The 72089-nt window shown below is 36.0% G+C and overlaps 1 long non-coding RNA gene and 1 pseudogene across 1 annotated transcript; both read right to left on the reverse strand.

Annotated features, from left to right (window-relative positions):
- Nucleotides 1-8157: 8157 nt before the first annotated feature.
- Nucleotides 8158-15671, reverse strand: LOC111887318 (lysine-specific demethylase JMJ26-like; annotated as a pseudogene).
- A 13393-nt stretch (nucleotides 15672-29064) lies between these two features.
- LOC128126340 (uncharacterized) lies at nucleotides 29065-30448 on the reverse strand. Its single transcript, XR_008224157.1, has 2 exons — nucleotides 29825-30448; nucleotides 29065-29418 (listed from the first exon to the last, which is right to left on the reverse strand). It is a non-coding gene; the product is annotated as an uncharacterized LOC128126340 (long non-coding RNA).
- Between the last annotated feature and the right edge of the window lie 41641 nt (nucleotides 30449-72089).

The following is a 72089-nucleotide window of genomic DNA, read 5'->3' on the forward strand; positions in this document are numbered from 1 at the left end:
CCGGCGTGCGAAGTGGAACCGTTTCGTTTAAAAACGGCGCCTGATGGGAAGGCGTGTGAATCGGGACAGTTATTCTCTCTCATGCGTAATCATCGGTGCTACCAACTATCACGCATCAATTACCCTCCGAAAAACCCTTCGTATTTCCCTTGAAGATTTGGGAACAGATTCTTCTCTCTCCTCTTCCTACGGTATAAAAGGTAACTTCAACCATTATTTACCTCTTTACTGCACCCAAACTTCAGAGAGCAAGAAAAGCTTTAAGTATTCTACTGTTCATCATCTCACCCAACTTCATTACTTCAATGGCGGATTCATCATCTGTTCATGCCACTTCCCACATCCTACCGATCCATCCTCAACAGAGTCTGATCATCGATCTCACTCCACATGCATATGATGCCTTCATGTTCCTGATCATCGAATGCCTCAAATACTCACCGCTTGCTCCTGCTCTCACCAAAGCTGAAGCTGTTCCTATGGAGTGTTTATCCCAAATTTTCGCCACTGCTCATTACGATAAGTCTGTCGATAGGATCTTCTTCGACATTCTTGATCACAAGGCGTCAATCTCCAAGCAGCGATTCTGCTCACTTTTAGGGTTTGAACCCGATTCATCTAGGGTTAACCCTGAATCCATTCCAGTGGGTCACTTTTTTTCTATGTTCTATAATATGGGATATATTGAGGTGCTGACAACGGTCACCAAGTTCAAGAAATCGTGCCTGCCTCCTCAGTGGAACGGGTTATTTACTGTGATGTTTAAAGGGTTATCTGAACGCAGTGCCGGGTCAGACAGAGCGAGTCGTCTGTTCATCACGATTCTTTATGGGGTTTACAACGGTATCAACCTGGACTATGGGTTGGTCTTATGGCAGCAGCTGATTCAGAGTCTGGCCTCTACATCTCGGCATTCTGAAATCTCCTATGCTCGCTTCTGGACTCTAGTCACAAAATGGGTGATGGACAAGTATCACGTCCCCATTGTTGCTGGTTCTCCACTATCTTCGATTGGTACTTTCCATACCACGAAGATAATAGTCTCAGATGCATCCAAATTTCAGTTCATTGGCTCCATCCCTGAGTCGATGTTTGGAGACGTTCCTACCGACAGTCGTATCATTCGAACTTACCAGGAGTTTCGTCGCTCTGGTCCTAGAGAGCTCACTCCTGAGATGCTCAAATCCATTCACGAAGCTGACAAGCCTGCTCCAAGGGGAAAGAAGAATGAAAAGGGCAAAGACAAGCAGGTTGGCAAGGGAGCGAAAGGTCCTTCTCCCAAGAAACGTAAAACTACCAAGGTTGTTCAATCTCCTCCACTAAAGAAGAGAAAAACCCAACCAAGGCGAAAGCTGATATTAGCTTCCTCCTCAAGCGACTCTGAGGAAGAAAATTCAGACTCTGACGAGTCCCCTCATGGTAACACTCCTCCATGGTCGCCTACCCCAGAAGTACATTTTTCCAGTTCACCTATCTCTTCTCCACCAGCTACCATTCCTATTTCCATTCACCCCATAACCTCCACCACTCAAATACCACCAACTTCCATCCCAGTACCCCCCTCCCATTTTTACTGAAGCTACCACCACAACCGCAGAAGTAAGAACCAACGTATCTGATACGGGAGCTCCTACTGACGCACCCGAACCCACTCCCACTACCGAACATACATCACAACCCGAACCTACTTCCACTACCGAGCCTCCACCCTCACCTCCCCCCTCATCTCCTGCTCAGCCAACAGAGAATGAAGAACCATTTCTTGGCGGGGAGGAAATGAAATTTGATTCGGTCTATTACAGTCCGTATCAGGTGCAGAGTGACGATGATGATGCTCCCATCACCAAGAAGCATCTCAAGGAGCTTCACGAGAAGATTGATTCGCTCATTGCCTCCTCTTCTTCATCACAGTCTACCATTTCTGAAGCTGCTATTCAGAAGATTGTTGATGCTTTTTCCAAAGCTCATGAAGTTTCTCTAAGCTCAGCTACTGCCGCAATTGATGCCTCCACCAAAGCCTGTGCGACTGCAACCGAAAAAGTCGAAAAACTATTTACTGATGCTTTCTCTCTTTTGCAGTCTTTACAGGAAACTGCTGAAAACACCAAAACGAAGCTTGATCCCATTGTCAACCAGCTGGCTACCTCAGTTGCCTCAGAACTGAAGTCTTTCGCCACTCTTTGTCAAACTCTCTCCGACGACAACTCAGTGTTTAAGGCGACGATTGAGGAGCGACTGACTAAGCTCCATGAAGATCTTGCTGCTGAAAACTCTCTCATGGACGCTCTTGCTAGAAAGACCACTGCTCTTAAGGTCAAGAGTCTTCAACTCTCCAATTCTCAAAAGGAGATTGAATCTCTTCGATCTGAATGAGAGATTGTGTCATCATGTGTTTCGGATGTCCACGCAGCCATTTCAAGCATCCTGGAAGCACACGATCTGATACTAAACTACTCTGTGAGGTGTGATCTTGCAGAAAAGCTTGCTCCTGCCCTTTCTCTCCTGAGCAAGATTGAAGGGCTCCTTAACTTCGTGTCCATTCCGAAACAAGGGGGAGAAAATGTATCTCAACCGCCTCCTACTTCTACAGCAACAAAAACAACCGAACCTCCTTCAACAGGCCAAGCCTCAGGTTCGGGTGTCAAAGACAAGGGGAAGAAAATTGCTGAAGACAGCGATGACGATAAAGAGACCATTGCCGATCTTTTAAAGAAACAAGGTCGAGATAAGGATGCCGATATGAGCGCTCGGGTTGCTAGAGAGGCTGAAGAGGCTGAAAGAAAACAGAAAGAGGCTCACGACCTTCTTGAGAGTAGGAAAACTCTTTTCCCTCCGTGGACTCTTGAGAAGTTGCTGAAAGAAGCAATTGAAACCCCAAGCATCTTGTGGCTCGAACCGGTGATTTCACTGGATCGCATTAATTCTGTCAATTCTCAGTTCGACATGCCACTGACCCGACAGGCCTTCATCTTTCATGCCTTTGACAAGATTGCCGAGTTCCCTCATCCTCATCCAAAGGTTGACAAGGATTTGGTCGAATTCTATCTGAGGGTTGCTCAACCACAGTATCAAACATGGAGCACTCAGAAGATAATCAATGTTCGGGTCCTCAAGCCGTATCAGGAAGGGAACTTGACTAACGTTCGGTTTAAGGTGCTGAGAGGTTCTGCCAAGACCGAACATGCCATTTCGTTTGCCGATCTTCCCAACTTAAATCCACACGACTGGATAATTTTGCACAACATCCTTCTCACAAATGAAGCGGAGTATGGTCCTATAATTGACCACTTCAAGAGGATGCTTGTCTGCTACATAATGGAAGTTGCCAAGATGGATCAGGAGATCGCTAGTGTCTTCAAGAAAAAGCCTACTATCTCGCCTGTTGGCTCTGCCAGTGACCTAAACATGATGCAGATGGGGAAGATAGACCCGAAGAGAAATTCTGTTATGTTTACCAGAAACGAAGGCCAAACATGTCTTAGGGATTATTCATCGTTGCAAGCAGACAAACATCTCTACACCACTGCATGCCTGGAACATGTCTTAGGGATTATTCATCGTTGCAAGCAGAATTCAGCAGATGAAAAGAAGTACTTTGACGATATGATTCAGTGGTACATTCGCTTCAGACAGACAATCCTCGCTCTTATCCCTCGTCTGTTTGATACCACTAAGAAGGTTCCGGCAGCTGGCCCCAGCAAGAAGAAGTGATAGTCTCGCTCCAATTGACGCAAAGGGGGAGATTGTTAGGTCCAATTAGTGTTGCGTCTTTGGGCTCGTTAGCTAGTCCAGTTTTGTCTCCGGTATGGGCCTGTCCATCCGTGAGTTCTTTGTTTGTAGGGTTTATTATTTATAGATGCTTGCATGCATTCTTTAACGTAAGATTTGATAGAGATTTTCATAGAGTTTATCGTTCTTATCTTTTGTAACCCTAGAATCCTCTACAGCGGAAGTTCTTCATCGAGCTCTGCTGAGGATTGAGTTAATTGAATCATTCGACTCATTCAGATCCATTCTTGTGTTTTTATCTCACTGTTTTTACTTTCTTGATTCGCCTGTTATAAAGATCTAATCGATCAAAGAGTTTTATAAACTCATCAGTTTTGTTATTGGTAGATCGAGGATCTATCAGCTAGCAGCCAAGGGTTTTCTGTATATTTCGGCAGTGCGAGGTGAGTCTTCTCACTATATCCATGGGTCGAAGGCACTAATGTCAACCCATTGTGTGTTATGTGATATGCAAGTTGCTTCTGTGATATGTGGTATGCTAGTTGTCTCTGTGATACTTGCATGGAAGACCATGGGGGAGCCCAAGACACTTGGATATCAGAAAATGTGGGGGAGCCCATGGCATTCCATCTAAAGACCATAGGGGGATCCCGTGGCAGTTGGTTATCCGACCATGTGGGGGAGCCCAAGGCAATCCAGGTCAAGACCATGGAGGGAGCCCATGGTATTTGTACGTTGCATGATATTATGTGGTTGTATGTTGTGTGGTATTTTGGGGAAACTCACTAAGCTTTGTGCTTTCGGTTTTCAGTTTATGTTTTAGGTACTCTGGTTTTCAATTGGAAGGGCTCGGGATGAGTGGAGAGCAGACACCGCATGTTTCCGTTTTCTGTGAAATACTCTGATTGACAATGCTATGTTAAAAATTAATTAACCCTGATTTTTATGGGAAAAACATATACTAACGATTTATTAATCTACGAATGAAAATTTTAAAGTTATGATTTTGGGGCATTAAAAGTTTGTATCAGAGCCTTGGTTTGAGGGATTCGGACATACTCTCGGGTGTGACTGAATTCAAACTGAGGAGTGATAAAGTTTTCAAAAGAAAATTTTTCTTAAGAAAAGAATTTTCTAAGAAAAAAGAAGGTTGTGGTGCGTGCAATCAGCCGAGCTCAAGTAAGTTTTCCCAAAATACCCATACATGTTATCTGTTATGATTTGATCTATGAATCTATGAATCGCATGCTAGTAAGGACTAAGGATTTGCTTAGTTTTTGCATGATAGAATGCTATGAGAGATGCCTTCGTATGAGCTGGTAGACTTGCATGCTAGAGCTGGTTAGTCAGTGATAGATTGGCTTGATCTATGTGATGCTTAGTAGTCTTAGGAATATTGAATGCTATGTTGTAATGGGACTATCTATTGATATCAGTAACTGCTAAGTGTATTCTTTAAAAATTGTATACTGTTAGGATCTTATAGCCCTAGAATAATTAACTTGGCCTTATTTCCTATTTGTTGTCTAGTTGTGGTCCTAGGGTAGAGTCTATTATTCTACAGTCTATTTGATCCTGTTTTGTGTATAATTTGCGTGCATAAGGCAGCCGACAATGAGGATGGATATGGATAGCATGAGTTACGGTATGTGGGTTGAATGTTTTATGATAGTTTTATGGATTGGAGAGTTACTACACGAATGATGCTTGCTTTGTGCTTTGTAGAACTCTTGAATGATGGGAGTCAGCCACTAAGTGAATATGTCGGTATTCATGAGGCGGATGACTAGCATTATGAGGAGTTGTTTAGCAGCTGATGGCAGGGTGAGGTCGGGAACCTAGGGCAGCCTAGGAGGTGCTTCAGCGGGTTTTGTGTCGTTGTTTAGCGAATTTATAATGCATCAGTGGAGTGGGTGACTTAGAGGATTCGGGATGATTCCTAAGAAAAGTATGGATAGGTGTGGAAGGTAGTATTCGTCCCGTACTACTGAAAGCACAGGATCCATACTCGAATCAGGGAGAGTCTTGGAGAATCCAAGGACTCAGGGAAGAGAATTCTTGAGTATATTTTGATCTTCTGCTTGATCGTATTTTAGTTTTTTGATGAGTTTCTAGGAAGGAGGGTTAGGTTCTGGTTCCGGCCTAGGTAAGGGTATTGGGCTGATTAGGGAGTAGATGCGAGAATTCATCTCATTGAAATCTACCCATGGTGTTTAGAAGCAGACTCCTGTGATCTTTTGTTCGGTCAAGGGGGGGGGGGGTTGGAGATCGTGGGTGAGCATTTGGAAGTCTTCCGTTCTGAGATTATGGTTATCGTGAAGCCCACACACTTCTTTTTAGTGAGTTCCGTGCTTGTGGAGCTGCTACATTTTATAGGGAGAGGGACCCCATCGTCAGCAAAAGGTGATTAGCGGTTATGGCTAACACGTTCAGGTCGAGTGATCAGGGATTCGAGAAGCCAACAAGGTCGGGATTAGTACAACACGTGCAGGAAACTGCACAATGGAGTTGTCATTCTAGGGGAGGTTCATGATTCGTCAAATTATCTTGCGGGCATGTTATCTTTTGCATTTTTTTCTGGTTATTATTAGTTCTCATGTTGCTTGGGATTTGATATTGATTTGGGTAAGCATTATCTTTGGGTTATTGCTTTATTATCGTTGGAGTATATTTTTGAGGGGGTTGTATCTTGTGTAGCGGGTTCCAATGAGTTTGGTTGATATTCTGGGATTGGTCGAGATCGGCTCATGGGGATTATGTGGAAGGTATATGGTCAGGATTCAACAAGTTAGTTCTCTCGTAATCGTCAAGGTTTGGTGATTCTAGTATTTATTTCGGTAGGAGCGGAGTTGCTTATGGAATAACTTTTGGGTTCAAGCATTGTAGATGCTAAGAGGGGAGCGATGAGGGAAGATGGTAGTGGCAGTTGTTTGGATTGTTGGATCATCAACAGTATCAAAGGACACTACTAGAAAAACAGCCTTTTACGACGCTCATTGCGCGTCGTAAAAGGCTCAGACGACGCGCAAATGCGCGTCAAGGAAGGCCCTGTCATAAAGAGAGACGACGCACTTTTGTGCGTCGTCTATAGACGACGCGTATTTACGACGCTCATTTACGACGCGCAATTACGACGCTTGTTTACGACACGCAATGCGTATCAATGAAGGCCCTGTCATAAAGGAAGACGACACGCATTCGCGTGTCGTAACCTTATGACGTGCGTGTTAATGACACGCAATGTGTATCAAGAAAGCCCTTGTCAAGAAAGGCCATGTCATAAATGAAGATGACACACATATTTGCGTATCATAATTTTAAATGTTTTAAAAAATATTATTAATAGATTTACTTATTTTCAAATTAAATTTGTATTTAATGTTTCATAATAGAAAATAAAATATCATATACAAAAAATAGAATCGATTGCATAAATTTAATGTCATACAAATAATCGTTCCATGGAAAGATAAAACAAATCAATAGAATTGTAACAAAAATTTACAAACGAATTAGATACAAAAAATACAATCCATTGCCCCTTTGCTTATTCAAGATCAACCTGCAAGTAGCTAACTAATCTATACAAATTCACCCTTGTTTCTAATCATTTTCTTAAATACTTTACAAACATAATTCATCCATAGTACCTGAACTATAGTTGCAGCCTAGTTTCTTCTTCTTCTAAACTCATCTCTTGCAACCTTTGCTCTACGCCTAATCTGAATAGATACAACAGCTCCTTGTCAATTATGTGAAAAATATAACCGGAGAGTGGCCTACCTTCATAATAGCAACAACTAACAAAGCAGGAGTGAAAGAGAAGGCAATACTCACAACAAACTTCGATAAATAAATTTTATAAAGAGAAAAATTAATGAAAATATAATATATCATTGTATTGTATGGTAGAATGGAATTAGGGAAGGAATGGAATGGAATGGTTCATTCCATTCCATCCAACGAAACAAAACCTAAGCATAAACACAAGGAATCATACCTCTGCAAGTTTGTGCCCACTCTTTACAAGTTTCCACCTTTCCTTATCCAAACATAGCACTTTAATATCTCCATCATCATATAACAAAATTAGTTAAAAAAACAGGGTCAACAGGCAAAACAAGTCAAAATTTGACAAAGTGTATTCAAATGAATACAACCTCCTAAATAGTTATTATTAATAAAATTAGATAGCTATTTTGATCATATATAGTCATGTTTAAGTTTCAAAATTTTTAAGAGGGAGTAGTGGATTGCACCTGAAGTGGATTGCAGATTTGCAGTGGTAACGGGATTTCTCCGGGTTGGCTTCAACGGTGGTCTTCTGGTGGTGGCTGGTGGTCACCGAAAAACAACACCTCAGTAAAAAACCAAATAAAAGCATTCGTACTTGTTCTGTGGGTAGTGGCCACCGGATTTTGGGGGTGTTCAACGGTGGTCCTCCGGTGGTGGCTTGTGGTCACCGAGGATATACTGGAACACAACAACAAACTTCAACATGTTTTTTGTATTCAAAGATCTTGACCCATGCATCTTCAAGATAACCAACCAAATCACAATCTGCGATATAACACAAAACAAAAACTTCAATTCAGACCATTCACACTCAGAAAGATACCAATATATATATATATATATATATATATATATATATATATATATATATTCACCTGTGGCAATGGAAGAACCGCAATGCACTCAGTAATTTTATGATATTCTTGCCTTAAATGCCTGGAATCTGACTGCACGGATTCTTTAATCTCCTGGAACAAATGAATTATACTTTCTACTTTCAGTACAATATACAAACATAACACAAAACATGATAATGATAATGATAATAGAAGAAAAGATACCATACTGTAGCTTTGGGTAGATTTGTGACATGGCAATGCATCCCCACAACATCAAGCCCTGATTATCCCTATTATTTCCAAATGAAGCAATTTAATGCAGTTTCAAAGATTATAATAACTAGTGGTAAGTTATTAACCTTTAGATTTCTAACTTGATGGGCACATCCAACAGGTATTAAGACAACATCTCCAAGCTTTTGGACAAAATTCCATGCTTCAATCCCTGATCACAACCAAAAAATAAAGCACATTCAGAGATTTTATATCAGTGAGAAAGGTGATACATAACACGCCTTGCAAATGCATAGTAACCAAACTCTTCCTTGAGCTTCCTTTTATGGTCCATGGTTAAGTAAAATGTTTGATCATGAATTGGGTGTATAACCTGGACCAAAGAAAATACAATTGAACAATTTAAAAAATTACTATGTAGGATTGTGATGATACACAAAAGAATTTCAACTAAAAGTAAGGATTTAATACCTGCTGTAGTGGAAGACAGGAGGAATGTCTAAACTCTCTGAAATGTTTTTTGAGATATTCTTCGAGTTTAGGAGTATCTTCCCTCCTAAATATGTCCAACAAAGCACCTCCGTCTCCCAAATCAGATCCAACCACACAAGTACCTGAAGTATCATCCTGGTTATCACCTTCTTCACTATCAAAAGATATCACTTGTTTCCTGCCCTTCTTTTTCTTTCATTTATTTCCATCTGGTCCCTCAACTCTTTGATTTGAACCCTTTCTCTTCCTCTTATCATTTTTATCAATGTCAAACTCAACTCCTTCACAACTTTCCTTCTTCAATAAATATTGGTCTGATTGATTACTAGTAGTTTTATGCCCTTCTTGTTTCTTCGACCCAACAACTTGCTCAAAAGTAGCATCTTTCGTGTTATCAACATAAAGTTCCTTCTGATCCTGAGCATTGTGCAACTTTTTTAATACATTTATCCTTTTACAATGTTCAGAGTCGAGGGTCACAGTTGCAGTATGAGTCAGCACATTCACCTGCATGTCAATAGAAAAATATTAATGAATGAAAAGATATAAAACCCAGAACAGATTGGGTGTACAAAACAGAGAGTATATCTCTTTGAAATAACTCTTCACAAGAAAAGCTAATATGATAGGTTCAATTTTTGCAAAATGGTTTTATTTTGACATACCAAAATGTTTAGATCGGGGTTTTGTCTTCTTAAAATAAAGCTAGAGATGATTTTATATTGTAAATCAAAAACAGGCATTACAAATTTATGTTTAACTCGGATAGTAAATATACAGCTACTTCATAAAGTTCACTTCACTTTAATTTTCTAATTATTGGTTCTTTTTTCCATGGTGAGTCCAAGAAGTACTGCAATTACTACTTTTTATTCTTTAATAACAGAAAAAAGATGAGAAACAGAAGAGGGTTGTTGGTTTCTTCCAACAGATCAAGAAAGGTTCAAAAAAATTAAGATTGCATTCCAACAATTTATGCAATCCCTATGTAATATATATGAGACTCTCATAAATTTCAAGTGTGAAATGCAAGTAAACAAACTTTCATGACAACTTCTGTTATATTTCTTTTAAAGATAGTGAAGTCATCAACAAACCAATTCCTTCTCATACAAATTGAAATGGCAACTTCTATAACTAAAAGGTTAAAAAAAAAGTGTGATGATGCCTAAAGAGCAAAATTTAGTTCCAATGATACTAGATGAAATCCAACACTGGTGATCATGTCTTTGCCTAAAATCAGAATAGAAAATTTCAAGCAGAAGAATTTGGCATAATCAAACAGAAAAAAATACCACATCAGACTTGTGACAATGAAGTTTAGTTACAGAGTCTCCACGTCCCAATTCTTCAGAAACACCATAAGCTATATATGTTTTAGGACCCATATATGGCATCAAAGATTTTTCAGGCAATTTGACTGCAAGATTAAGGTAGCCATCATGTGGATGTGTGTACTCTTTAAAGGGTAAGCAAGTGATGAATTCAACACCATGACATAGCAACCTTTCTTCAAATGAATTTAATGGAGGCCAGTCTTTCAACTTTAGGATCTGAGGCCACCCTTCAGTGTCATATATACCATTCGTATACCAACTAAAAAACTTTTGAAGATTAACATCAACCTGTACGTCATGAGAAAATTTGATTAGGCATTTAATATATCTCAATGTTATTAACTTGAACTCAAACAACAACTAAACCCAAATCCTATATAAATGGGGTAAGATGGAGTTAAGATGTATACAGTCGCATTTTCACCCAAGGGTAGATAGAATGCTTTCATAGATGACCTATGGCATATGAAACGTGAGCTCACAATGATGAATAGAGGGGAGAAAGAAAAAAGCACATACAAAGAAGTAAAGTTGAATGAAAAAAAGGGACAACAGTAATGAGGAAAATCACTCCCTAATATTTTTTATTATTGCATTCAGTATCTTGTCCCACACAGCATGTCCACCAGACTATCCTTATTTCCACAAGTTCAATCTTCCTCTCATGTTCCTTCTTAATCAGACAAAGTCAACACATTTAGCCTAACTGCCACCCTATAATACTTCCCCTCGGTTTCAGATGGTATATATCTCCCTCTCCCGCCCTCTGGTACCCTTCCCTTCAGGGTCCTCAAAATGTCTCTTCTAGTATAGTATCATACACCTTCATGATGATAAACACCAAAATATAGAGATCTCTATTTCTTTCTCTACATTTTCTCTGTAAGGCATCTGAAGAGGCGGAACCTCATGATACTATACTAGGAGAGAATTTCATATCAATAGAAATAGTAAATGTTCTCACAAGCTTGTATGAACTGTATACATCCACCAATCACCTCAGAACACTAGATGACTAGAAAAATAAATAAAAGATGTAAAATATAAAAGTACTTATCCAACCTCACACCAATCCAAACAGTTAATAGCAACCTCATCTGAGAGCTTGTTTTCTTTGGAATTTGAAGCCCAGCGAAAAGCACGCCACATGACCATGGGTTCCCAGCTCAACCCAAGTGTAGTTTCAAGAACATTACTAACAATCACAGACTCTCCTTTTGACCAATGCCACTGGAAATGCTTCAAATCTCCGGCTTTAATGTCTATTGCACGTGGACAATACAAGTAATTGTCTCTAGAATTTTCACGGGAAGCAACTTTTCGTAACTGCTGATCACCACCATCTAAAGAACATGTGGACCATTTCTCAGGCATATCCCTCATATCTTCCTCCAGTTTGTGCATCTTTAAGAACTTTTGTGCTTTCCCTAGAAATTCTGAAACACTGTCAAGTGACTTTATGTGCATCAACTATAAAATCCCACGACCACAACCACCCATGCTTTTTGGAGGGCAAAGAATTCTACCATCAACCAAAGAATTCAAGTCATGAGTTTGCTTTTCCTTCGGTGCAGGATCTTCAGCAGCCTTCTCAACATAACATGTCTTTTTCCATGCTTTCCTGAATCCCTTAGGGATGCCATGTAAGTACTCAGGCCCTGGATCTTTAGGTTCAATGATAACTTCTTCTTTGTTTCCTTGAGGGTTGCCATCTCAAAATTCCCAGCAACATTGAAGGCAAAGGTTATAATGACAAGAAGGGCAACTTCTATGCAAGTCAAAATTGATGTTTTACAGCAACATAACATGTCTTTTTCCATGCTTTCCTTAATCCCTCAGGGAACAATCAAAACAGGAATGCATCACCCAAGAAACAAAATCATCAAAGACTTGTACAATCATTGAAATGACATACCAGTGAATTTGCTTATCCAAGCTGCACTCTACCTTCTTCAACTGTACCTCTGATATAGAAGATCATGCCCAAGTAATAAAGTCAGGAAAACCTACATAAAGTATGGCTGATCGCCATTTATCCATTCATATTGAGTTCAAGGTCAAAGATTCAAGTTCATGTCATCCATTATGAGATCATATATAGAAATTAAGTTAAAATGTTGAAGGACGAGACTTGAGACTTCAAGTTGAGAAGTTAAGCAGAAGAAATGACTTTCCTTGCATTTCCATGAAGTCTCAACAATGAACTTATCTAACTCAAACCTTTTCCCATAAGAATGAAATAGTCATCATCATTAGTCAAGAATCATATATATGGCATCACTGATTTAGATTAGCTACAATGTGAACTAGAAGGTCTACATTTTAAATAAAGCAAGAAAAATGAGATAAACAGCAAAAAATACCTTGAATTCTAGACTCTATTGCTATCTCTTTCATGTGCTGCTCATTTACATACTTCAAGAACGGAAAAAGCACATGTAGGATGTAAATAGAATATTGAACTTTCTGATCATCATTAGGTTTGAAATCAATCTTCTCTTTGACCTAAAACCAACAACAGATTCAATATTAAATTTCTTATCTGGTTGAGAGTAAGAACATCAATAAGTTCCATAACAAAAGATGAGCTACATGAACCAACTTTATTGTACACATTTCGCAAGCAATTTATAGAGTTGCAGTTTCCTTGGCAAACAGGGCAACACTCAGCAAACATTTCCTCTGTCATGTTAGGGTACCTACAGAACAGAATAAACAAAGAGAGAAAGATGAAAAATGCCAGCGATTTAACTACAGTCTGCTTAAAAGACAGTTTTCTACAATTGGGCATCAAGTTAGTAAGTTATGGAAGCATGCTTCTACAAAGGTCAATAATGTCTACTTGTTGCACCAGCAAAAAAATGTAGCAACGCTGATGCCAACACTGAAGTTTAGTTACATAGTCTCCACTTCCTAATTCTTTAGAAACTCCATAACCTATATATGTTTTAGGACCCATGTCTGGCTTCAAAGATTTTTCAGGCAACTTGACAGCAAGATTAAGGTAGCCATTACAAGGATGTGTATATTCTTTGAAGGGAAAGGAAGTGATGAATTCAACACCATGACATGGCAACCGTTCTTCAAATGAATTTGATGGAGGCCAGTCTTTCAGCTTTAGGATCTGAGGCCACCCTTCAGTGTCATATATACCGTCTGTATACCAAGTAAAAAACTTTTGAAGATTACATCAACCTGGATGTCATGAGAAAAGTTGATTAGGCATGTAATATATCTCAATGTAGTATTAACTTAAAGGTAAACAACAAGTAAACCCAAATCCTATATAAATGGGGTAAGAGGGAGGTAAGATGTATACAGTCCTATTTTCACCCAAGGATGGATAGAATGCTTTCACATATGACCTCTGACATATAAAACGTGAGCTCACAAGGATGAATAGAGGGGAGAAAGAAAAAAGCACATACAAAGCAATAATGTTGAATGAAAATAACGGGACAACAATAATGAGGAAAATCACTCCCTAATATTTTTTATTATTTCATTCAGTATCTTGTCCCACACAGCATGTCCACCACACTATCCTTATTTCCACAACTTTAATCTTCCTCTCATGTTCCTTCTTAATCAGACAAAGTCAACACATTTAGCCTAACTGTTATACCTCTAGATCCCAAATTCCCTGTATGTTGAAGTGACTTAATTTTTTCAACTTTAATCGCTACAGACTAGGGTTTTTTTCGTAATTCAACATATGTTACATTTACAACTATGTACGCGTATAGAAATGACGCAGCATTGAAGAACCCTAGCTAGGATAGAAAAGAAAAAGTCATAGAAGAAGGTCTGGATGAGCATTAAATGTTGGATGATTGATTGAAGATTTAGGGTTCGGTTTACCTGGCAGCGGGTGTGGGAGGATGAGGAGATGAATTGTGGAAGAGTAATGGGAAATATCAAATGTTTTTCTATTTCTCGGTGAAACTTGGGGTAGCTTTTGGAATCAATGTGCATTGATTGAAGATTTTGGGTTCGTCCCATCTTTTTTCTTGAAACCTGTCATCATATCTCTTGGAAAAAAGATCGACTTCCAATGAACCTCTAATTTATGGAATCATTTGAAGTTTTCTCAACATAGAAACATTATTCAACAGAAAAGGGAGAATGGGGATGAAATATCAAGAGAGAGAGAGAATACAGATGGCCGAGAATGAGCGACCATCAACTTACCTGATGGGAAGAACAACGAAGACAACTTGCACGTTAATTTGTGGAGGAGGAAAGGCTACCTATACCTTAAACAATGCTTGAATCAGACCTATATAGGGCTTCACTAGTTCATAGATAGCGACATGGATAAGTCGCAAAGCCCTTAATCTCCTTGTAAGTTTGACATAGGCATAATGTAACGATCCCTAAATCATATTATTGTCAGCGTGAGGATTCGTAAATGGTTGGCTCTTAAACGAAGGCTTGTAAAATTGATTAGTCGTCACAGTCTCGGTGAGGTGAGATGAGCTCGAGGTCGCCAGTGGGAAGAGTTGAGCGGAGGTCTCCGGAGGTAAGAGGTGAGCAGAAGTGAGCAGATGTAACGAACTTTTCAGAGAGCATCCTTTTGAAAAACCCCTAGATCCCTTACAATTTTGTGATAAGATGAACAGTACGCGCAGTGTGAGGCTAGAGGATGCAACCCTGATTGGAGGCATCGGATGTGGGTGAGGGCCAGGGTGGAGACGAGGGAAAGAAGGCGCGGGTTTTAAAAATTTGGGATTTCATTTTCCCTTAAAGGAGAACCGCGTTTCATAAAAAAATATAAAACGACATTCACAGAGGACGCACTTGTGCCCTCCGTGTTTTTTATTTTTTTTACATTAGACACTAATTTAAGGGTACGCAATAATGCGTGACCTAAACCCTTAAATTTTTTGAAGAGAGGACACTTTTTTAATGTCACTCTCTTTTGCGAAACATAAATCAACGAGTGTCGTGGTTTGCGCGTCGTAAAAGGCTCTTTTTCATGTAGTGGGAGCTTTATATTCGCATGGGTTGCAGTCAGTTAGAATCGAGTGATCAATGAGTTTGGCTAGCAATGGAATGATAGTATTGTTCAACATAGGGTATAGGCAGTTCATGCTATTTGAGGGAGATGGATCGGAAATTTATAAGGGATAAAAGGTGAGGGACCTTCATCGAGTCCAAGTGGGGGAGAGATAAGTGGCTGTTCGGATTGAGGTGGTGTTGGTGGCGGTTCAGGAAAATCCCGAGCACAGGTCAATATCTTCATTGTAGTTCATTCCAGGCTATGGGATTTGAATGCGTGACCCGAACTCCTGATTAGTTGTAGGATTCAGCTCACGATGCACAATATTGTGTCAATTTAGGTGGTAATTAGGGTTAGTTGGAGGTGTTGTAAGACTGAGATGGGATCGTAGCAATCACCAGTTTGAGGTAAACTATGATTAGAATCTATTGATTGTCATGGGGAATCAGTTCATGCCTTGGCCATGTTGGTTAGGGTTGTCAAGGAATATTCTCTGTTTTAGGTTAAGGACCATTGGGGTCTGGGTCAGAGTGGGGCCGTATAGCCTTAAATGAGTAGGACTCATGGGCGAGGCCCGTGTGATTATGGTAGATCAGGCGGGTTCTGGTGGATATTTTTAGGTCAACGTATCAGATCTTGAGTTGCAAGATCATGTGGGGAATCAGGGTGTGACGCAGTGAGGTGTTAGGCTGGGTAGCCTTGTTGTTTGGATACTTGGGAACCTGGTGGTTGGACCAGGTGCGAGACTGGTAGTCTCATAAATGGTTTGGGGGTAATTATTTAAGGGTTCTTCGGGAATCGGAAGGGTGTGGTGTGAAATGCAAGTGTAGATTCTAGGGGTGTAAGTGAGCTGAGCTACTCGCGAGCTACTCGGGATCGACTCATTAAAATCTCGACTCGAGATCGAATTAAACGAGCCTGAGCCGAGCTCGAGCCCAAATATGAGGCTCGTTTATTAAACGAGCTCGAGCCGAGCTTCAGCTAGTGGGCTCGCGAGCCTAAATGAGCCTAAACGAGCCTATATATATATATATATATATATATATATATATATATATATATATATATATTGTGTGTGTATGTGTGAGAGAGAGAGAGAGAGTGTGTGTGTGTGTGTATATATATATATATATAGGCTCATTTAGGCTCGTGAGCTCACTAAATTATTCACGAGCCAAGCTCGAGCTTCATTTTAAGGCTCGAATCGAGCTCGAGCTTCTTCAAAATTAAACGAGCCGAGCTCGAGCTTGGTTAGGCTCAGGCTCGGCTCGGCTCGTTTACACCCCTAGTAGATTCGTGAATCTCGAGTTGTGAGTGGAGTGTTAAATGGTTTTTGGGTAAGAACTCGATGTCGGGTATCGCGCATGATTTGCGTACGATTTTTGTTTCAGTGGAAAAAGAATTGGGGTATCTATATGCCAAAGGCATCAATCGCAGGGTTCAAGGGTAATGAAGGAGTTTAGTTTTGATAGCAATTAAGTTGTAGTGTTGCGTCTTGGTTTGATTTTGTATACGAGAGGACCTCAATGTGTTTGGAATGAGGAGGAGGTAGGTCGTTGGAGACCGGGTATGTTATGAGACTGCAGTTGGTCTCGTGACATTCTTTTAGCAGTAGGTTGGTGTCAATGTGGTTTGGAGTTTTATCGCCAAATAAGGTTGCTCTCGGAAGTCGCCTGGGGCTACTATGTGTTTGTATGTCTTTTGGCTAAGCAATCGGGTAGAAGTTTGGTGATTCGGTTAGTTAGCAGACAAGTTGGGACCATGGAGATCTCGACTGCATTTGGGAAGCATATAGTTGGTAGCAAGACTAGTCGGAGTGGTTTCAGTGATTTGAGCCTCGTGTGAGGAGTCGCTTGTATTCGGGGTATATGTTAATTCGCTTGCAGTTGGATTAAATAATCTCATAGTGGTGGATTGGACCCTATCGCGCAGCTCTCGTCTGAGTCTAACCGTTGCAGGGAGGAACCTTCTACCCGAAGGATTATCTAAGCCTTTTGTCAAGTGTAAGTATTCTACAACTGTATATGATCATTGGTTTTGGTTCCGATGGAAGCATCAAGATAATCAGGGTTGGAAGAATTTTGTTTAGTCTGGCATTCATGAGGAAATGGTATGACAGTGGTTCAGTGTGGGCGGTTTGTCGAGAAGACAGATCAATTTGTGGTTTTGGGTTTCAGGTTTCAGGAAAGAGAGAGGTGGTTTTCTGCAAGGGGTTTAAGGTCCGTTCCTTTTCAGGTTTGGTAGGTTTTTGTTAGAGTTGGTTTCAGTTACCTTGGGAAGGATGTATTATTCTCAGGCTGTGATGATGTTGAATAGATTGTTGGATGTGCTGGGAAAGGTAAGGACGGATTTTTAAGACGAAATCTAATTTAAGTGGGGGAGAGTTGTAACATTCTGTTTCACATTGTCTCCATTTTGAGTTGGTGATATAAGGATTGGGTATTAGCAGGCTTTGGATCCTTGAGGAATTGATTTTTGGACCCAGTTGGAGTTGGATATTGTAATTCAGATGTTTTAGGTATTCGGTTTATGTTTGGAATAAAAGGCCATTTCAGTAATTTGTCAGTTAGGGATTTTATGGAAAGCGGATGTCCATCTGGAATATCTTATGTCTGCTATGAGTGGATAATAGTGTAGAGCATCTCGATACCTTTTTAGGGAAATATAGATTTTTGGAATTGGAGTTGTATCGAGAGAGTTGTGGTCTTCGGAAGAATTAGGGTTTGGGAAAAACCTTAGTACGCGGGGCATACCAAGGTGGTACGCAGGGTGTACTGAGGAGAAGGAATTGCACGAGGCGTAGCTGGAAGGAACGTGGGGCGTTTGTGCGAGGTTGGGTCAGGGTTTACGGTCTCGTACGTTGGGCGTACGAGGGTCAGATTGAAAACCCTAATCCAAGGGTTGTACCCAATATAAGCATAAGGTTAAGCCTCCTTCTTCATTCTAAGTCAGCCTCCACCCTTTAAAACCCTAGAATTCGTCCTTAAGTCTTCATGGTGGTATCTTGCGGTTAGGGTGTCCATTTTTGGTGTTTTGGTCCATTTCTATGAAGATGGAGCTTGGTTCAAGGATGAGAATCAAGGAAGAGCTTATAGATTTGGCTTATGTGTTTCATTTCCAGCTTGTTGTAGGTATAAAGCTTTGAAGTTGATCATTGATGTCTTAGATCTACCATTTATGAGTTTTGGTTCATTTTGGTCCCAAGTATGAGATCTGGTGGTCTTGATTTCATTCCAGCAGCTTTGAGTTGCCCCTCTTAGTGTTTCTGAGGTCTAAGGTCCATAAAGTTGGCAGCTTTAGAGTTTAAATCCATCCATGCAAGAGTTAGAACCATTTCCTTGGTAGTAGAGTGTTATATTTGGAGTTTGGGTTCTTTTAGGGCATGCAAAGTCACCAAGTCAGTGACTTTATGGGTCTAGACGTTATTTGGGACTCAGGTCTGTGGTTTGGACCTATGGGCTAAGCATTAAGTGCTTAATGACAAAAGTGGGATTAAGAAGGGAGTACGTTGGGCGTACAAGCCATTAAGCGAGTACGCGCAAGATACTGCTAAGTACGTCGTGCGTACTCAGTCAGATTGGACTTTGTAAATATGGGCCTCGGGGTGGGCCGTCTCATGGACTGAGTTAATGTGGGCCTTTGTGGACATCTAGAAATAAGGTTTTTGGACCAAGGAAATTATTGGGCTTTAGGATAAGGTCTATTGGAAAGGTTTGGGCCCAATTTGGAAAATTAGGCCATGAGTGGGCCATTTTGGGCTTTGAATTGTTATGAGCCATCGGAATGCCAAGTGTTTTGGACTAGAAAGATGGTTGGACCTTAAGGTAAAGCCATGTAGAGGTTTGAGCCAAATTTGGAAAATGGTCCATTGGTTGATTTATTTGGCTTTTGGGCTTTTCAGATTATACTTTGGACCATAGTTTGGAAAAAGCTAGGTTAAGGGTAAAATGGTCTTTTTACCCCAGGTATGAAGTTATAGTTGTGGATTAGAACCCAGTTGTTAATTGGGTGTTGTTTTGGTATTGGTAGATTGAGGATCTGTCAGCTAGCAGCCAAGGGTTTTCTATATGATTCGGCAGTGCGAGGTGAGTCTTCTCACTATATCCATGGGTCGAAGGCACCAATGATGACCCATTATGTGTTATGTGATATGCTAGTTGCTTTTGTGATGTGTGGTACACTAGTTGTTTCTTTGATACTTGCATGGAAGACCCCGGGGGGAGCCCATGGCACTGGGATATCAGACCATGTGGGGGAGCCAATGACAATCCAGATAAAGACCATGGGGGAGACCATGGCAGTTAGTTATCAGACCATGTGGGTGATCGTGTGGCATTCCAGATCAAGCCCATTGGGGGGGGGGGGGGGGGATGGCAGTTATTTGTACGTTGCATGATATTTTGTTTTATGGTATTTTCGGGAAACTCACTAAGCTTTGTGCTTACGGTTTTCAGTTTATGTTTCAGATACTGTGGTTTTCAATTGGAAAGGCTCGGGATGATTGGAGAGCACATACCACATGTTTTCGTTTTCTGTGAAATACTCTGATTAACAATGTTATGTTAAAAACTAATTTACCCCGGTTTTTATGGGAAAGACGTGTACTAACGATTTATTAATCTAAAAATGAAAAAAAATTTAAGTTATGATTTTGGGGTGTCACAATTTTAAACCAGCGAAACAAAGAATCAGTCTCATCTACATAAATTTATCACTTATGGTTGACGTGCAAACACCAGATTAGAACAAAAAAACTTTTTATTTTAATTATATGGCTAATCTATAAAAAACCCCTGAATATACTAAAATAATTTAATTTTTTTATCATATTTCTATTGACATATATATATATATATATATATATATATATATATATATATATATATATATATATATATATATATATAATGTTTATTTTTTTAAAAAAATACCAATTTGTTTTTTCTAATATTTATGTTTTTTATCTAAATATAAAATAAATATATCAAAATTCATAATTTTTGTACTATTCGAATAGACATTCATATAATACAAAAAATAAAAAGTCTAGCTAAGATTCACATTGTTAATGCTAAAAAATGAATTATATACATTTCAGATTCGTACCGTAAATAAACTCACTTGATAATCTTACAAAATTGATAATCTTACAAAACTAGATTATCAATAATCAAAAAATTTAAATTGTATTAAATTACAAGTAAATATACTTCGATTCATATATAAATGTGAATATTTATTTGAATTTAGTCTTAAAATCTAAGTTATTCATTATAAATTTCACTAAATTAATTTATGAATAAGATGATTGTTGAAATAATAACTCACATTTACATCGGTCAAGGTTAAAAATGAATTATATTATTGTAGTTATATTCACATTGTAAATAACAAATCTTGAAAAAACTAATTTATAAATAATTAAAATTGATTTTTACAAAAGAAACCAACTTAACAAATCTTGAAAAAACTAATAAATAATGTTTTTGATAATTTTCTAATTTTTAAATATGAGGTTGATATGGGCCGGGTAAGTGACCCACAATACCGGAAATGGGCTCCATCTTCTTTCTGACTTTAGTGAAAAGTAAAAGGCATCCCATGTGGATCCAACGAGGACTGTTCGGGTTCCACTTCTGAATATATATATATATATATATATATATATATATATATATATATATATATATATATATATATACTAGTTGTGAGACCCGTATATAACATTGGTTTATTAAAAATAAAAATTTAATATCAATATTTAAATATTAAATATTTTATAAAATAATAATTTTACATATCATAATGTAATCTTTTAAAACATTTATAAAAAAAAAATCAAATCTTCTTTAGAGCATTTATGACACTTTATTATCAAATTAATAGAATGATTCTTTTTCCTTATATGGAATTTTATTTTAAAAAATGGAAATTCTAAAAAAATGACAAGTAAAAAATAATAATTCTAAAATTTTCACAAAATTACATGTGGCAAAACTCTTAAAAATTTGACAGGTGGTAAAAAAACCTTCATTTATTAGAGAGGATATATATATATATATATATATATATATATATATATATATATATATATATATGTGTGTGTGTGTGTGTGTGTATAGAGAGAGAGAGAGAGAGAGAGAGAGAATGGTTCAATTGAGAAAAAAAAATTGAGAATGAGGGAATCATTCTCACTCAATCATTTATTTTTGCCGCAAAAGTCTCCAACGTAACGGCGGAAATGGGAAATGAATGCACATGTGTTTTCCAACAAAACATGTTTCCTTAAACTATGCTAAGCATTACCTTAATATATACAAAAACATAGTTTTTTTCGTTTTTTTATTTATATATATATATATATATATATATATATATATATATATATATATATATATATATAGGTGGGTTCAATTGAGAAAATAAAAAAAAAGGTTGAGAATGGGAGAATCATTCACAGCCACTCATTTAATTAGCCTCTAAACATAAAGGACACGGTGGCAAACTTGTAAATATGATATAATAGCCTTCAATCACAAATACGTAAGTGTAGAGAATTAGATAACAGTTGAAATTCATTCGTTTTTTGTTCTTTCAATCCAACTTCAATTCCGCTTGAATACGAATATATCTTCAACATCTACGATTAATTATACTCCCAGCATCATTAGAACAACATCATGGATAATCAACAAAAAATTCAATTCGTATCATTCATTCAACATCGTTCATCAAATAAAACATCGAAATTAAGGTTAGAAAAAGATCAAATCATTTTTGTTTGAAAATTTTAATATATTTCTCTACCAATCTACTATTTTGTAAGATTTAAATAGTCAAAATATCATTTTTATCACATTTTTAAAAAAGTTAACTTGTATGCACTCCAACTGTTTGATGAAATGCATAAACTAAATTACCACGGTATATTCACATATGAATATATGTTTTGTCACCTGAATCAATATGTGATTATTAAAACACAAAACAAATATGCAAGTCTATATGTTATTCATATGTGAATAACATATAAAAATTATATATATTTCTGAAAACACCTTGTAATATCTATATATGAATATATTGTGCAATATTCACATATGAATATACCAACTATTATTCATAAGTGAATATACGATCTAATATTCACAAATGAATATACTATGTACTATTCACATGTGATATACCATGTAATACTATATAATATTCACATATGAAAATATCATAATATTCATAAGTGAATATACCATCTAACATTCACAAGTGAATATACTATGTAATATTCATAAGTAAATTAACTGTCTAATATTTAAATATGAATATACTATGTTTAGTATATATGCTATATTCATATATGAATGATACTTAAATTGTAAAAAAAAATTAATCATAGTTTTTATTCATAAGTGAATAACGAATGTACTGTAGTAAAAATCCGATTCATTTTTATTCGCTTATGAATAACGATAGCTGAAAATATAAAAAAAGTTATTTTATCTTAAAACTATATCAATATGGATGTCTATTTGTAGAGAATAAAAAATCATGAATTTTGGTATATTTAAAATCATTTTTCGATAAAAATAGCTACTTAAAAATAAAAAAAAAAACAAAAAAACTATGTTTTTGTATATATTAAGGTAATGCTTAGCATGGTTTAAGGAAATATGTTTTGTTGGAAAACACATGTGCATTCCTTTCCCATTTCCGCCGATACGTTGGATGTTTTTGCGGCAAAAATAAATGATTGACTGATAATGAGTCCCCTCATTCTCAACCTTTTTTTTTCTCAATTGAACCCTCCCCCCCCTCTCTCTCTCTCTCTCTCTCTCTCTCTCTATATATATATATATATATATATATATATATATATATATATATATATAGAGAGAGAGAGAGAGAGAGAGAGAGAGAGAGGTAGGTTCAATTGAGAAAATAAAAAAGGTTGAGAATGGGGGAATCATTCTCAGCTACTCATTTAATTAGCCTCTAAACATAAAGGATACGGTGGCAAACTTGTAAATATGATATAATAGCATTCAATCACAAATACGAACAGTTGAAATTCATTCGTTTTTTGCTCTTTCAATCCAACCTTCAATTTTGTTTGAATACGAACATATCTTCAATATCTACGATTAATTATACTCTCAGCATCATTAATTATACTCTCAGCATCAAAACCTTGGAAGAGAAGATTTATAAGAGTTTGTTTAAATTTTAATATTATTTTATTAGTGATTAGTTGTACAATTTGCTTAATGATTTTGACGTCTTAAAAAAATATTATTATTTTATTCAATCTATTTTTAAAAATAGTGGGATTTGTTTTCTAAGATAATATATATATATATATATATATATATATATATATATATATATATATATATATATATATATATATATATATATATATATATATATTAGTTTGGGTAATAAATTTGCGACGGTATCTGAAATAAAGATTTAGAATCTTATCATGATAGATTCTTACTCTTATATCTTTTCTTTTTAACAAATTTTGATATATTAGTTTTCTGCTCTATGCTTCTAAATTGAATTATTAGTATTTTTTAAGTTGTGATTTTGGCTCTTACTATATTTTAAGATTTCGTCGTAGTCCATTATATAACTTGTTTTAAAGTTTTCATTTTTATTAATATTATTTTGAATAAACTATAAAATTGGTCCTTGTGGTTTGTAAAAAATTTTAGATATTGTCCAAAAAGTTTTTAACTTGCGTGGAAGGTCTAAACAATAAATTCTGTGAATTTTGTCCAAAAAACATGAAAAGAAGGTTATACCATTTTTTATATACTTTTACATTTTTTACATATTATTAACATTTCAATAATAATAACAAAAAGAAAATGGGTAGAACCCTATCTGTCTTACGTCTCTCTCTCTTCCTCTCTCTCTTTCTCTCACACACACACACACACACACACAAACACACACATGCGATCAAACCCAGAAGCCTAGAACATCTCCGACATATCCCATCCTTCGGTGTATGTTATCGTCCACCCCTGCCTTTATCTTCAAACCCCACATGCATATTTCACACACTTTCACACTAGTTTCTTGGTTTTTTTTATATTTGTTATAATATACAAAACCCAGCTTCAGATTTCAATCAGAAACTTAAAATTTCACACACATATGCACCAGTTTCTTGCTTCACTGACGAGGTTTCTCCAATAAGCTTGCATCCGGTGTCATCCTAATTTTTCCTCCCTCGTCAGTAAAATAACGACGAAACATTAACTTCATAAAATCTTTATTTGAATCCACAATTACAGCAACAACAATAGGGGATATGATGGAGATTTTTCATTGCAAGATCTGATGGTGATTTCCCATTGTAGGATTTCAATTTATTTCACTGTCGTATAGGAGGCTGAGAGAGAGTCGATGATTTTTGCGTCGGGTTATTGTTAGAGAAATCGTGGAGATCGAGTTTCCATTCACGGTCGTAGACCTTGTAAAGGATGCGGTCAAAGGAAACTTGATCGATGAGTGGTTTTGAAATTTCGATTATGATGAAATCAATGCCTTGTTCTCCGACTTCTTTCATAAACAATGTGTGCATGTGTTTGTGTGTATGTGTGTGTGTGTGAGAGAGAGAGAGACAGAGAGAAAGAAAGAAAGAAAAAAAATATCGTGTATCAAATTTTAAGTATATTATTGTGTGCGTTTTTTTAATGTATGTATGTGTGAGATATTTTTGAGTTGAAGAAGAAGAAGAAGAAGAAGAAGAAGAAGAAGAAGAAGAAGAAGAAGAAGAAGAAGAAGAAGAAAGAGAGAGAGAGAGAGAGAGAGAGAGATTTTTAACCATTTTCTTATTATTATTATTATTGAATTGTTAATAAAATGTAAAAAAAAATTGTAAAAGTAAATAAATAAGGGTATAACCGTCTTTTCAAATTTTTTGACTAAAATCATATAAATTTCTTGATTTTGGACATTTTATGCAACTTAAAAACTTTTTGGACCCTATCCAAAGTCTTTTACAAAGTACAAGGACCAATTTTACAGTTTTGTCTATTATTTTTTAGGGTAAATTACATGAATGGTCCCTATGGTATGGAATAATTTGCATGGATGGTCCTTAACTTTTCTTTTAATTCGAACGGTCCTTATAATTTGATCTTGTTGTGTTTTTTGGTCACTGATCGTGTTAAAATGTCTATTTTACCCTTAACGGTATTTTTTTTAATTTCTTTTATGATTATATTTTAATTATTAAATAAATTAAATTATTAAATAAAATATATCACATCGCCCTTTGATGGTCCTTGATCCCGGAGACCAGTATCAGTCAACATCCATACATCGCCGCTCAACTCCAACAACCACTGCCTTTTAACTCTGATAACCACCGTTGATCACGTGCAACCAAAACCAAAGTTATCCAAAATCATACCTTAAATCAAACCTAACATCCAACTTGAAACCAAAATCACAATGAACCAAAATATCCTAGAAACCAAAACCAAATCAAATGAAATAAAACCCAGATGGAAACTAAATGAGGGGAGGGTTTGCTCGAGATGGAGAGAAATATAGAGAGGGGGTGAGGAGAACAATGGGGAAGGTATTACGGTGGCCGTGACAACTTCCTTCTTACCCACCACTGTCGGAGATTATCTCATACCCACAAGGAATTCGACCATCCCTTCACTTATGATCATTTAATACCAAATAGAATTATTGCCAGAAAAAACATTATACAATCTATTCACAAAAAACAAACAAACAAACAAACAAAATAACCAATAACAACGCTAGAAGACCTTAGCAATGGCAACAAACTTATTGAACTGAAATAAAATGTTTTTTTTGAAGTTCTTAACAAGAGAACATTAGAATTCTTTGATTTCAATGGGTTTTTCGATTCAGTGGGTAGCTGACATTAGGGGTGGAGAGTATGTTGATTTTAGCGAGTTCAAACATAAGGGTTCATTGATTCCGTAGTTCCTTTGTTTTTCTCTCGCTCACCAACGGATGTAGCCAAACCTGAAGAGAACCTTAATGTTCATCTATTTCTCTCTGCAAATTGTTTGCTAGAGATTGATGTCAGGGTCGATTCACATAACAGGCGATAGAGGTTTGTTAAGCTTGATTTATCTTATTTTATGGTTTTGGGGATTCACCTGAAAAAGAAGTGACGAGTGTTAGGAAAACTTTGCTAAATGAGCATCATGATAACTGAGAAGAGATCAAATGACGTGTTTATGGGGGTGAGAGGAAGAGACGATATTAGGTGGGATGAGTCTTTTAGCCTTTTAGTTATATTTTTTTTATGTATTAATTAATAATAATATATTTATAAATAATTGATAAATGATTAAAAAATATAGATAAGGTTAGAATGGTCATTTAGTGTAAGCTAGGGACCAAAGAAGCAATAAAAATATATTATAGGGACCTTTCGAGTTCAAAAAATAAGTCAGAGACCAAACTCAAGTTATCCCAAATTACAGGGACAATTCGCGTAATTTACTCTACTTTTTATTAGGTCTGACAATCGTGTCGTGTTCGGGTTGGCGTGTCGTGGGTTGGCGGGTCAAAATATGTCAACCCAAACACGACCCATTTAAATATACAGGTCACGGGTTGGCGGGTTTGGAACATAAACTCATATATGACCCGCCAACCCATTTATTTATACGGGTTCACAGGTTGACGGGTTCATGGATATGATTTGGGTTCGTGGGTCCGAAGACATTTAAGTCTTAAACATCCAAATGAAAATTAAAAACATTAATAGAAATATGTTACGGACTTAGCCTTATAGGTTACAACTTACGACTTTAGACTATCCACCACGAGTCAAAATGTCAAAATAGTCAAATGGTCTATGAATCAATTGTATATATTATATAATACTTATTAAATATTAATACTTGATACATAAATACATTTAAAAATAAAATAATTTTTTTTATTAAAAATATAAACGGGTTGGCGGGTCAACCTGTTTATTTTTGAGAAACTCATATATGACCGATTTAATAAACGGGTTGGCGGGTTGAAAAACTCAACCAAAATCCATTTATTTTGTGTCGTGTCGTGGGTTGTGTCAAGAATTATCGGTTATACTTTTTATTACCTTATAAACATTTACCTTGTTTGGATGTAAAACTTTTTTTTTTAATATTTTATAGGTTTTTTGTTTTCTATATAATTTTTATTTTTATTAATTAAAAAAAGTTATATGCTGGAACGTGCATGCTGACTAAAAAACTAGTTTTAATTATTTTGCAACAGTTTGTAGAATATTTTTAAACTTTGTTATAACGTTTTTAAAATTAATTTACAATGTACACAAAAATTAGATCGAATATGAAAATTAATTGAAATCTATAGAACAACACAAAAACTAAGTTAACCCTATAAAATCAACTTTTATATGGATATAGAAAGTGAAATTGAACAAAACACAACATAACTTATAGAAAGAAAAATTGTAAATCGATAACCCATAGGTAATATGAAGAACAAATTGTAAAACAGAATTTTAAACGTTGTAAAATAGTTGTGAATAAATTAAAAAGGTCGTAAAAATTTATAAAAAGGTTATAAACTATTTTTGATTGAAAAATGTTATCAATGAGATTTAAACTTTCGACTCAAGAAGATTGTCAATACCTTATACCACCAGATAGAATTGAAAATATGGTGTAAACAATTATAAAAAAAAGTTTTAGAATGCAATACAAAAAGTAATAAAGAAACTCAAAATTTTAATAAAAAATTTAAAATAGAGTTGTACAATAAATCTTTAAAAAGGTAAATTATCAAGAAAAACAAATTTTTGTTAGAATTAGTAAAAAAAAGTTTCGATCAAAATCATAATAAAATTTATACTTGAACTGAAAACATAAATTTATAAAATTACATTTTATATATATATATATATATATATATATATATATATATATATATATATATATATATATATATATATATATATATATATATATATATGTGTGTGTGGTACAACACGTAAAGAAAACAAGTTTGTTACATATTTAAAATATTTTTAGGTACACTGTCAACTTGAAGATAATTTGAATGAAGGTTGTCAAAATTTCGATCGATCTTAGATATAAAAAACGAGTCGGACTAGATATGAATCGTATCTGGGTAGGGTTGCAAGCAAGATCGTAGGATCATAGAATTTGATTCTAATATGATCTCACCCTCCCTTGATTTTTTTTAAATAATTAAAAAAAGCATTTTATGTCTTTTATTTTTTACCGTCTAAAATGCTCAATTAAATAAAACACCTATGATTTGTCTGTCTTTTTCTTTTTCTTATTTTTATTTTTAGACAAACTTTTAGAAATGGTTTATATGTTTTTCAAAAAGTGACATCTTAAATACTTTGGATATCTCATGTGGTTTCAAAAAGTTTTTATATTTTTATTTTTAGACAAACTATTTTAAATTAATTGTCCACTTTTGACTTTTGAAAACTTTTTTCTTCAACTTTGACTTTAAATATTTTTAATTGTGTTATATATTACTTGACGAAACTTATAATAAAAAAAAACATTTAAAATACAATATATTCATATATTTTGCATCAAGTATTATCTATCAAAAAGAAAAATATTTAACGTCAAAGTTGAATAATAAAGACTTCAAAAATCAAATATGAACAATTAATTTGGGACGGAGGTAGTATATACTTAAGAGACCATTTCTCACCACCTCATCTATCAACCATCTTTATCCTTCCTCCACCATCATCCATCACCAACATCTTTATCATCTCATCATTCACCTCCATCCACTGCCATCTTTATCATCCCACTATCTTAACCTCTATCTGTCTACACTAACATGTTCCATCACTACCATCTCCATCGTCACCTCTATTCACCACAACCACCATCTTCATCCCCTTTATCAATCACCTCCAACCACCACTATCTTCGTCATCCTTTCACCATCACATCCATCCACCACGATCATTCATCTAAAAAGAAAACCAAACAAAATCAAAACATAATGCAAACCAAGCATAGGTTCTAGCGTTGTGGAGATCCGAACTGAAACTTGGTAGGGAAATCAAAATTTTGAATCAAATTTGAAACAAAATCAAAACTTGATCGGGAAACTAGATCGAAACAAAAGAGTAAATCAAAGTTTTAAGTAAATTACATAAATGGTCAGTGGGGTTTTAAAAAAAAAGTAACAACTCAAAAGTTAAATTTGATGCATGAAAGACCAACAATATAGTTTTTTGAAACCATAAGGTCATATTTGAAGTGTTTTTGAAAGATATCATCAACATGTCAGCTTTTGGAAAGGACATTGACCATTTCTAAAATTTTGACATATTTTTATTTTAATTATCAAATGAAATAACCACCATTACACACCGGTTACCACCACTGTCACCAATACCAACCACCACTATATCGCCACTCATCATGGTTATCATCACTACTAACCACCATCGTAACTATAATTATCACCAATAACCATCGGCCACCATCAATACCATCATCAACGACACCACTAATACCATAATCACCGCCATCGTTGATATCATCACTGCCACCAATTTAGAATTTGTAACCAAAATTAAAACCAAGTTAAACAGAAAAAACTTTAGAAATAGGAAGGATAGTGGAAGCACTAGGAACATATCATTTTGTTTTCCTTCCTCCCATAAGGAATATATATTGTATGAGTTAGATAATTTTCTTTTTCCTTCATCCCTTTAAAAACATTTCATATTCTTCTTTCCGACCACCAAGAATATATCTCAACCAAGAATATATCTCAATTTCAGTGGTTGAGAAGAGGAATTTTTTGGTGGAGGTGTAGGAACCAACACCGGTGGTGGTGTAGTAGTGTACAATCTGTCATATGGAAATGGAGGCTAGAGGCGAAGGTGTGCAACTGTTTGACGATGAAGGTGGAAGTGGCATCGGGCGGTGGAGGCGAAGATGGTGGTCGATAACGAGGCAACGTGTATGGAAATAGAGGAGGAGCTATTGACGATTGTTTTTAAAGGGTTTGGGAAAACAAAAGTCACCTGCTACTAATTTATGGCTTTAGTAGTAAAGAATTTTCAAAGTGGACATTGAAATATACAACAGTTATCAAATTTAGTTCGAAGACATAAAAATCTTTTTAGGGACATTTAACAGAGCATCCTAGACAGTATCAATCTTAAAGGACACGAATGCAAATTTTAAAACTATATGGACAAACAATGTCAAAAGAAATAAAAATAAAAATAAAAATACAAATTGATGTAAATCACCATGACCAAATGTGTAATTTCCTCAAAACTTAAAAAGATGATGTCGACCCATATGAAAAAGTAAAAGTTGAGGGATGTTCGGGTGGAGTAGGACCTACCTGAGTAGACGTGTAGACCACCAATAGGAGATCAACGCGGTGGAGATGAGTCCACTTGGTCACATCATAATGGGCCAGGCTCTGTCCTCTTTGTTTTGTTTTCGTGTTTACCTCTTTATTCATTTTATTTCCGTTTTGGCTTTTTATCGGTAATAAATTATTTGTATTTCTAGTTAAACAAGAAGTGCTATTTACAAGTAAAAAAAATACGTTTTTAATTTATTTGTATTCTATTAAAATAAACATTTTATTTTTATTTATAAATATATATTTTAGAACATCTTCAATGGCTAAATCATACTAAAACTTAAAACATTTGTCACATCATTGTTATAATAAATTAACCATATAATTAAATAACCACTACAATGGTTAATCTTATTAAATAAATTTTTTTATAAAACTTTAACTAATTTATCTATATCTATTTAAAATGTTTTATAAAACCCTCTTATTTAATTTTTTTATACGCACATTGTATTTTAATTTTGTTAAAAATATTATAATATATTGTTTCAAAAGAAATATATTATAACATGTCGTTCGGAAAAAATAATATGAAAAAACTATTTATAGAAGAATCATAAAAAATATTTATATAATCATTATGATTTTATATTTCATAGAGGAAATGCCATTAATATAAATAATTAATTAGTAAATAAATAAATATTTAAAACTAAAATATATATAGAAAGGTAAAATAAAATACAAGTAAAATATGAAGGCATTAAATAACTATTCAATATATATTAAATGGTCAATAAAAGAATAAATCAAGTTTATGTTTTAATTATAATAAGTTGTTAACAAATATAAATATAGGTCAATAATAATAACTAGATGGGTTTCCCACGCGTTACGTGGGTTAAAAGGGCACATTATTTTTAAGTTGTTGTCATAGTAATTAAGTAAAGTACGTTGCTATTTCATTTTTTTATACTTAATTGCTTGCAGATATGGTGAAATCAACGACTAAAGATGGAGATCGGAGAAAAAAAATTCAAATTTGTGTTATACAAATGGTACAGGCCTATACACCAGAAGTAGAGTAAAATACAAAATTATAAGCCCTAATTATTATAGCCTTCAACGCGATGAATTAAGATATTATAATCGTCCGAACCCAATAAACGGACTTCAAAATTTTTCCATGAACCTCTCCATATAGCCACTTTCTGCCATCGGGGGATTGCACCAACTTCATGTTCTGTTGAATAACCTGGTTAGGGATCAAATACATCCACTAAAATAATCAAAATCCCAAAAATTTATTTCTTAAAAAATTAGAGAAAATATTACAAACAATAGAGAATTAATAAGAAAACTACCTGAATCAGCCCCAGGTCCAGATAACTTCAATGGTCATTTTTTCAGTCCTGTTAGTATATGAAAGCATTTGTTGATTTTTTTCTATATGTGTATGCATGTTAGATAACTCATTGGTTGTTTTTTTATAAAGAAGATGATAAATGCTAAATGCAAGAAACAATAATGAACTTCTATTTATTTATCAATCATAAAAAGGAAAGAAATCATGAATGTCGTTATAATACTGAAAGATATGAAAGTATATTGCCATTTGGTGGAGGTTTTCCTAATATCCAAATCTAATTCACCAAGATGAAATGCATACATGGGCTCTAAAACTCTCGCCAGATTCCCTGGCCCAGAAAGATGCCCAACGGGCATCCATTTTAATAGTTTTATGATGAGCATAAATCATGACAGATGCCCGAATAAAAAAAACGGGGCTCTAGAATCTTTTTACCAAATTTGGATCAACAATTGTTTAATCGGATTATTGGTCTTTTCAAATAAAGAAAATGGTTATTGTCGAAGTTAAGAATGAGACAATTGGCATTACATAGTCAAACCTGGGCCTAGATTGTACATAAAGTTGAAACAACTTGGAAAACTATTCCTTACCAAAGAACCCTCCTACCATTACAAGTAATGGTTTTGGCTAGAACTTTATGTATGAATTGTCAATTATACCCCTGACCTCAGACACGACTGAATCAATTGTCATCTTAGTAAGTAGAATGAGGAAACAACTTTAAAATGTGACATAATTATTCAAGCTTTTTTATATTTTAGTCTGAATCAATTGTCTTAATAATTAAACGGCTATTTTACCCTTATAACATATAGGTCTATTATTTGTACAATTTAATGAATATGTGATTGTGACACAATTTGTGCCAAAACCTGATTCAAAATCATTATGGACTATAATCTTCTATATCCCGGTATTAAGTACAATTCATTATTAAAAAAATTAATGTAAACATACCAACGTATTTCTATTTTACAACATTGCACTATAAACTCCCATGTATATGGATATTTATGATCCTCAAAATAGATAAAAAAAAATAGAATAAAAAAAACATATTTAAGTAGTGTTGAAGTTAAGTATATTTTTTAACATTTAAATTACCCGGGTTGTCCAATGTACTACAGGCGTTGTGATGCAGAAAAATGTTGTATTTATTTAGTTAGAGATCCATTTGTCTAAAACAACATGTAAATAAAGAGTATAAAAACAGTTAATAAACATATTGAAAATAGAAAAATTAATAAATAAAAGAGCATTTACAACAAAATTAGACTTACTTTAAGCAAAAAAGAGGCTTTATTCAAGTCCAAATCTTGAAATCATGAAATAAAGGGAAGGTTGACTTTGTCATGGTATAATGAAAAGTATTCTCATTAGATGTAGCACAGTAGCAACCCACTTTATGGTAACACAAAAATATAACATTATAGTTATATAGAATATAAATGCATAAGAAAATAGTAAGTTGATATTGATAAACAACATTTATATACCACATCAATAGGAAATAGCCTCAACTTGATAAACCGCATCAAATATATATAGACAAGAAACAAAGAGTGGTTAGTAGAACATATCAGGTGAATACTCTGAACCATGAAACCCTTCAACATTATTGTTATAAGTTTTATATCTTAATATTTTCTTTTCTATCATTCAAATCAGTTAAACATGCCCACTCAGTCATCTCTCCTAAGCCTCAATGTAAAAAAAATGAAAAAAATGAAAAACTTTTTATTTGTTTATCCTTCATACCTAATCAGTACAACAGTTTGAATAAGAATCGGACCTTTATCTTACCGTGTTACAACATCTGGTAAGGAAGGATAAGTTCGTATTGAAAGGTCTAAAATACCTTGCAACCAAAGATCCATGTTATAATCAAGAATAAAGAAATAGGTAGTACATTATACGACATATATAAGCAAATAAAATCAGCAATGGCAATAAAAGACACCAAGTCAACAATGGCAATAAGCAACAACTTCACTATTCTCATGTGCATCTATTGATATCAAGAAGCTAATATGGAAAACTTTTATTTTTTCAAAACTTTCTAACATTAGTCATCCTGTCTCTATCTATCTGATTAAAGGATATGAACCTGATGAAGTAGTTAATCTGAATTCATATTCACCAATTGAAGGATGGCTAGTTATTGCAACTTCTTTTAAAAGCTTCCGTAGTTTGATATGCATCATATGAGTAGATAACAATCATAATACAAAAACACCGTGTTTTTTTTATAGTTCAACCTAAAAGTTACAAAAAAAAAATTACCTGGAGAAGTGGTTGCAATCCAATCTTACAACAATTCCTCCACATCACCTAAAACCAATTTCAACATGTTTACACCAACAATATAAATAAATTGGTTTGAACATGAATCAAAAGTTTAGTGTATATATACAAATACAAAAAAAAAAAAGTGAGTCGGCAGACTCACCGTCGAATGTTGTGGAGGAGGCTGTGGACCTCAACACCTGTGTCTGCCCTGACACGTCGACAGGCACCACTCCTTTTTCTGAGAAATCGATGACACATACAAACCCATATCGCAATATACAAATGTGAAATACCGGTCAATTGTTTCAGAGGGGAACAAATACATGAAGAGATAGACGAAAAACAAATACAATTCAACCTCTTCTTCCTCTTGTTCTTCAGATTGATCACCAAATTTTTTTTGCATCATCAAATGCCTTTTCTCTTCCCCCACCATTCTTTTCCCTATTGGTGGCCACGCCCAAGACAATAGGCGGTAGAATGCTAAGCGGTGGAATGGGTATGAGTAGTATTTTGGGGAAGAACACGACAACAGAACTGGAGACGGTATCTAAAACTGTGGATAGAAGGTAAAACTAATAACTCCATTTTAATTGAACTCACCGATAGAAGGTAAAACTGATAACTCCATTTTACCAAATTTGAAAGGTTCGAAACTAATTTCACAAATACACAACATAATTGTCTATTATATGTAGTTATAACAGAAATCAAATTTAGGGTAAAAATTAATACCACTTGCATTCAATCGTCTTCTCTTTGTACATAGGTGTCGATAACTGGTACCACAAATACATTGCCAACCTGTGGAGTACCCAAAAACAATTTTAAGACAGTAAATCATCATCTAATGTGTAGACTTACAAAATCGATCACAGAAATGATGTATTAATCAGGGGTGCAATTTACTGACCTTATCTTCTTCGTCTCGTTCATATCGTCTTTCTCTAACATCACAAACATGAAGTGAGTTTCCAAGTGAAACCTTTTGAAGTTGAGGTGTAGAATCCCATAAACCCAAATCTGATGAAACTCCTGCCCAATCCAACCAGTCAAAACCTCACTCTTATAAAACACAATGCACCAAATTGAAAAAAAACCCAACAATCAATTTACCTAGAAGGAGAAGGATCAAGGAGGCAGTTAGCGGAAACAGAATATGGAGATACCGGTTGAGACAACATAGAAATGATGATCGACAATTAATAACGGTCGTTGTATGTAGCGTTTTTTCGATTTACAAATGAATCGAAGAGCATGGGAGGTATCAGTTAGCCCAATCAAACCCTTGAAGTGTCGATTTAGCACACACACATAAACAAACATACGTATGTAGGCTGGTCGACTGTTGTTGTTCCCTGTAGTCGGTCCATTGACAAACACTAACAGCCTTTTACTATCGCCATCGATTCAGCATACACACATAAACTTGACAAACACTAACAGCCTTCTACTATCGCCATTGATTCAGCACACACATATAAAGAAACATACATATGTAGGCTGGTAGACCGTTGTTGTTCCCTGTAGACGGCCGATTGTACCAGGCGATGAGAAATCGTCGCTCAATTTTGGAAGCAATCCTGGAATTCTTCATTTTTCATCGATGGGGTTTGAATTTTTTAACAATGCCGTAAGAAGGGAAAAGTGGAAGGAGTCAGTGGAGAGGAGTAAAGGTATCCAACTATTTGAGGCGGTGCTTTTACTAGAGAGAACAATCGAGAGAATGAAGATAGACTAAAAGAGATGAAGAGTCGATTAGATGGGGATATTTCCAAGCATCAAAGGTGGTGCTGATCTCCAAGAAACTTCAAGAAGAAAGAAATCTGATCGGCAACTTTGGTTGGGTTATAATCAAAGGACCCATTCTGCCAACTTCTAATGCAGTTACTGTTAACATTTTTCACAACTTTAATATATATATATATATATATATATATATATATATATATATATATATATATATAATAAGCTTTAAAAAAAATACCCATTAAATGCTCTTAATATGTTTACAGTAGTAGCTAAGTTTTTATTTGATTACAATAAATTAGTTTTTAAGCATTAATTTATAAAAAAAAACATGTTAAAAATATATTTTTACACATAATTTTCCTTACAAAAGTTATTTAAATAAAAAAACTTATAATCCAAATGGGTGAGCATAAGGACCGTGACCCGGGACCAGTACCAGTTTTATATTATCAAGCTAGTTATCGGTTATTGGTTTTACAATATATCGGTTCCGTTTTTTTATTGATTTGACCCGCATGTTTCTGTTTTTGGATCAGAACTTTAAGAGGCATAATCTTATCATATATTTTATCATAATCTATGTAATATTGTTTCTATCGAATCTCCTTACAATTTCGTTCCTAAGAATGGAGTATCAAAGCTTGTTGGGGCATGTAAATGCTCCACAAATAATGAGTAATAGTTAGGTTATATTTTCCCTTTATTGTATTTTGTGGTGTAAATACTCTCCCTCCTATATAAAGGGAGAGTTGGTCATTTATTTCCTTAGAAAAAGTAGCAATTCTCACTTTTCTTAGTTAGAGTTACTTTTCTCAAAATGTAATTCTAGAGAGAGAAAGTGGTGGGTTCTCCCCACCTAGGGAGAGTTTTTCTCCCACCATTTTCTTCATGCAATATTATGATTATTCTCTTTTGTTCTTAGTTTATTTTTATGAACTCATATTATGTTCTTCGTGTTCATACTTCCAAAAACACGACTAATCTCGAGATATCTTTCTTCCGCATTCACCGCTCGTTAGAAAATTGGGTCTCTACAATTGGTATCAGAGCCGTACCTTGAAGATCTCACGATTAGTTCAAGGGAACGACTCCTGTTCGGTGATTATCTTGTGATTTTTCCGTGTTTCTGCAAGAAAAAAAATTTGGGTTGCAAACCGGAATTTCTTTGTTGATGCTCTTTCTTATTTCTATCTTTTAGGTGATTCTATCTTAGAAAAAATAAAAGTTGCTGCTGCTGATCGTTCTATTATTATTGAAAAAAAATGATGTTCTTCATGTTCTTATTGTTTTTCTGTTGAAGAAATGAAGAAAAATGGGAAGAGAAATTAATTTTGTGGTCTCTTAAAAATGTTGAAGATGTTCTCCAGGAGGTTCTTTTTCTTGGATGTGAAGACACAAAGTTTTATGGGCTTATTATTTATGAAGGAAGTGAAGAATTTCTTTTGAATACTTTTTCCCAACACTTTTTCTCATCATTAGAGGTATTATCTTCATATCTCTCAATTTTAAATTGTTGTTGTGAATCTTAATTTGAAGAAATATGGATGTAAGTTGTTGTTTGCATAAAGCACTTTGTCCTTTTACTCTTTTAGGTAAAGAGTAATTCACTTATATTTGCCTTCCCAAGCAAAAACCATGTGACATAGTCCAGTCGCATCACCTTTTTTCCCCTAAAAACCCCCTGTATACTCTTCCTTTTGCCTTCCCAAGACCCACTTGTTGATTTAAATGCTTTATAAAAAGATTCCCTTATTAAAATGTGAATAAATGGCCTTTGCGGTACCATTTTTCATGAAAAAAGAGCATTTTTCGTCACCTATTCAGCCCCTTCCGGACCCCTGAACCGCAACCTTCCCTTTGCCTTCCCTTTGCCTGCTGACCGAAGTCTTCTGACCCGCAATGGAGCCTTCTCACCTTCGGACCGAAGTCATCCATAGACCGAAGCCAAAAAGACTTCGCTGCCTTCGGTTTAGACCCCTCTTGCTCGGACCGCAGCCTCGTTCCGCAGGCACGTCCTTCACGCTCGCATCCGCAGTCAGCCTTGTCCATCCGATCCGCAATTGCCTTGCCTGCTCGCACCTACTGCAGCTACCATACCCAGCTCGCTTATCCGCAACATACCCCGTTAGCAGCCAAGACTCCATCAGCGCCCACCTAATCCGCACCCAGCTACCCCATCCGTACCCAACCCTTCTCCATCCGCAATCATCTCCTAGACCCACCTCCTTCCTCACATCAGCAGCCTCCGCCCTCCTCTTCCCTCCTCCTTCTTCTCCTTCAGCCCTTCCTCCTCCTCCCCCCTCCTTCCCTCCACCTTTTTTCCTTCCTTCTTTTTTTAAACCCTTTTTCTTAGATTTTTTTTAGTTCAGATTTTTTTTACATAATTTTTTTTAATTAATTTATTTTTTTTCAGCCATTTTTTTATTTAACCAATTATTTTTTTTACACCAATTTTTTTATTTAGTCATTTGTTTTTATTATAACCAATTATTTTTTTTAACGCCAATTTTTTCCACCACCTACCCATGGAATGTCACATTGGTTATTTACTTCATGTCGGTTATTATTATTGGAAGAATATTCCTACCGCAGTCGGACTTCATATTATCTTTTGTGATGCTTGCACCGCAACGACGATTGATCGGAAAAGTTGTTTGGAATTCCTCACTTTATGGGATATTATGACTTGGCGCTCTTGATTTTTGATTGACGAATCATGTATCTTGAGCATGTGGACTTTATTCTCTATTGAAGACCACTTCAAGTGTTCCAGCACCGCAGTTTGGATATTTGGATATATTTTTGGCACAATAGATTTTCTCAGCACAGTTTCAGCAACTATGTCACCGCTTTCTCATGACCGCAAGAGTATTTATTTTACTCTTTCTCGTTTCTTATCGAGACCCTTTATACATCTAGGGAGAGCTTCTCTTAGCTCTTGGTATCCGACACTCTCCATCCGATGATTTGTTGATTTTTGATATATATCCGGTCATTGGTTATCAAAAATAGGGAGAGAATATCATCCGGATTTGGTTATTATTGTTTGAGTTTGGATTTTTGAAGACTTCTGAAGACGATTATTTATTTAGTGATGCGATGTGACACTTATTTTTGGTGATCAAATTTTTGGCATTACTCGATGTTTTCCGATTCAGATTATTTATTATTCAGACTCTACCACAAGATGATTTTGTGTTCGCATCTAGTTCTGATTTTATGGTCTCATGAGTTTGGATTTATGATATGTTGAAGACGAAGATTATTTTAGCGATGTGACGTGACACTTATTTTTGATCCTTGGATCAAATTTTTGGCATCGCTGGACCATGTTTTGGACTCACATTATTTTTATTCGGACTACATTTTATGGATGCTTCACATGTTTAGCAGGTTATTCTTTGAAGAATTTCGGTGTCTTATGATTCGAGAACTCGAGATGTTTTTCAGACTTTTGAAGATGAAGTGTTTCTTTTATTGGATCTTCTACTTGCTCATGGTGACCTCCTTCTTCGGGTGATTATGATTGGTTTGAAGATTTGGATCTTATCTTTTCTGCTTCATTGGTTGTGCTTTGAAGCCGAAGACCTTCATTGTTAGAGATTCATGGCCAGTTTCAGACTTCACAGACACTTCAGAGTTTCAAAGACATTTCAGCACTTGATTTCATTTTATTACCACATTTGCTAGTCGGATTACTATATTATAGCCTTGTATCACTTATTGTATCTCTCATCATTTTTAAGCATTTAGGGAGAGAATGTTGGGGCATGTAAATGCTCCACAAATAATGAGTGATAGTTAGGTTATATTTTCCCTTTGTTGTATTTTGTGGTTTAAATACTCTCCCTCCTATATAAAGGGAGAGTTGGTCATTTATTTCCTTAGAAAAAGCTAGCCATTCTTACTTTTCTTAGTTAGAGTTACTTTTCTCAAAATGTAATTCTAGAGAGAGAAAGTGGTGGGTTCTCCCCACCTAGGGAGAGTTTCTCTCCCACCTTGTTGTTCATGCAATATTATGATTATTCTCTCTTGTTCTTAGTTTATTTTTATGAACTCATATTATGTTCTTCGTGTTCATACTTCCAAAAACACGACTAATCTCGAGATATCTTTCTTCCGCATTCACCGTTCGTTAGAAAATTGGGTCTCTACAAAGCTAAAAGGTTTTCAGTTTATTTACATATTGTGTAATATGTGAAATTTTGTAAAATGTCATAATTCATTTGTTTTATGTTGGATTAACATGATATCTTTTCCGACATGTAGTTTAGTGTTAGTACTTCATTTTCATCTTTTTGTTCATATTAATCGAGTGACAATCCCATGAAGGAGGGGTATCAAAACTAAAAGGTTTTTAGATTTTATCAATATTTTGTAATTTATGAAATTCTTTAAAATGTTGTAAGTCATTCGTTTGATGTTTGATTGACGTGATATTTTTCCAACGTTTTTAGTGTTTGTATTTCATTTTAGGTTCTACTTTTACCTTTTTTGGTTACATATTCATTGAATTACAATATCATGATTACACGGTATCAAAGCTAAAAGGTTTTCAACTTTTCTGCACATTGTGTAATATGTTCTTTAAAATGTCATAACTCATTCATTTGAAGTCGGATTGACATAATATATTTCCCCACCAGATCTTATCATATTCATTCCTCGTCTTTAAACATTTCAATTCCAATGACTTAGTATGACCCACTCCCATTCAAAACATGTTTTAAACATCTTGAATTCATTAATTACACAATGATTTATGATCTCGAGGTGTTAATCCAATCATCTAATGCTTCAAAACTTGATTATACCCAATAAAATACACATACTCTTCATATTGAGAAATGAGCTTCAATTGACATTATATTACATGAAGTTTCACTAATTATGGAGCTAAAACATGTTAACACCCAGAGTTAAAACTCCATTAAAGCTAATAGAAAGTTTAAAAGTCTCAACTAGATCAATAAGTGATAACATCATCTTATAATGGATTCGTTATCTCACTATGAGGTTAGAAAACTCAAATCAAAGCTAAAATAGAATAAAGTCATATGTGATAGTTGAAATTCAAAATATACCATTATTAAGGTTTGAAGCTTCAAAACAACACTTTAAATCAAAATATGTAACATCCATCGATATTGTTGCTTAAATAGGTAAATACTTAATTATTTCTTTATTGACATTGATAGAAGCGATTAAATTATAAACCAACGAAATCATAATAGCAAAGATCAAATCGTATGAACACGTCAAAGTAAATACGATCTTCAATTTCATTAAAAAGTAAATGAAAAGTTCTATACAAATGATGACAGAACCAATCTAGCAAAAGATAGTCTCTCTATCTAATTAACTCTCTTATATATACTATGTGAGAAGATAGTTTGTTAGGCTCTAACCAATGAGGTCGGGACACCTAACAACAGCCTGTCACTTAACTAACAAACTGCAAAGCCTAAGTATACAAAAAATATGAACATAAATGAGAAATTTTCATGTACAAGTAAAGACCTATAACATATAGACACGAACTCCTTTTCGCATTAGAACTCAAACACAACACATTAAATATGGGAAACCCAAAAATATCCCCCTTTATGTTGAGTTACGAAAGCGATCTTCAACTTATCTTTTCAAAAACTTTTGGTATCAATCTAAGAATAACAATACAAACTATCTTCCATCATCTAAGCATATCTGAGACGCACTTGAGATCATCTTTGGTATTTTCCTTACAAATCTCAATCTTTGTAAGGATGTCATTCAGAGTTGTAGTTCTGAAGCCATGTTTGTCTTGGAGATACATCATACAATTCTATATGGATTGATTCTCATCTACTTTGTATACGAGACCCCATGGATTCTTTTGAATAATTACATTTCTCATATCTTCAAGATTTTCAGTTGTTTGTCAGGTTTAACAGTAACATTCATCTATAATCTCTCAGCAACTTCAGTATCCGTTTTACACATCCCCAATATGTAAGATCTCAACATTTTGTCTCAACATTCTCTTCAAGTGTTGAAGTTGAGTAGGAAACTTTGATTCATGTTTCTTTAGCAATCTAAACAAAATAATCCAATCATAAGGATTCATGATCAAAATATCAGCAAAAGTGAATTATGATTTTTCATTGTTTGATCCTCTTAGACTCCATACTTCATATTATGGCTTTGAATAAGTAACATAGAATTTGGAAAGCTTTTTATTCGCACCACTATTCGATAAAGGAATACCAAAAATGCTCTGAAAACTTCTAAATAAGAAAGTTATTGCTATCATTGGAAAAATGTAACTAACAATCACTTATATTATCAGTTACGAACGTATATCTTGGTGTTAAGTGCATTTTGTGCACCTTTTTGCACACCTTTTCTTCCCTTTTACGCATCCATTTAGTATAGTTTAATTCATTTTACATGAATTTCATCATAAGTCATGTTAGTTGGTAGAACAACCTTATTTGCATGTTTTTACGGTCTTTTTAGGTGATCCGGAGGTGGAAACACGCTTTGGGAGGTGTCGGGAAGCACAAATGAAGATATCAGAGCAATTGGATGTGAAGCGGAAAAAGCTGGAAAATCAAGATTGCACCTGGAAATAGAGAGGAACATGGGTCGTACTGGAATTGCACTAAAAAATGGGGCATGGGGCGTGTTTGACCAAAAAGGAGTTGTTGACCATGTTGAACACAACCTGTGTCACTTTAGCCTATATCGAAACGGGTGGTGTTGGTCCATTTTGGCGTATTTGATCAATCTACTTTGGAAGAAGTCCTGAGTTGGAAAATCATATTATGCTTCAACACAACCCATGTTTGTTTAGCCTAATTCAACACAAGTCATGTTTGGTCCAATAACTGGTTTAGGCAATTTTTCTTTTTTTACTCTATCTCGAGATTTTGGGCATTTGGACACATATACTTTATTTCAGAGCACTATTGGCAAGGGGATTTTTAAGGTTTTTGCAAGGTTTCAATTTTAATCATTTGGAAACATTTGTCATTAGATTTGTATGTCTCGTTTTTGGATTATTTCATCTTTTCTAGACTTGTTGATAGTTCTAGCCATGTGTGGCTAGAACCCTAGTTTCTCCACCTTCATGTCTTGACTTTTTAGTTGTGATTTCAATCATATGACTTGATGCTTGCTTTCAATTTCTATCTAATGAATTTGATTATGTCTTAATTGAATGTTTGATTCTAACTGTAATTCCTATTGGCCATTTGAATTAGTGTTAGGTCATTCAAGTTATCTAATTGCAAAATCTGTAATTCTATTGTGAATTATACTAGGTAACAAACACTAGAATAATTTCCATGAATGGATTTAGTGTAAATCTTATTCACACACTCTTACGCTCCCAAGCTTGAGAGGAGTATTGGGCGTTGTTGGGAACATTCACATCAAACTTAATGTAAGCTCTCAATCTAATTCTAAGAGCTTGTTTAGGTTAGGTTAATGAGGTTATGGTTAATCAATGAGCTTATTTTCATTAATTAATGTGGTGAATGGAAAGTGTTAGAGCTTGTTAAAACATTCAAGTACCAATATAGGTAGAATAGAGTAAATATCATGTTATCTTTGAATCACGTGGCTAAATTGTCGTATATAGAGTTGGAGTCTTTTCGAATTCTGAATTTACTTTATTAGTTAACCATTTACTTGATTCTTTAATTATTTGTTCAAATAATTGCATACAAAACCCCCCTTTTTTACTTTTGATGACCAAAGTACCTTATGCAAAAGGTATAAACTTTAGTCCTATGTCTCTGTGGATCGACCCTGCTTATCCTGTACTACCTTTTAGTGCAATATAGCAGTGTTATTTTAGAGTATATTGTAGCCCTAATATTTGTTGGGTTTGACACACCTAACACTTGGTGTCAAGACAATATTTTTCAACATTCTTAATGGCTTCTTCTCGTATTCTTGTAATAGTCCATTCTGACCAAAGAGCTTTTAAAGTTGCTTCTTTTTCTCTTTTCTCGACATCTTGTCGATCTAATTTAACATGTAATTGCTTTATTATTTACCATTTATTCATCCTTCTTTAATTGAGCTTCTTTTTCGCTTCCATATCATTTGGATCAACTTTAATGTACGAAACAATTCTTACTAAACTTGTTCCCACATCTCCTCCCATATTGATCGGAATCTCAGGACTAATCTCTTCCAATCTCCTTTTGAGCTATATATCCTCAATATTAACCTTTGGTGCAACTTGCTTCTTGGTCATCAGAGGAAAAACATACAGATTTTTAAGATTAACTTGAGGAGCATCTTCCTTAGCAACTTCCTCTCCCCCTTGTTGTGAAGTAGCCCGCTACTCGTAACACTTTTTCAATCTCTTAGTTGCGGATGAATATGATTGAGTTTTGCATCCAACATTTGTGACATGTAATTGACATGTAGAGCATCCTTTTCTTCTACGATGCGAATGATTCATTTATTAACTTCAAAGTTTCTCCACTTGACAAGCAACAATTCTTTGTCATTTTTTCTCAAAATCTCTTTTCATCTGCCTCAACTCCAATTTAAGAGATTTAAATTTATTCTCCTTTTCATCCAAAATATATGCCATCTTTGCTTCCGAATCATAGTGCTCAACAAAAGTGTTGATTGTACTAGTAATTTTTTATGGTGGATTGTATTCTTAGAAACAATTGATTCTTTCAGAGTTTGTATATCTATGAGAACAGAATCAACTTTTGACAAAGCTGTTGTAGCCTAAGAAAGAGCTTCATTGGACTTCGTAGTTGTATCAGAAATCAATTTCTCTTTAGCATCAAATAAACACTTTCTCTTAGAAAGTATAGTTTTCATCGTAGATTTATGCACAATAGTGACATTCTGAAAATTTGTCGGAGAGAAAGAATCTGTTATGTGAACAAGAGCATTGAGCTTCCAATTCAACAAGTAAAATTCTTTCATGGTAATTGGATGACATGTTGTTTCTTCATCTAGATCTATCTCATCATCCGATAATGATAGAGCTAAGATATGCTCACAAAATGGTTGAAAAGATCAGTAATTCCAACTTCATCATCATTAGAAACTACAAACTCCTTATCATCATCTTTACCAGATGGTGTTGCATCATTTTAAACTAGAGTGATTTGTGGTTAAGTGGTTACATCAGTAAAAACTGGATTTGGTATTGGAATGATGGTTTGTGAAGATGAAATTTATGGAATAGGAATCTGAATTGTAGTAGTTTGATATTGAGAAGTGGTTGGTGGTGGTGAAAGAGGTTGAAAAATAAGTGGTTAAGTTTGAGAAAGATCGATAATAGGCTCATTAATGATATTATGAAAAATATCATTTTAAGTATGAAAAAGTATAAGTGTTGAAGTATTCTTAGAAATAACAGATACCTTGACAACTTGCGAAGACTCAGGGTTCGTAATCTAACTTTGTTCAACACTCGCAAATGATTTTTCCAAGCTCTTTGGATTAGCGGATCTCACAGTATCATCCTCATTCCCATCATCCTCTATACGAACATCACTGATTGTGTTTTCGTCATCTTCATCTTCATCAGCCAAAAAAACCTTGCCTTTTTTTTCATTTTCCCCAATGCTTTTGCTTCGCATGAACATCATCTTTGGCCGACTACACTTTTCTCTTTCCGTCAAATCTTATTTAAACATTCCCAGCCTCCAAATCATCTTGAATATATGGTGACATATAACATCACGAGGCATTGTAATATGTTTGTAAATAGCAATGAGTTCGTTGTTCACAAGAACTTTATTTAAGATCACATCAGGAATAGCTTCGGCATATTGAAAATTCTTTAGATCTGAGGTAAAGAATGTAATTGTATTCATCATCTAAAACTTTGCAATTTACACATCCGCCATTTGAGGGACTTTGAAATGGTCACAAGCATTCTTCACTACCATAGACTAAAATCTTGCACAAGAAATATTCTAATCCTTTGTAGAAGAAGGACTCTAAGTGAACAAAAACCAAAGAATTTGACCTTGGTTAACCTTCTCATCTATATACAAGGTGTATAGCAGAGTATGAAATAATTTGTTAGCATTATCTGATCTAGTTGCCTTATTTGAGAAACATCAAAATAAGATAGAAAATAGGGCATTCCATATTGGTGGTAGAGACGACTGCTTGAATTTTGATAACACAAACAAATCATCTTTTTAACCCATCTAATAATAAACCCTAATTATACTCAAAGAAGAAACCAATTCTGGGATTGTATATACATCAACAAACTTCAACTTTAACAATTTGTAGAAGTCCACCTTGGAAATTGTAGTCTTATGCCCTTGAACATCAAAATTCATTACATCAGTCTTCTTGTTGTAGCTTTCATAAAAATAAGCCAAAATTAGGGCAAAAAGCAGACAATATTCGTGATGATTTAACACTTCTTTAAAATTGAATTATTTAAACATTCAATTATTGGTTAAACATCAGTAGAATACTTGGATGCTTCAAAATGAACAATCATATTGTGATTTTGCTTGACAAAGAGATGAATTGATTAAGCGGATTGATCAGTAAAAGAAATATGATCAATAGAAGACTCCATTGCTGATTGAAGGTAGTAAAACATATAGAGAATTTGATGAATTAAGAGTAATCTATTGCAATGCTCTTTGGATCATCTGAAAGTGTAAAAATATTAATTTTGTGTATTTTGGTTATTTATACATAGTAGAATGGAAATCGTCAAGTTTGAATTTGAAAAGTTTGGGTTTTTAGGAGAGATAAACCGCCAAAGACATGTCATAACTACCGATCTAATCCCATGTTAGACTTGATTACCACACCCATCATCATGTTAAAGAGGTCCAGTAAGAACTTTCCAGCTCAGCCTATCTTCAAAAAAAGAAAACAACTATCTTCCATTGTGTTCACAATTTTTTTTCACATAACAATCATAAAAGATTTGTTCGCATCATAGAAACATGTCATTTTAGTTTTCAACAATTTCGTAATCACCGAACCCACCCTTGAATATTGCATATATTGAAATAGTATCCATTAGAATTACAACCAGTGTTACCTTCAAAAAATTCCATTGATTGTGGAAGTTTGAAGGAATGGATTCCATAATGTTGGAAACTTTATGGCTTCTTGAGGTCCCTTTTAGGTCTTATGTTGTAGATCTAGAGTTTCTTGGAGTTTTTTGTCCCATGAATAAGTTTGAGTTCCTTTCTCCCACACTTATGACCTAAATTGGAAGAGACATGCGTTAGTTATGCATGTCCATAAAGCTCCAATTTTTATGATCCGTTAGGTGTAGGAAAGCCTTCTGGAAAATATTGATGATTGACTTTGGAGATTAATAGCTTAAAAGATAAGTCATGCATCATGTGGTCATTTACTATTGATCGTTGAATTTTGACCATGGTTGAATTTTAGTCAAATTTGGAGAGGTGTTGAGCTATAGTCTGAGATTTAGCTTGTGAATGGTTTAGGAGGTTCGTATAGTTGATTCCATGGGACTTTTTGTAGTGGATTTCATCTCTCCATTCAGGCGAGTCTCCTCACTATCTTTATTATGTAGTAGTATATACATGCTGACCAACGGGATCTTATATGTTGTTTGTTGTTATATGTGTGACAAAGTTGCTGATAACACACAGGGCATGCTGTTAGCCTATTGGGACTACTGATAATCCCCAGGTTGCTGATAACCTATAGGGCATGCTGTTAGCCCACTAGGACTGTTGATAGTCTCTAGCATTGCTAATAAGCCATAGTTGTTCATTTATGTTGTTTTATATGCGATATTTTAGGGAACTTACTAAGCATTGGGTTTGTAGTTGTGGATTAAATGTTTTTCATGTACTTATCGGCTTGCGAAGATGAGACTGTACATACACATCAACATTTTTATTATTCGAGGTTCCATATTGTTTTCCTTATAACTCGATTTCGAACAATTGGTTTGACTTGAATGTAACTTTAATAATGAAGGGTGTTTATTCTATTTTAAAAATGAAAAGTTTACTCTAGAATTTGGGATGTTACAAGTTGGTATTTGAAGGTTTGTGTCGATCGGATACACTTCAAGTAAAAAGAACAAAAGCAAATTAATCAAAGCAAGTAAAGAATAGAAAAATAAATAACACAAAGGATTCACCAAATAGTTATTCACCAAGAAAGGGGTTTTCATAAATATGGTCACAAAGACGATTATGACAACAAGCTGTAGGTTACACTAGGGTTTCACCCTAATGTTGAATATATACTAATCTATACAAGTATATCCCTTGATTGAAGGGATTGTATCTAATCTATACTAAGAACTAATCCTTATCACAAAGATATTGGATCTACTATCTATTCCATAATTATATGTATCATTACCTAATATACAACAAATTACATAGAATAATTATCATCACGCTGAAACTGATAGACTTGATACGATGACACTGATAGTGATGTAAACGTTGATGCTGACAAATAGCGTGTAGAGTGTTTGGCTCATCAGGTCATAAGGTGTGACCTTACAATCTCCCCCTATTTGATGATGTCAAAACTAATCTTCTTCTTCAGAGTCATCAGAAGAACCATTGTAGAACTTGTCAGCTTCTTTCAAGATCTTAGGCTTAACCCATTGGAATTCATCAATTTGAAACTCTTCTAATCTTTTGCTAAGCTCCAGGGATATCAACACACGATATCCTCTTTCCAGTTCAAAATGACTAAGTCCTCCCAAGCGAAGATGAAATAAATGCTCCGTGGGAGCAGCAGGAAGATAATCAGTACGTTGAAAGCACATGTGCTTTTAAATGTCAAGATAGAAAATTCCCTACTCTGGTCCTCGGATGAACATGTACTGAATTGGTTCAACTCATGTTGGTAGTTTGTTGTTGTTGTACCTAGTTCCATAAGGAAGAAGAAACTTTATATTCATGGACTGTCTGGGAGCGACTGCTCTTCTTGAGGAGGACAGTCTAGATGGACCATCTGATCGCACACGATTTAGCTTCTTGAATTTGTTAAGTAGCTGTTGAATTGCCAACTTCACCTCTTGATCATGAATACCCTTGTGTTTGTCAATAATTTCTTTAATTTTTCATCTTGTGCTCCCCCCCCCCCCGAGAGTAAAATTGAAATATTAAGTTCTTCAGCTTCAACGAAAGCTCCCCTTGAGAAGACGAATGACGTTCCATTATAGATGTCAGCTTGACTCCTCCTTAGATTTATATTTTCTTTAGAGCAATAACATTGAGCAAGATCTCTCAAGAATTCTTCAACAGTAAAGATGATTGACCAGAGTGTCAGAATTGCAGCTTGCATTATAGTAAGATTGTGATATCTCCTGATAGTATAGGTTTGAACTACCATTCATTGACATAGTAATGCGAGATTTCATCAACATGTGGTTTCTTAACTTGACTCATTAATTATTTTTGTTAGAAGAAAAGGTAAAGAGTGGTATAATGCATGTAATACATTCCAGTATGAAATGTACTCATCAGAAAAGAGTGTCAATGTTTTATCTGTGCATGGCTAATACAATGAATCATTAATAATATTGCCATATTTATACACATTTTCAGGCAATATCTTAATACATTTTAAGTAATATTTTGGTTATTTGCAAAGATATTTGGTACTTACTGAATTGAATTTCGCTTTGCAGTCAAATGAAAAACTCTTAAGAATATGCACCAAAATTGAAAAGGATTGGAACTTTGGAGGATTGAAGATTAAAAGAAGAAAATTCCAGAAAAAAAACCCAATACGGATAACTACTGAGCTTAGGACGTGAGACACCAATTCTCACGACGTGAGCCACATATTTTGGTAAACTATAAATGTCCCTTCACTCTTATGATTTACAGAGCTTCTTAGAGGAAAGGTATTATGAGATATTCAATTTTAGAGTTTAGAGAAGTGCACAAAACAATACTTTGAATCATAAATATCTTGGAGATTAGGAGATTGAAGAACGCATCATCACATCGGTTTGATTAACTTTAATCATTTTGATTTATGTTGAGCATATGCTTTTGTTTTCAGCCATGAGTAGCTGAACCTATTTGCTTTCGTTTAGCTAGATGATACTTTAACTCTATCGCTTAATTTATTAATTTATGGATTTTAATAGTTGGTTTTGTGTTTTTGTTTGATTATCATTACCTAGCATGTTAAAGTTGTGATTTTGTTGCTTAATTTCAAGTTAAGTGTGGCTAAGTGACCATTAAATTACATGATCTTGATTACCTAGTGATTTAGTGACCATTAAATTACTAGAGTTATGATCGACCAAATCGTAGATAAGTAATAAAAGTAACAAGTTTAGCTGTGCTGGAGAACATAAATTTTGATAATAATTGTGTTTGCTTAGATAAATCTTACATAGCCTATCTATAAATAATAACTAATTATGTTTTTTGCTTGTGTATGACAATACAAGGTAGTTCACAAATTGGTGAAAATATTAGTAAATTTGGACTTCAATTGCTAATTACATAATAATTGGGAACCAACTTTACTAATCCATAATTAGTAACTAACCATAAAGAAGAAGTGAATTCGAACTAAAAGAAAGTGTTTTTAGTATATTGATAACAACCGTATTAGTTAAGTGTTTAAGTTTGTCTGAACTTGAAAAATGAGATAAAACCCTTTCAGACTTTTGTTTGTTTTTAGATTGATCTATTAGTAGTTAGATTCATAAATTAAATCCCTTCCCTGAGTTCAATACCCAACTATTTGGGCTATATTATTTGTGAATAGGTCCGCTGTCGTAAATCGTAATAGTTAGTTAGATAGTTGGTAAAACTAATAGTAGGTGTAGTAATTACGACACATCAAGTTTTTGGCGTCGTTGCCGGGGAACGACTATTTTAGTTTTTAATTTAATTATTTTAGGTTAATCGACCCTTTTTGCGGGGTAAAACCTGTAAAAAGTTAATTTTTAGCTTTACTTTTTTTTTTTTATGAATTACTGAACTCACGACGTGGGATCTTAAAGCTCATGGCATGAACTTAGACATTTCATGTTTTCTCCATTTTTGCTTTCTGTTTAGTTTATCTACTTCACCATGAGGTGGTATCATTACCACATCATGGTAATCTGAAGGGTCCAGTTTATGGTTTGGTCTAGGCTTTCCATTGTAAAAGGTCTTTTGAGTCATTTTATGTATTTTCAGGATGTTTGGGTGTTTACGGCCATAAACCCTGTTTACGGCAAGAGTCTTCTATTTATAGGGTAAGTCAAGGTCTTTCGTCAGTTGTTGATCGTTTAGTGTTCATGACCAAGAGTCTCTCAAGTTGTACCAGACGTTTTTGATATATAAATGTGTGCAAGCTTTATTTTCTTCTTCTTCTACTCCAATTCTTGTTCTAATTGATTGATTGATTGCTTGATCACTGGTTAAGATCCGTTTCTAGGACCTTACAATTGGTATCAGAGCAAAACCGGTGTCAAAACTCCTCTCAATCAAGTTTTCAGTCAAAGGATTTTGTATTCATCATTGTTCGAGACTGCGTTTGGTGATTTCATGACAAGAGGGAATCGAATCTGCTAAAATTTCAAGTTTTCGTCAACTTCTGTGAGTTTTCGGCCAAGTGTTCATGGACGTAAACCCCTATTTACGGCCGTAAACCCAAGAATCTTCAATAACTATGAACTGACTTTCAACTGTAAACTAAGCATCTTCATAGACCGTAAACAATGAATCTTCATTGATCGTAATCACCCTGACCGTAAACTCGTGACCGTAAACCTACCGTAAACTAATTGTTGACCGCAAACTAATTCTTGACATTTTCTTGTTTTTTAATCTTATTTGATTAATTTTTTTTTTAAAAAAAATGGATTCTCAAAGTCAAGCTCATCATCACGACTGGATTCAGTTATGGGAACAACCACGCGTATTGAAGAGTAGATTGCCAACGAACCATTCATGGTTTATGGCGAACCAACTGGTTTTGTTTCAGGAGGAATTATTAATATTGAAAGTACTAATGTTTCTACTTCCCCTGCAGATCAATCCTTAGATCAGTTAAAGCAAGAAGCTGAAGGATGTGTTTCTGATAATAAAACTTTGTCTGAACCTGCTGTTTTTGGTTTGAATGAAAACTTTAATGTTTCTAATGTTAAAATTGATGATATTGCATCGGTTCATGTTGAGTTGAATTTTTTTGACATATTTGATGAATTGTTTGATAATCCTGATACTTCTGATGTTTCAGTTACAAGCACACCCACTCCACATGTCACACAATCTGATGCACCCTCACTTATCGCACAATCTGTTTCTTGCACATGTTCTTGTGGGAAAAGTAAGGGTGTCATTAAAGAAAATAAATCTGATAAATGCAGTACCAGTTTCAATAACAATAAACAATTTTGTTTCAATTGTGGTACTGGTGGTCATATTGCTAGGAATTGTCCTAATTAGGCTTTTGTGCATTTTCTGTCACCAAGAGGAGAGAATGAGTCTAGAGGAAGGTCTTTAACTAGAAAGTCTTCAAGAACTCGTTCTCGAGATGATGATTGGAAGGATGATCAACACAAGAAAAGGGCAGGTTTTCAAAAGAATAAACAAGTTTTTAATAACAAAGTCACAACCAGTTTGCCAAAATCGAACAAGGCTCCGCCGAGATCGGTTTCGTCAAAGAGCGTATCTGGGTCTTCAACCACTTTTGGTAGAAAATCCAGATGCTCAATGCAAACTGAAAAGAAAAATGTTTCAAAACCACCTGCGATTGTTAAGAAACCTAAATATCAGTGGATTCCCAAATTAACTTCCAACCAATCACCGTCATCCTCTGAAAATGTTTTAAATGATAATTCAAAATTAAAGGTTTTAAAAGACAAATCTGAGTCAGTGAAGGGTCAACCCAGGAAAGTGATGACCTGGGTTCCCAAATCTAAATGATCCCACTCATTTTGCAGGGACAGTTGCGGAGGAATGTCGTCAGACCTTGGTATGTCGACAGCGGCTACTCCCAGCATATGACAGGAGACATCTCTCAATTGAGCAACATTCAATCTTTTAATGGGGGATATGTTTCCTTTGCGTGCGGAGAAGGTGGAAAAATCACTCAGAGAGGAACCGTAACAAATGGAGTGCTGAGTTTCGAGAACGTCAACTTTTATCCCAAGTTAAAACACAGCTTTTTGAGTGTTTCTCAGATTTGTGACAAAGGTTATTCAACGCATTTTACTGATAAAGAGTGCATGATCCTTAAGCCAGACATTATCATCCCGAAAGAGTGGATCCTTGTCAAATCAAAGCAGGATAGCAATGCATATATCATCGATATGAACAGTAACATTCCTGAACAAGTCACCCGCCTCTTTTCGAAGGTCTCAGAACAAAATGCAATGTTGTGGCACCGACGACTCGGTCATGCTAACGCTAAGAATCTGAATCGTCTTGCGAAAAATGTGATGGTACGTGGCTTACCTGTTAGAGACTTTATAACATTTGAGAAGTGTGTGTCATGTGCCCAGGGAAGGTATCATAGAAAGCCACACCTGCCAAAACAAGTTAATTCAATCAGCCAGGTGCTCTAATTATTGCACATGGACTTATTTGGTCCGGTCAATGTCCTAAGCATCAACAGAAACTCGTATTGTCTAGTTGTGATCGATGATTTCTCTCATTTTATGTGGGTTTTCTTCTTATCCAACAAAGTTGGGGTTGTTGATCTGATAAAGAAGTTCGTTGTGATGATTGAGAACCAAACTAACAACTAGGTGAAGGCACTTTGCACTGATAATGGAACAGAATTCAAGAATGCAGTTCTTGATCACTTTTATGCAGAAAAGGGAATTGTGCATCAATACAGCTCTGTTCACACACCTCAACAAAATGGTGTTGTTGAGTGGAGAAATAGAACATTGAAAGACGCTGCAAGTACGATGCTTTGTGATTCCAAGTTACCTGTTTTCTTTTAGGCTGAGGCGATTAACACTGCTTGCTATGTTCAAAATCGTGTTTTGATCAACAAAGCCCAGATGAAGACTCCGTACGAAATTCTTTAGGCTCATAAACCTTCAGTCAGTCACTTCTGCGTATTTGACTGCCCTTGCACCCTTCTTCACCTAGATTCCAACCCGAAATTCAATGCCAAAGCCGATGACTGTTATTTCGTGGGGCATGTTGCAGCACTGCGTATAGAGTTTACAATAAGAAGACAAAGCAGATTGTAGAATCCTTCGACGTGCGCTGGTTGGAGGAGAATGAAACGGATGCTCAAGTGGGTCCTGATTGGTTATTTGATTACACATCGTTATTCAAATCCTTAAATGTGTCTTCAGATGGTTCATCGGGTTCTTCCTCTGGTTCGAAGATTGTTCCTGAAGATGAAGACGAAGAAGTTGTTTACAGACCTCCAACGGTATCCTCTTCAATACCTATAAGGAGTCATTTGTTCCACTTGGTTGTCCATAATCTCACGCTCAACATGATACTCCAGATGCTGATGCTACACCTCTTACTCCTGTTGAAAGAGAGTTTATGTCTAGAGATGCTTCCGTTGTTACTCCAACTTTTATGGAACTACTCTTTCCTGAACAAATTGTAAATGAGTTTGTAGCAGATCCATCTAATGAGATAGGTTCATTTGATGTGGAACATTCAGCAAATGATGGAGCTATCAACATTCACAATCTTACCATTTCACTCAATGATATCAGCCAGGAGATACCTTCAAGAACTCAACGCGATCATCCGATCAAAAACATCATTGGTCAGCTAGGCGATGTGGTAAGAACGCGAAGTCAGAGTGGAGATGTCAATACATGTCTCTATTCTTGCTTTATCTCTCAAATTGAGCCAAAGAACGTTGAAATGGATTTGAATGAGCCCAGTTGGGTAAATGCTATACACGAAGAGTTGAATCAATTTGAAAAACTTGGGGTTTGGAGACTGGTTGAGTTACCTAAGGGCAAATAGTCTCTTGACACACGCTGGGTCTATCGAAATAAGCAGGATGATTCTGGAGTCATAGTGCGCAATAAGGCAAGATTGGTGGTTCGCGGGCTTAGACAGATCGAGGGTCTTGATTATACTGAGGTTTATGCTCCGGTGGCTCGCTTGGAGGATATCTGTATCTTCCTTGCATATGCTTCCTACATAAACTTCACGGTTTTCCAAATGGATGTCAAGACAGATTTCTTGTGTGGCAAGGTGAAGGAAGAAATATATGTTGATCAACCCCCTAGGTTTGTTAAATCTAAGTTTCCCAATCATGTCTACAAGTTAGATAAGGCGTTGTATGGGTTACATCAAGCTCCTCGAGCGTGGTATGCAACTCTCACAAAGCACTTTCTCGAGCATGGATACTCTCGTGGCACTATCGATCAAACTTTATTCATCAAGCATGTGGGTAATGATCAGATTCTAGTTCAGATCTATGTTGACGATAATATCTCCAGGTCTACCAGTGCGCAGCTATGCAAAGAGTTTGAAGGCGTTATGAAAAAGCGGTTTGAGATGAGTTCGTTGGGTGAAATGACCATGTTTATAGGGCTTCAGGTCCAACAAAAGTCAACCGGAATCCTGCTCCATCAAGCTAAATATGTGGAGGATATTCTTGAGAAGTTCGGTTTCAAGCTGCAAAACATGCATCGACACCGATGGCCGAAAGACCCCTGCTGAATCCGGATATTGATGGCGAATCCGTAGATCAGACACACTACAGATTGATGATCGGATCGTTGATGTATCTAACTGCAAGCCGTCCAGACATCATGTTTGCAGTTTGTCAATGCGCACGTTATCAGGCTAATCCTAAACTTTCATATCTTATTGCTGTCAAAAGAATCTTTCGGTACATCAAAGGCAGCCCAAAATTGGGTCTTTGGTACCCGAAAAATTTCTGAATTTGATTTCTACGCATTTGCTGACAGTAATTATAGAGGCTGTGAGCTTGACAGGAAATCTACATTAGGAGGGTGTCAATTCCTTGGAGACAGGCTGGTGTCGTGGCAGTGCAAGAAACAGTACATCGTCTCAACCTCAATAGCAGGTCCGAAATATGTTACTGCCTCTGCCTGTTGTTCTCAAGTTATCTGGATCCAACATCAGCTGTTGGATTACGGTTTGAACTATCTAGAAATCCCTATCTACTGTGATAATGAGGCTGCCATTCAGATTGCTAAAAATCTTGTCCAACATTCTAAAACCAAGCACATTGATATCAAAATTCATTTTATCAAAGACTGCTATGAGCGTTTGCTCATCCGGCTGGAACAAGTCCCTACTGCTAATAATGTGGCGTATCTATTCACAAATCCTTTTAACAAAGCTCGATTCGATGTGCTTGTGAGCTTTTTGAAAATGATTCGTTTTGAGGATTAATTTTTGTTTTAGGTTAGTTTAAATTTGCGCATTTTTGATTTCATTCTCACCCATGCACAAATTTAGGGGGATAAATAAACAAAGACCAAACAAAAAATTAAAATTTTCAAAAATCCAAAAACATTAAAAAATCCAAAAATCCAAAAACATTAAAAAATCAGAAAATTAAAAAAATTATGTTGCTAATAGTTTTGTTTGTAGGTGATGTGACGGTAAGTGATATCATCAAGTGATAACAGGCAATCTGAATCCGCGTAACGTACCAAAGCTGAATTGTCTAAGCTCTGTGTTCGATGCGCTGGTAGGGACGAAAGATTTTAAATGGACCGGACTAGGTAAAGATGAACTTACGAAATTTAATGACTTGACAAAACTTGACCTAGATAGATCCGTTTATCCTGACAATACGATGTTCGGGTAGGTTGAGCAGGGAGATATACATGAGAATCCATCGGTCTCATTAAAAGAATCCGTATTTATAACTATGGTTTTACTTTTCCTCGATATACGGACTTTGTCCTTAATTCCGACTTTGACGGGACAACTGGGGAATTCCAATAAATTAGGTTTTTAGAAAATTGTTTTCTTTCTTTCTATCTGTTAGTCATATGTTGCTTCCTCTGCTGATTGGAACATATCTGACCTGGAATGCAACATATGCAACTCTGTTTCTCTGCATCTTCTTCTATGCTATTCTTTCTATCTGTTAGTCATATACTGTCTCCTTTGCATGATTGTCAATCTGACCTAGTACACAGTATATGCAACCTTCTACTTCTCAGTCCCTCTAAACTCTATTCAATCATATGTTTCACTCTCTGCGTGATTGGAAGAGATCCGACCTGAGTGAACAACATATGCATTCTAAATCTATTTTACGCCTTAATAATTGTCTGCTCACCTGAGGTAAGGAGTATTCTGGAAGTCCTTGATTGTCGGAGTATATCAGGAAGCGGAAAACACGTTCTAGTACACCTAAAATTGAGCACTTACAGGTTGTCTGTAGATCTCGGTGTTTGATTTAGGTGGACAACAATATTCTTGGTCATCGTCAGTTGAATGGTCTTTCAGGAAAAATATCTAAGTTCACAGGATTTAATGTCTTGTCACTAATATTTTGTCCTAAATTTTATCACAAATCCTTTGTGTTTAAGTCACAATACCAGCGATCGATCAGACATAGACATGAAGGTAAATGCACCGATAAGCGGATCAAAGATGTCTAATAACTTTGATCCCAGTAACACAAAATTATGCTCAGTGTTATTTGAAATTAATCAAGTCTGTTTCATTTTTAATTCTTATTTTTTTTTACTTTCAATTAGTTTTATTGTACTTTTATTTTTATTTTTATTTTTTTATTTTTAGTGTCTAAATTTAATTTCTGTCTTAAAATTTAAAACTTTAGAAATTATTTTTATTTTTATTTTTTGTTTAATTTTATTTTTATCCTCAAGATGTTTTATTTTTTTTTTTTAAATTTGGGTATTGTACTTCGTTTTACACAGTGTGGATTGCAGCCCAATTTTCAATATGGTATAAAATTGAGTTAAAAGCCGAAATCTACTCCACTTCTTCATTTTCTGTTTTCACGACCGTAAACTCTACAGTGCCTTCTCTCTCCTTCGAATTTTTTTTTGATTTTTCAAGAAATTGACTTGTGATTCCTATAGGTATGCTATAACCGACCACTGGTATGTAGTTATTACATCATATTGACGGATATTAAGGGCTTAATCGAAGAAAAACATCTGTTGGCGTTTACGGCCTAGCCGTTTACGGCCAGACTGTTTATAGTCGGGCTGTTTACGGCCCAGCTGTTTATGACCGTAAACTTCTTTTTAGTTAAATAAAGTTATTTTCTTTTGTAAAAGGCCAAAATATATTGTTTAATTGAGGGAAGCATAACCTTTATATTGTTTAAATATTTTGTTTTCTCACTCGGCCTGTTTTGTGCATTTTAAATGGCAAACCTTAAATTCGCTGACAGTCACAATTTGGCAATCTTACTGGCGGAACCTCCAGTTACTCATGGAGAGTTCAAGTCAATGATTCATGGGCTAAGGGAGTGCTGCTTGTCTACTGCTCTCACAGTAAATCCTATTGTCTATCAAGGCACAATCAGAGATTTCTGGAAAACCGCTAAGCTGGAGAAGGGAAACGATGGAGTTGTCACTGTTGAAGCTGATGTGAAAGGATGCAGTGTTGTCATTATAGAGCAATTCATCAGAGAGGCTCTTCTGATTGATGATTAATCTTCATTTCCTACTGAGATTGAAATCAATATCACCCAAGAAATACTTGTTAGGATGGGGTATGAAGGCAATTTTCCTCCCACTGTGAAGAAACTACTGCCACCTTACTAGAGATTTTTGGCTCACATCTTTGTGAGTTGCATATCTGGCAGAAGAACTGGTGCTGACGAGATTTCCTTGAGAAATACAGGAGCTATTACCGCACTTGCTGCAAGAATCAACTTCAATTTTTCAAAATTTATCTTGGAGGAATTTGTGGTGAATATCAAAGCAAAGACACGGGACACATTCTTGATGTATCCCAGGTTCATTCAGATGTTTATTGATGTGCAAATCCCAGGGATGGTCAAAGAAGGAGAAACCCTGGATATGAAGTCTCTTGGTCCGCACACTGTTGGACTGATTAAACAAAATCACAAGGGAAAAGTCATCTTTCATGGAAAGTTTCCCCTGGTTAAATTTGGAAAGCTTGCTAAGTTGAATGAAGCATCTGAATCTAATGGGTCGTCTGACAAAATATCTTCTGAGCATGTATCTTCAGAGCAGGTATCTTCAGAAAATGATGTCATAATTGTTTCAGATCATGAAGAGGAAGCTACTATTCCTAATGCCTCTGTGGCAAAAGAACATGATATGACATCTGTGCCTGTTCAAAATGACTACAGTGAGGGATCTAAGGAAACTGCATCTGCAAACACTGAAGATGCTCATGATCCACTCGAGGATCTCAATCTTACTGGCTATGACAAGGATGATATTCCCTTGAATTTTGGATGCAATGAAAATCTTTTGTCCGATGAAAACCTCGATGTGTTCTTTGACAGTATCCATGATGTTGCTCATCCAGCAACGGGGATGCGGGAGACTGAAGATGTTCTTGAAACCATGCTCCTATCTCTAATCAGATGGCTGACAATTCAATTCCTAAGGAGACAGTTTCAGGGATTCCTCCCCTTGATAATGTTCTTCCTACAATAGAGCCACCTAAGAATGATCCTACAACAACTCTAACCTCCTCGCCTCCTGTTAAAAGAAGAAGGCTTGATCCAAGACCTGGTGTGCTGATCTCTGATCTATCTCAAGGCCTTCCAATTCATCCAACACTTGTTCTTACTACTGATTCATCTGTACCATCTCATGAAGGACCAAGCACCACCTTTGATGTTGGTGGTTCTTCAGCACCCACAAAATTTTCTCCTCCTAGGCCTGATCACGATGCTGCCTCTGTGAGGCTTGCTCTACATTTTGCTAAAGAACAAAGCTCAGTGCCCTCTCCCATAGCTAAAAGAATTTCTATTAGGGAAGGCCACTCAGGAGAAGATGATCCCACTATTCTTGGGCTTCAGAAGGAGATAAATGTGCTTAATCAGAAAAATATTGAGCTTGACATTCGGGTAGCTGATCTTATGACTGAAAATACCAAGCTCTAGATTCAAGTTGCTGATCTTGAAGAGGACAAGACTCTAAACACAAATCAGATCACTGATCTTCAGACTTACTTTGGTCTCCTCACTGCTAGCTACTTGCATCTGAAGAAGAAGTTTAAAGAGGAACTTGGAGACAAGTTCAAATCATCCGTTGATGAGTCAAGAATGTATCTGCCTTCTCAAGCTCCCCCTGTTATGCCACCACCTGTTCAAACATCTCGAGTTATGGATCGTTTTGAAGAGGAACCAGCTCAAGCTCCAAATGTTGTTGCTCTGAAACATGCCAAAATGGCGAAATCTGCTTAGAAAAGACAACTTTTGTTTAAAAAAAACTCAGATCAAAATGCTCTTGGAAATCAGCCCAAAATCACTGTTATAGATCTTGAAGAGAAATGTTTTAGAGACGTATATGGTGATAGGTCAGGAATTGTATCATGGGGCTTTCATGATACTCTAGATATGTGGATCGTGAGATGCAAGAGTGGTAACACGGAGTTTTATAAAAAAAAATTCATGATTTCCATTCCTGGACCAGGGTTGATCTCACAGAATTATCGAATGCTCCTTTTGCAAATCCTTCACGTGATCCCAAGGCAACACATTTCAAGAAGTTTTTGGAGTATCAAGTGATGAAGGGTTTTCCTGCAATGAAGACTGCAGAGTCAATCATCAAACAATACCCCAATGTACTTGATCCCAGAACCAATCTTCCTCTTCAAACTGTGATGTGGCATGCCACCAGCCAAGTGAAACATATTCATGTGCTTCAGAATTATCCAGATAGTTCATTGAAGTCTATGCTCTACTGTGTTTTTGATGAAACTACAGCTCCTGTTGTTATAAAACTTCAAGATGGATGCATTCGATTGTATGACAAAAGACATCTGTTTCAATTTGGAAGATGGGATATTCATCAGTTGAACCTTCATCAGATCAAGGTTGCAGAAGATATTTTTGAGCCAACTGCTAAAGAATATACCTCTATGGTTGTTGATATCATCAACAAAAGGATGTGGAACGAGGCTATGGGCAAATCATATGTTCTTGTTGAAAAAGATTGAGTTAAGCTAGTCGCAAACCAAGGGGGAGATTGAAGGGTCCAGTTTATGGTTTGGTCTAGGATTTCCATTGTAAAAGGTCTTTCAAGTCATTTTATGTATTTTCATGATGTTTGGGTGTTTACGGCCAGGTCATGTGTTTACAACCGTAAACAAGTTTAAGGCCGTAAACCCTGTTTACGGCCAGAGTCTTCTATTTATAGGGCAGGTCAAGGTCTTTTGTCGGTTGTTGATCGTTTAGAGTTCACGGCCAAGAGTCTCTCAAGTTGTACCGGACGTTTTTGATATATAAATGTGTGCAAGCTTGATTTTTCTTCTTTTTCTACTCCAATTCTTGTTCTAATTTGATTGATTGATTGCTTGATCACTGGTTAAGATCCGTTTCTAGGACCTTACATAATGCAATAGTCTCGCACTTTGATAAGTCTAATAACTATAGTTGTCAGTAAAACTTCAAAAACTGATTAGCAAATTATAGCTCTTAAATTCGCTGTTGAACTCTAACCTAGTCTGATATGAGTCCTAAGATAAGTGATCATATAGTCCTCCGTTCAGCAAGATATCATGTGGAAAAACGACATGGAACTAAGTCAATATTATTGTCCAATACTTTTTTCCCGATTTTCTGATTTGTAATGACAAAGAACTACTAATCGAACACATCAATTTAGTCCTGCATGGCCCGACCCATAAGTCAAAACCAAATCATTGAGGGGCCGAAGATATCTCTTTTCCCGTTAGGGAAAAAGGAAAAGATAAACTTTGACTTATATGTTTGTACTATTTACTTATCAAATCATGCACAACAATAACATCAAGTTACTGATGTTTTTACTTATCATCAATGCATAACCAACTCGTAGAAAACAACTCATATATCACTGTTTAAAGATCATAAGATATTATCGTCTTAGAATTACTCATGATAAATTCCATGAAGTAATTCTCTGGGTGTGGGTTAATCCAATACTTAAATTCTCCATTTCAAAATGTAACGCTCGGGTTTCGGGGCTAAGCAATTTAGACGATGTAATAGTCTAGGTCAACTATTGTAACTCTTTTGATGTAATAAAGATGAAATATTTGATTATTTTGTGAATTATGTGAATTTATGTGCTTATTGTTTAATTATAAATGTATAATTAATAAAGAATAAAAATAAGAGTCAAAATTAAAGTATGAGATAAGGCCGATATCTTTACATAAAGTTGTAGTGGTCGAAACAAGGATTCCGGAAATATAAAGAACGCCGAAATCCAAGTTATAACGAAGAAGTTATGACCCGTCGAAGTTTCGTGATGAAACCGGCACGATACCGGGAAACATAAATAGTGAATTTACGATAAAGCGAGTTTTACCCTTAGCAATCTAAGGCGAAATTCGTAGAAAACGTTAAACCGAGAGCGTCCATAAAAAGAACGCCCAAATCTGACTTCGTATGAGGAAGTTATGATTTTTCGAAGTTTCAGCTTAGCAATGTACAGCCTGAAGTTCGAATATTAGATTGAGCGGTTTTTAACCGACACAACCTAAACGAGAATCGAAGATCTCGTTAATATTATTACAACGATAAAAAGACAGACGAAAACGGACGACGGATGAAGAAGTTATGAATTTTTAACGGACCAATCCTGTCCCGGCCTGTTAAAAAATATATCTTTTAAAATAAAGTCAAAATTAGCCGACAAAGTCTAAAAGAAAGTTGTAGAGTACGTTCCTACCTTCGCGTATATATAAAGAACGTCAAAAACGGAGCTTGTATGAGAAAGATACAAATTTTTAAAGTTGGAAGGTGAATTTGCGAGACCTGTTGCAAATCCGATGACGTGGCGCGATCTAGTCCGTCCATCTCTGATCTAGCCTCGCGTTCGATGATCGCCACGTCGCCCTCGCATATGCCCTATGTTCGAAGTCGGTATGCCCCGCGTACCCTCACCCTTATCCATTCGAAACCGAGTGCGAGTCAGCTGGATCCTCCTGGCAAGCTTATCCGAAGCTATGCGTCGCGTAGCTGCTGAACGCCTAGTGTTTCGAGAGGCTTCGGTCCCTATAAATACCATGCGAATTCTCCCGGATTTTTCACACATTTTCACAACTCTTTCTCTCTCTACTTTTTCTCACTACCCCTTTAACCCCCCAAACCCTAGGAAAAATCCCAAGCACCCGAGGGAAGCCCCGAGGCTTCCGGAGTCCCGAGAAAAGGGTCTTTCGGTACGGAAACGTTGCTCCGAGCAAAGCCCGGTTTTCTTTAAAATCCGTTGTAAGTGAGCTACGCCTACGCAATTTTTAATAGAACTTTTAAATAATTATAGTAATGTTATTAGGTCGTTAAAATAATCATTTGGGCTATTATTATGAGTTATATTGAGTGTTATTTAACGCTTATATAATAATAATAATAATAATAATAATAATAATAATAATAATAATAATAATAATAATAGCTAGACTATTAATTAGTCGCGGTTAATGTTAGACTAAACCCTAGTGATGTTGATACGAGGTTTTATCAAGGGATAATTGTTTTGAGAAAACGAAGCGTTGTTCAAAGGCAGAATCACCACCTTTTTTAAGTGAGTGCATAGTTACTTTAAGCTTACACATAGATATGAAGTATTTTATATAAATTACGTGCTATGTATGCATATTATCTGAATACTTGCTATCTATGCCGGATGAACGTTTTTATACATGTTTTCAATGATTTAAACTGTATATGTATTTTATATCTACAAAAATGTTGGGGTAAAACATGGGTAGATGTAATAGGTGATGTGTGATAAAATAATGAGAGGCATCGATGTTGTTATTGGTGATTCTATCATTTACCGGAGTATGGATAACGACCACGGACTCTTCTAGACAGTCCAGTGGAACGCTAGCAGGCTCGCAACATGTAGGTGTTTGTGAACGATGTGTTCACCGGTGTACTCCATCCCCCACATGGTTGCCTATAGGGCATTTATTGCTGAGGAACCCCCTTAGCAGTAATGTCCATCCCAATGATGATCCTTAGGCTAGGTCCCTTATGATAGGTGTTTAGGGACGTAAAGTGAGGATAACGGGAACGGGTAATCGGGTTATTGTTGATTGATGAAATTAATACACTTATTTATTATGGATTGAAAACCCTATGTGCTCACCAGGCTCACAAGCCTGACCCACTCAGTTTTATATATTACAGGTAGTGGCGCTCGAGCATAAATGTGATGTTTTGGATGAGGGATTACGGATATAGACATGTAGATATGAAATAATGTAGTAAGACTTATATTGTACTATTTATGCTTTTGATCTGTATCGAACATGACATCCCGAGTTTATTAATGAAATACATTTCTTTGGAAATGCTTTTGATAAATCGTTATCATAAAATGTTTTGGGACAAATTCCGCATCACTTTTATTTAAAATGTTACCCTGATTTTCAAACGAAGCATAAACAAAATCGGTCTTTTCTGGCCGTGAAAATGGGGATGTCATAGTTAGTATCAGAGCATTCGTTTAAGCGAACTAGGAATTTGTAGGATTTATAGACTTAGACTTAGAATGCTAAGTGGTGATTGTGAGATGTGAGCACTAGCTTATTTTATGAATTATGCCTAAAATGCTTTTATGTGCTAAATGCTTTGTGCTTTATATGCTATTATTTATTCGGATCTATGATCTGTTGCCGACCGGATATGGAAACCTTATGTGTTTAGGATTCTAAACGTACGACTACAATATTAGAACTAGCATGTTAACGTTTCAGAGAGATAAAGATGATTTAAACGTCTATCCTAAATAAAGACCTAAATTCCCCTTATTCGGTGTATAGATCAAGATGGCAAGGACCCATAGCAAAAACGTAAACACAAATGGAAATAGGAACCAACCCCCTCAACCTCCAGTGATACAACAAATACATGTTGTCGAGGAAGTGGCACCTGAGCCAATAACAATGGCTGGAGTGCAAGTGATGATCAAGATGATGTTGGATCGCCAAATGGAGGAAACAAGGCGTTTACTTCAACAGAACCGAGAAGAACTTACGGTACCAATTGAACAGTCCGAGCTGAATGATGGGCAGTCAGAAGGAGGAAACTACAGTGAGACTGTTGGTCAAGTCAACCCACCGATAGTTAGGCGAAACCACCAGGATGGAGGAACTGACGGACGTGGATGCAAATACAAGGATTTCATGGCATCCAAACCATCGAGTCTATCTGGAAGCCCGACATCGGTGGAAGTCACAAACTGGATCTCCGAGATGGAGACGATGTTTGAGAGTTGCGAGTGTAGCAACAGTCAGAAGACCGCTCTCGCGGTTCCTCTGTTGAAATCTAGAGTACTAAGCTGGTGGATGCTACTAGCTGATTCAAAGCCCAAAGGTGAAGCAAGCAAGATGTCATGGGAGGATTTTCTGGTGCAGTTAAAGATGCAATACTGCTCTGAGCAGCATCTTCTGGAGATCAACAACGAGTTCCAGAATCTAAAGAAGGGAAGAATGAGTGTTACTGAATACGCTGCGAGCTTTACAGAGAAAATGAAGCTTGTTCCTCACCTCGTCCCAACTGAACTCTCCAACATTAACAAGTTTGCGCTCGGATTACCAACGGACTTTGGTCCAATGGTCAAGCAAACAACCACTATGAAAGCCGCCATCTGGGCTGCTAAGAATGTGGAGACCCAGATACGAGAGAAGGGTCTGGAGAGAGCGGAGGTGGTAGAGAAAAGGAAATTTGACGGATCCTCGAGGTCCGGTAAGAAGAGTAAATTCTCGAAGTCTGGTTCGAGAGGAGGAGGAGCCGAAGCAAAATGGTGCGACAAGTGCAAGAAGAAGCATCAGGGGAAATCTGACGGAGGATTCACTTGTTTCAAATGTGGAAAGCTTGGGCACTATGCCAACGAATGCACGTTCACTTAGAAGGTTTGTTATGAGTGCAACGAGGAGGGGCACATTTCGAGGGACTGACCGAAGAAGAAAGAGGCAGCAGACCCAACGTACCACCGAAGCCGAAGGCAAGAGCCTTCCAGATGACGCTCGAGGCTGCGAAGGAGGGAGCAGACGTCGCTTCAGGTACTTTTCTTGTAAATGGTGTAAAGTCCCTAATTTGCCTGTGTATCAATCAGATCCGTTTGATGGTGCGGAATCCCAATCGAACGGATGATGTCAGATCAAATAGAAGAGAAGGAGAAGAAGAATAATATGAATCTTGTTTGAATTGATTAGAATGAAGTTCCTTTTCACAAGACTCACACAGTTACAGACATACGCTCCTTATTCTCTCTCGCCGTAAACTCTCTTCGTGTTCATCAATCTCTACTCCTCACCCTAACACCTATATTTACACTTGGAGAATATGGACTTGGTGAACATGGGACATAAATGGGTTTACGGCCGCAAACCTGTTTACGGCCGCAAACCTGTTTACGGCCGTAAACTCAACCATAAACACCACCTGATCGTAAACTAGACTGTAAGCTCATAAAATATTACATAAAAATATAATTGCCCAGAAAAGCAAAGTATAAACCATATTTTGACCCAACAATCTCCCCCTTGGTTTATAGCTTTCTTTTCTTAATGACCCAACAAGCTCCCCCTAAAAAGTAGCTGGTTCTTCTTGTTAATCTTCATCGAGAGCTTGGCTTCAGCATTTATCTTCAATGAATGACTTCATCTTGAGCAGTTGGGCAATTCTTCAAGATTTGGAATTGAACGCACATTGGGTGAGGAGGCTTCTTGTACTGATTCTTGAAAGATGGCGCTTTCAGCTTGAGAATCTTCAAAGAGAACATCACAGAGAAATAATCTTCTGGATCGCTTCAGCAGGTTTAAGATAGCAGCAGAATGATTGAGGAGACTTCAATGCAATCCGTCACATAATCTTCAATTTCAGCTTCACCTTGCTTCTAGGGTTGAAAGATTGAATTTGAAAGAATAATCTTCATTTCTTGCTCCTTCGAATGAGAATTCTTCGATGCTCACGGACGAAGCCTTTGGCTCAGAAATCTTCAACACAAACTCCATGAGTTTCATCTTCACCTGAAATCACTTTTCAAGACAAAACAAAAATTAAAGAAAACTTAGAACAAAAGTAAAACAGAAATAACACTTTTTTTATTTTGAATTTTTTTGATTTTTGTTTGTTTTTTATTTTTAATTCTCCCCTTTTATTTAAATTAGAAGAACACTATGAACAAACTTAAAAATAACAAAAATAATAGCTAACTTTAAGAGTGATTTGGGATCAAAGTTGTTGGACAGCCTTATTCCACTTGTCGGTACCCTTATCTTCACATCTTCGTCTGATCGATCGCCAGTATTGTGGTCCACTTAAACACGAAAATTTTGTGACAATTTTGGACAATTTACCAATGACATGATACATTCATATATCTAATTGTAACTTTATTATGATGATTGGCCCTAATTCTTAAATAAATTTTTCTTAAGACCATTTAACTGACTACAACCAGGGATATTGTTGTCCACCTAAATCGAGCAGCGAGATCTACAGACAATCTGTATGTGTTCAATTTTAAGTGTACTAGAACATGTTTCCCGCTTCCTGATATGCCCCAGACATCAAGAACTTCCATAGTACTCCTTACACTGGGTGAGCAGACAATCATTCAGAGAGAGGACAGATTCAGATTGCTATTACTTATTGTTTCAGAGGGATTGAGAAGTAGAAGGTTGTATATGCTGCGTACCAGGTCGGATTGGAAGTCACGCAAAGGAGACAACATATGGCTAACAGATAAGAGGAATTTCATATATATAACCTGCAGAGAAATAGAGTTGCATATGTTGTTTACCAGGTCGGATTGGAAGTCACGCAAAGGAGACAACATATGAATAACAGACAGACAGAAAGAAAACTATATTCTACAGACCTAATTTTTTGGAATTTACCAGTCGCCCCATCCAACCGGAATTAAGTACAGAATCCGCACATCGAGGAAAAGTGAATCCACAGTTCTAGATACGGGTTATTTAATGTGACCAGTAGATTCCCATGTATATCTCCCTGCTCAACCTATCAGAGCGTCATGAAATCAGGTTAAACGGATCTAACTAGGTCAAAGTTTGTCAAGTCCTTAAATTCATTAGGTTCAACTTTCCCTAGTCAAGTCCATTTAAAATCTTTCGTGCCTACCAGCGCATCGGACACAGAGCGTAGACGATTCAACTTAGGTACGTTACGCCGATTCAGATTGCCCGTTATCACTTGCTAATTTCATTTCCCAAAACATCTCCTGCAAGCACATTCCATTAACACTATATATTTTTATTTTTTTTTATTTTCTAATGTTTTTGGATTTTTGAAAATTTTCTAATTTTTGATTTGTTTTTATTTCTCCCCCTAAATTTGTGCATAGGAGAGAAACGAAAGTAAATGCGCAAATTTAAACTATGCTAAAACAAAAATTAGTCTTTAAAGCGAACCAGCTTAAGAAAAACTCCGTAGTATAGAGAAGAAAACACAAACCGTAATTCACTGATTGAATCTGCATTCAGAAGGTCTGAGAACAGCAAGCATAATCTCAGAACAGATCCGAAAATTCTTCATATCATTAAGCACTAACCCCATTTGTGATCTCTTCCTTTCTTCCTTTCCCGCAAAAAGACACATACTCTCAACAAAGTTCTGAATGTTGTACAGTTGAGAGATGTCCCCAATCATATGCCAGGAGCAACCACAACCAACAAACTGGAGTCTGATGATATGCCTCCATAGCTGCTCTGACACAGAGCGGGATTAGTTTGTCTTTGGAACCCAGTCCATTTTGAAACTGGGTCGACCTTTGTCATCAATGCAGGGTACTCTCTCCCATGACATATCCTGATTATCACAAACAGAAGACGATGAAATATTAGAGTCATTAGAAGAGTTGGGAGTTTTCACCTTTGGAACCCATCTATATTCGGGTTTAACCCATTTCTTGTTCGATCCGATGGGTGCCTCGTCACTTGATTTGGAACTTGAAGCCGGCTACCGAGATGACTTTGACCTAACCGGTCATGGCTTCACAGGAGCATCTCTTGACCTAGACTTCTGGGCCAGCATTCCCTTCTTGTTCTTGGGAGTTGGATGCTTGACCTTGGGAGTTAGATGCTTGGCCTTGGGAGTTGGATGCTTGGCCTTGGGAGTTGAATTCTTGGCCTTTTTGGCATTCCAGTTGGCATTGTCTGAACGTGACCTTAAAGGGGTTTCTTTTGAAAAATCTCCTTCTTGGCGCGTTCTGCCAGCCTTGTGCATAGTAGGGAACGTATGCGCAATTAGGACAATTATTGGCAATGTGTCTAGGTGTTCCACAGTGAAAACAAGTCTTTTTGGTCACTGGGAAATTGTTTCTTGCTGCCCCTGGTGGCGTATCCTTGCCTTGACTCTTATTGTTCCCACATGCACACTTGCAACAAGCACTCTGTTGCGTTGGAATTGGTGGCCTGTGTTTCTCAATGGCAGGTTTGTTAGGAGTAACAGAATTCGAAGCAACAAATTTTGAGTTCAAGGAGTCATTGGTTTGTTCAGTAGTGTTCTCCTTGTTCTCATCTTCTGCTACTTTACCTGCACATGAAGTAGCAACATTAATATCTTCAATATTAATAACTCCTCCTGACATAAATCCCGCTGGTTTGCCACAAACCGTGAATGGTTCATTGGCAATCTCCTCTTTGGTCAACGGGTGATACTGATATGCATGATTGAAAGGAGGAGGTACATTATCGTATCCTAAACCCTTTTGTTGGTTTTGTTTGAACTTTAATTGGGTTTCAAATAATGACTCGACTGTCTGACTTGACACAGTATAATTTTTGAAACTAACGTCTGTTTTTCCACACTTGATTTTCAAAGTGTCAAGTTCTTCAGTTACAGCAGCAAGTTGTCTCTTAATATAGTCATAATTTTCACACTTGTTGCTATACTCTTCCTGAAGCTTCCTAAAGTCCTTGGTTTTTGCTTCTAATTCAGCCTTCAGGGGTTTCTGTCCTTTCCTGAGTTGATATCCTTCATATCTCAGGTCCTCAATTTCTCTTTTTAATAAATCAATTTGTTCCCGAAGAAATTTAATCGTAGCTTCACAAGCTGGAGTACATGTAACTTCAGTGAACGGAATGTTTTCAGAACTCATTGTTTCTCTGCACTTCAACGCATCAAGTTCTTGAATTACATCAACAAGACTAAGATTATTGAAATCTTTTGTCTTTTTGATGATATCCACGTTCATATCCCACGATTTCGGAAGAGAATTTACTAGCTTTTTGTTTATCTCAAACTTAGACAAGAAGATCTCAACTATATTCATCTCAGTAGTAAGTGTAGTAAATTACTGTAACTGAGTTTCGAGGGTTTCTTCAGGGATATAATCGAAAATGTTGAAATTTTGTCTTAACATATCCTGACGACTCTCTTTCATGTTTTCAACTCCCTCGTAGACCTTAAAATCAATTAAAAAGCACAACTAGAAGCCAAAATAAAACTTAAAAGTCAAAACATTTGATTATAAACCTCAAAAGTCAACCTTAAAAGTCAAATTTAATAAGTTAAACTCAAAATTCAAACTTGAAAAAGTCAATCTGAAAAGCTAAATTTGAAATTTTAAAAGTTAAACGAAAAAGTCATAGTTTAAAGTCAAAGGTCAAACTTGGAAGTCAAAGTCAAAATAAAAAATCAAAAATAAAAGTCAAAATAAAATTTTTTATTATTTATTATTATTATATTATTATTATTCTTATTATTATTATTATTGTTATTATTATTATTATTATTATTAATTTTAATTATTTTTTTTAAAAGATGAAAAAGGAATTTAAAATTAAAAAGGAATTGAATTTTGGGTTAAAAGTGTCAAAATAGGAAAACTTGCTGCGAGAAAGACGGGTTATAGTTTAAATTTCGAAGGAAAATGACAAGATGCAAGCTGGTTCAACTGGTAAGATGCCTTGTTGATGATCTAGAGGTCCCGAGTTCGATCCCGGGCACCTTCAATTCCTTTCCGATTTTTTTATGAAGGCGTTGATGCGAGCTGCTGCTTAGCCGGCTTCCCTAGCCGCGATCCGACCCGAGGCCGCAAACTCTGGCCGCAATCCTCCGGCGACCATGAACAGTTTCCGGTCGCAGACTACGTCCGCAATCCTCCGGCGACCGTGAACAGTTTCTGGCCGTGAACTCCGAAACCCTAGCCGCCGGCCGCGAACTCTTCGCAGATTACGACAAAAAACAACGATTTTTCGACTTTGAAGCTCCAAAACTCGATTAAAAACCCTTTTTTATGAAAAACACGAAGAACAATCCCCCCTTATTTTTCAGAGATCTATTTAAAAATGCAAGAATATTTCGAAAATAAGATCAAATTATGCTCCAAATCTGACAAAATTGACTGATACAACCAAGCTTTGATACCAATTGTAAAGTCTGTAATTTCCCTGTGTATCAATCAGATCCGTTTGATGGTACGGAATCTCAATCAAACGGATGATGTCAGATCAAATAGAAGAGAAGGAGAAGAAGAATAATTTGAATCTTGTTTGAATTGATTAGAATGAAGTTCCTTTTCACAAGATTCACACAGTTACACACATACGCTCCTTATTCTCTCTGGCCGTAAACTCTCTTCGTGTTCATCAATCTCTAGTCCTCACCCTAACACCTATATTTATACTTGGAGAATATGGGCTTGGTGAACATGGGCCGTAAATGGGTTTACCGTAAACCTGTTTACGACCGTAAACTCAACCGTAAACACCACCTAACCGTAAACTAGACTGTCAGCTCATTAAATATTACATAAAAATATAATTGCCCAGAAAAGCAAAGTATAAACCATATTTTGACCC

Source organism: Lactuca sativa, chromosome 5, assembly GCF_002870075.4.
Source record: "Lactuca sativa cultivar Salinas chromosome 5, Lsat_Salinas_v11, whole genome shotgun sequence".
NCBI classification, from domain to species: domain Eukaryota; kingdom Viridiplantae; phylum Streptophyta; class Magnoliopsida; order Asterales; family Asteraceae; genus Lactuca; species Lactuca sativa.